The sequence below is a fragment of the Nyctibius grandis genome, chromosome 4, assembly GCF_013368605.1.
Source record: "Nyctibius grandis isolate bNycGra1 chromosome 4, bNycGra1.pri, whole genome shotgun sequence".
NCBI lineage: Eukaryota > Metazoa > Chordata > Aves > Nyctibiiformes > Nyctibiidae > Nyctibius > Nyctibius grandis.
Window position 1 is genome coordinate 100,241,635 of NC_090661.1, and position 72,089 is coordinate 100,313,723.

Consider the following 72,089-nt stretch of genomic DNA (forward strand, 5'->3'; position numbering starts at 1 on the left):
TGCTTTACAGCTGCTTGGGTTCCTTGGTCTATACAAAGGTCTTGTTTTTCAAGAATTTAGAGGCATGATTATGATCCCATAGCCCCTTCCCAATGACAGGGTGTGATCACTCCACTGAGCACATGGTATCGTTTTGCTTTTGTCAGGAAGTCAGGAACAGTAGAGCTGTGAATAGCAATGTTCAGGCTTACATTTCTTTATTAACGTATAAATACAATCAGTTGTATTCACCATTGTCCTCCAGTTTGTTTGCTCTTTGCAGCAATTACTTTGACAGCTTCTGATTCTGTTTCTGGACTCTGGCCTTTTGTATTTCCTTCCTCTATTCTAGCACTGTGAATCTTTGCAGAAAGGGAACTCTTTATTCCCTTTGTCTCTAGACCCAAGCTGTGCTTTTCTGCAGGAAGAAAGCTGGAATATACCAGCAGGAATCATGAGTTATATCAACTGTTGGGGTTTGGTTGACGGTTGTATCATAACCAAAACAAACAGAGAGGTAGAGCCCGGATGAAGTGTAATGAATAGAATATTAGACAAATAATTGGCCTGTTTCTAGCTGGCCTGCATTTCTCCTCAGCAGATGAGAAGAAACAGTAGAAGTGCAATATGGTCACTCCAATGAACAGATTAGCAGAACAGTATTACAGGCTGTTGTGCTCTAAGCGATCTATAACTCCATTAAGACTTCACATAGATCAACCAAGGAAACCATGTTGTTTTTACTTCAACCCATACTTCTTTCCCTTCTTATAAAATTTGTGATTCAAAGGATTGAAGGAAGTCTTGTTGGCAAATTCAGCTAAGGAGAATAGCAGTAGATTGAGGGAAGATGCTCGTAAACCAGAGCAAACTCAACAGAGGCCCCCAGATGAGGTCCTCTTAGGGTATGTTACAAACAGCTAGCATTAATTTACTTTTGATACCTGACATAATCCCATTTATGATGTGCTGTTTGTGTGCAAGCAGCAGGGAAACAAGCCTGTAATTTCAAGTGAAAACCATCAGAAATAGAAACATTTATGAGACCAGGGCTCTCTGCTGAAGGTTTTATCAGAAAGCCCACTATGAATTTGCTGCCTCACCTTGCAATGTGTTACAGTCTGCTTAATTAAGTCATTAGCTACAAGCCGTAAATAAATAAAATGGGGATGGTGGGGACAAAGAAACACGTAGATTCACCAGTCTGGTTACAAAGGTAGTGCTGGGCCTGCACATACAGTTAAGATAATTTATAATAAGGGCAGCAGCCCAAATTATCCAGGAAATGGAAACTTTACCTTTCATTTATAACCATTCTGTAAAGATAAGGTAGTCATAAAAGTATTGCATAAGAAATCAGAAATAACATGGGCCAGACTGACCTTGGGAGCCTCACCCTTTTACAGGTGCAGAGTATAAATTCTGATGCTCTGCTCTACTGGCATCTCTTGACAAGATGGGTACCACTAAGATCTTGCTGTGGTTATTCCTCTTAAATACAGCACTCCTGGATGCCACCTCAGGTAAACCACTTAAAATCTTTAAAGAACATTCTTCCAAAAAAGGTAGGAAAAAGGGGATGTCTTACTCTTCTACACTGGTTCCATACACGTAACTCACGTGCTAGTATAATCAACTTTGTGCAAAGATTAGCAGTAAGACAGAATGAAATTAGATAGCATTAATCAAATTAAAAAAAAATATGGCCATGAAAATACTACTGAAAGACTTTTTTCTCTAAATCTGTTTTTTTTTCAATGTGAAGTTAAGAGGGAATATAGTTTCTTTGGCTGCAATGCATATTTGCTTTAAAAGACTCCAAATTCAACCTTGCAGATACACATGGAACCACCCAACACATATTTAACTTTATATAATTTAATTGAAGCACAATAGTAAGGCACAGTTGCTATCCTGTACGGTATCACGAAGTCCCAGAGGTGTGCATTTTGCTCACAGTTTTATCCTTGAGACTTTCGTGCATGTGGAATAAAAACCTGGAGACTAACAATCCAGTCTGCACATTTACACAAGCAAATCGGAACAGTGTTGGGTTTTCTCAGAAACCAATATTTAGTATCACTGAGGACTTTCTGAATACTATGGATATTTTACAGGGATTAATTCTTGGATTTACTATTCCCAGCAGACACCTCTTGAGTTGCATCATGCCTGCCAGCCTCTCGCTTTGCCTTGGCATGGTGACTTCCCTGATTTAATTGAGGTTCAAGCAATTGTAAGAGCAAGGCAAAAAAATAAAAAAAAGCATAGCTATCACTCCTCTTTCAAAGAAGAGATCTGAAATATTATGCTCCTGCCAGGAATTTCTTCTGACCAGGACACCTGTCAGTTCACTCTTCTTTGCAGCTATAAGAGAATGACATCTGTCATATCCCCGGGAATAGGAGGGATATAGTGTGTGTTGCTTATTTTGCCCACCGCTTTCAAAAAGACAGTACAAAATGCTAGGTTTATAACAACAGAAAACAGAGGAACAAAAGCTAAACCAAGGAAATCAGAATAAGATACATTTAGAAAAATATAATAATAGAACAAAGAAGCCCCAAAAGTAACACCAAAAGCAAGCCAGGGTTTGAAATATTTGTAGGCAGCCTGACTCACATGCACAATGAATTACAGAGCATTATGCAGATGAGAGATTATTTGAATAAACTATGTATCATACGAACATATGTGTATAACTGAAACCCACGGCTTTATACATCACTTCTAAAAGAAAAGCACTTCTGTTGGGGAGGGTTGAAGGGAGCATTGGGGTTTTTTGTTTGTTTTAAATCAAGTTGTGCAGTTTTGAAGAATGCATGAATCATTACCCACTGAAAGTTACTCTGCCTTTCCAAAAAGTTTCCCTTACTACAAGAACAGATATTTTAATCATGAAGCCTGAAAGAGTTTACATGACGCAGCCTGGAAGTGAAAGAGGAGTTTATATAGCGATCGCTGTTTGCTGTTCCTTTTACATTAATGTCTGTTATATGTCTCATTGTATAAAGTCACTTTTTGAATGTGTGGGAATTACCAAGTATTTTGTGTGTGCTACTCAAAATAAAAAAGGCTTGAGAAACTCAAAACACTTCTAAAATACTTCATCAGACCATAGACCATGGCTAAGCATGTCTCTATTTTATTTTTAAGTGAAAATCATGAATACATTTTTCCTATTAGATATGAAATTAATGCCTTATGCAAGTTTCCCTTATGCTTGTTTTACATATTTTTCACTACGCGTATGTTTGCAGAAAAAAAAATAACCAACTGCAGATAAATAATGTGTGTTCAACAACCAAAAATACTGTGAGTATTTCAAATCAGAAGTGCAGATTTAAGGAATTACCACAAATACTCTACATTACTCCCACCCAGTCACGTCTTTCTGTAAACTTTGACTGTTTCTTTTTATTACGATGACAGTAAGTCTGTGCAATGCTTGGTTTAATTAGCTCCCAGCACCTTCTGTCCATTATTGCTAGCAAATACACAGTAAGAATTACCAGAGAAAATTCAAATATTAGTCAAAAATCCAAACTATTCTGTTTAGTCTGACAGAACATTAATCCAAACACACATGTATGAAAAATCAGTTTCCTCTAGGAAGATTTGTCCTCCATTGTCTCTGTTACTTTTCTTTGTTTCTGTTTTTTGTCTTTTATTAATTGAAAAGATAATTTTGTTCCATTTCAGAGCTTGGCTGCTGCTTTTCCTTTGCTTCAACTTTTGCTATCAGTGTCTGCAGGTGCACCTTTGGGAGGCTACCAAGCCCTTGTGGAATATGGCACCACTAATTGCCTCTCATTTCCCAGAGACTTTGTGCCACCATTTTGGCGTACAAGAGCACCCTTCGCTGTGATGCTTGTACAGTGCTTTGTAAGATGTTCTCTCATGCAGATTGACATTATAGTGCTGAACTGCCCTCCCCTCTGTCTTTGAATATAATAGCCACATTCCATTGAGTTTGACAGAAGGGAGCTACCTTAAACTTTACTTGAGAGTTTAAACAGTACACATAGACACTTGACTTAGGTCTATCACAGAGGCTCAGGAATCCCCATCCTTGGAGCTTTTCAAGACTTGCTGTGGCTACACAAAGTCATGGCTGACCTGACCCAGTGCTGGAAACAGTCTTGTATTTAGTTGACAAATCACACAGCAAAGAGCAACATGTATGTCATCAGAGCAATGAGGAAAAACAAACCCACAGAAGACCATTTCTGACAGTCAGGTCAACCATCACTTGTTCCTCCCCTATGTATATATATATATATTTTTTTTTTTCCAGAACCAAATGAATTACTGTCACACTTATGCGTGCATACAGTGCATAGGCTCTGTCACTTGATTTTTGTAATCCTAAGAGTGGTAAAACAAGGAAGTATGGCATATATTAACAGCAAAGTTTTATCCTTAGCAGACTAATAAAGAAGTTTTAAAAATGGATTACTAATATGTACTAGAGGAAGGGATGCCTCTATATCCTCAGTGGATGCATATCAGTGGGCAAAATATGTAGCACACCCTTTTCTTAAAACTCCTTTTTCAACAAATCTCCACCACACCTCTCTTGTCTGTCTTGTCCAAAGCTGTGAGTGTCAGTCTGCTGCTGTACTAGTCACCAAATGGAATGTGTATGTCTCTTTAGAAACAAGTTCCTCACCACTGTTTTGTTTCTCATTCGTAAGACAGTTGCCTCAAGTGAAATTTATGGATCAGGGACAGGTAATCTTCATAGGTTTATGAAGATAAAAAGTTCCTCACTTGTTTCTTTCTTTTCTTCCCTTAACAGTTAGAGCTGTCATGACACAAAGTGCTACCATACCAGTGTCTCCACATGTGTCTGCATTTTTCATATTTTCTGTCTTTGTGTTACTTTTTTGCTGTACTACTTAATAGCCCAGCTTGGAGGTATACCCGGTGGCAAGTGGAGCATGGCGCAGTGAACCACACGCCCAAGGGAACGGCATTGGTCTGCCAGTCACGCCCTTGGAGCTATCAGGCATGTAGCATGCAAACGTGGAGACAGCAAAGCTCGAAGGTGGATTGCATGCATCACAAAAGATGCATCTCTCTAGGGAAAACATAGCTGAATGTGTTTCTCAATGGCTTTGTTAAATTTAGTCACTCACTAAAAGAAGCCATTTGCAACAAGAATCATAGGATCATCAGATCACAGAATGGTTTAGGTTGGAAGAGACCTTTAATGGTCATCTAGTCCATCCCTCCTGCAATGAGCAGACACATCTTCAACTAGAAGATAACCCACAGCGATGTGCAAACTGACCTTGAATGTTCTATGGCTGTGACATCTGCAACCTCTCTCAGAGACCAAGAAACTAGCAATTGCTTGCTTCAAGAGAAAATGTTTTGGATGTGTTCAACCACTGTGTTTTCCGTTGCTCCCACCATGGAAGACCACACTATGAGAGCCCAAGCTCCTCATCGCCCACACGACAGAGTGGCACCAACCTCCCAAGCTCTGGGAGAAAACCCGGCCATGCTCCTTCATCCAGATGGTCCTCACTTGCTTCTTTCTCTTCCTCCCCTGACAGGTGCCACAACCACGACCCCAGCCAGCTTCACAGTGTCCGCTCCTCCAGGTGGGTCTGAATTTGTCATGGTTTTTCTGGCCGCTACTTTTGGCGGTACCAGTTAGTGGCTCACAGGGTGGGGTTTGGCCTTCCCCGTCGGGGAGCAGAGGCAGCGAAATGCACAGCCTACTTTAGCCGGAGGTGGCAGTCCTGGTGGCCTGAAACTCGCAGAGCGTTGCCAGTGCCCCAGCAAGAGAAGGTGCCTGCGTGCCAGAGGGTTTTCCTATGTTTTCCCTGTCTCCTCCTTTCCAAGGTGCCTCCCTGAGCCTGGTGAACGGCAGCAACCGGTGCGAGGGCCGCGTAGAGATTTACCACTATGGGGGCCGGGGCACTGTCTGTGATGACGACTGGGACCTGAACGATGCCGAGGTCGTGTGCAGGCAGCTGGGATGCGGCTTTGCTCTTTCTGCACCATCAAGTGCCTACTTTGGCCAAGGCACTGGCAGTATCTACCTGGACGATGTGCACTGCACTGGGAATGAGCCCTCCCTCTTTCAGTGCAGACACCGTGGCTGGGGCGTCCACAACTGTGGCCACAGTGAAGATGCTGGTGTTGTCTGCTCAGGTACCATTGCTTTTCCTTCCTCAATACTGAGACGCTTTCAAAAAGCGGTCCTTGTTGGCCGCAGTTAGGTATGTGTTGGAGACGTGTTCAAGGACTCCATTTTTCGTTGCTCCCACCATGGAAGACCACACTAGTGAGAGCCCCAAGCTCCTCATCGCCCACACGACAGAGTGGCACCAACCTCCCAGAATCAGAGAATCAGTCAGGTTGGAAGAGACCTCTGGGACCATCGAGTCCAACCATTGCCCTGACACCCCCATGTCAACTAGACCATGGCACTAAGTGCCATGTCCAGTCTTGTCTTAAACACATCCAGAGATGGTGACTCCACCACCTCTCTGGGCAGCCCCTTCCAATGGCTAATGACCCTTTCTGAGAAGAAATTCTTCCTAATGTCCAACCCGAACCTCCCCTGGCGAAGCTTGAGGCTGTGTCCTCTTGTCCTATCGCTAGTTGCCTGGGAGAAGAGGCTGACTCCCACCCCGCTACAGCCTCCCTTCAGGTAGTTGTAGACTGCAATAAGGTCACCTCTGAGCCTCCTCTTCTCCAGGCTAAACAACCCCAGCTCCCTCAGCCGTTCCTCATAGGTCATACCCTCCAGACCCTTCACCAGCTTGGTCGCCCTCCTCTGGACTCGCTCCAACACCTCAACATCTTTCTTGAAGTGCTGGGAGAAAACCCGGCCATGCTCCTTCATCCAGATGGTCCTCACTTGCTTCTTTCTCTTCCTCCCCTGACAGGTGCCACAACCACGACCCCAGCCAGCTTCACAGTGTCCGCTCCTCCAGGTGGGTCTGAATTTGTCATGGTTTTTCTGGCCGCTACTTTTGGCGGTACCAGTTAGTGGCTCACAGGGTGGGGTTTGGCCTTCCCCGTCGGGGAGCAGAGGCAGCGAAATGCACAGCCTGCTTTAGCCGGAGGTGGCAGTCCTGGTGGCCTGAAACTCGCAGAGCGTTGCCAGTGCCCCAGCAAGAGAAGGTGCCTGCGTGCCAGAGGGTTTTCCTATGTTTTCCCTGTCTCCTCCTTTCCAAGGTGCCTCCCTGAGCCTGGTGAACGGCAGCAACCGGTGCGAGGGCCGCGTAGAGATTTACCACTATGGGGGCCGGGGCACTGTCTGTGATGACGACTGGGACCTGAACGATGCCGAGGTCGTGTGCAGGCAGCTGGGATGCGGCTTTGCTCTTTCTGCACCATCAAGTGCCTACTTTGGCCAAGGCACTGGCAGTATCTACCTGGACGATGTGCACTGCACTGGGAATGAGCCCTCCCTCTTTCAGTGCAGACACCGTGGCTGGGGCGTCCACAACTGTGGCCACAGTGAAGATGCTGGTGTTGTCTGCTCAGGTACCATTGCTTTTCCTTCCTCAATACTGAGACGCTTTCAAAAAGCGGTCCTTGTTGGCCGCAGTTAGGTATGTGTTGGAGACGTGTTCAAGGACTCCATTGTTCGTTGCTCCCACCATGGAAGACCACACTAGTGAGAGCCCCAAGCTCCTCATCGCCCACACGACAGAGTGGCACCAACCTCCCAGAATCAGAGAATCAGTCAGGTTGGAAGAGACCTCTGGGACCATCGAGTCCAACCATTGCCCTGACACCCCCATGTCAACTAGACCATGGCACTAAGTGCCATGTCCAGTCTTGTCTTAAACACATCCAGAGATGGTGACTCCACCACCTCTCTGGGCAGCCCCTTCCAATGGCTAATGACCCTTTCTGAGAAGAAATTCTTCCTAATGTCCAACCCGAACCTCCCCTGGCGAAGCTTGAGGCTGTGTCCTCTTGTCCTATCGCTAGTTGCCTGGGAGAAGAGGCTGACTCCCACCCCGCTACAGCCTCCCTTCAGGTAGTTGTAGACTGCAATAAGGTCACCTCTGAGCCTCCTCTTCTCCAGGCTAAACAACCCCAGCTCCCTCAGCCGTTCCTCATAGGTCATACCCTCCAGACCCTTCACCAGCTTGGTCGCCCTCCTCTGGACTCGCTCCAACACCTCAACATCTTTCTTGAAGTGCTGGGAGAAAACCCGGCCATGCTCCTTCATCCAGATGGTCCTCACTTGCTTCTTTCTCTTCCTCCCCTGACAGGTGCCACAACCACGACCCCAGCCAGCTTCACAGTGTCCGCTCCTCCAGGTGGGTCTGAATTTGTCATGGTTTTTCTGGCCGCTACTTTTGGCGGTACCAGTTAGTGGCTCACAGGGTGGGGTTTGGCCTTCCCCGTCGGGGAGCAGAGGCAGCGAAATGCACAGCCTGCTTTAGCCGGAGGTGGCAGTCCTGGTGGCCTGAAACTCGCAGAGCGTTGCCAGTGCCCCAGCAAGAGAAGGTGCCTGCGTGCCAGAGGGTTTTCCTATGTTTTCCCTGTCTCCTCCTTTCCAAGATGCCTCCCTGAGCCTGGTGAACGGCAGCAACCGGTGCGAGGGCCGCGTAGAGATTTACCACTATGGGGGCCGGGGCACTGTCTGTGATGACGACTGGGACCTGAACGATGCCGAGGTCGTGTGCAGGCAGCTGGGATGCGGCTTTGCTGTTTCTGCACCATCAAGTGCCTACTTTGGCCAAGGCACTGGCAGTATCTACCTGGACGATGTGCACTGCACTGGGAATGAGCCCTCCCTCTTTCAGTGCAGACACCGTGGCTGGGGCGTCCACAACTGTGGCCACAGTGAAGATGCTGGTGTTGTCTGCTCAGGTACCATTGCTTTTCCTTCCTCAATACTGAGACGTTTTCAAAAAGCGGTCCTTGTTGGCCGCAGTTAGGTATGCGTTGGAGACGTGTTCAAGGACTCCATTTTTCGTTGCTCCCACCATGGAAGACCACACTAGTGAGAGCCCCAAGCTCCTCATCGCCCACACGACAGAGTGGCACCAACCTCCCAGAATCAGAGAATCAGTCAGGTTGGAAGAGACCTCTGGGACCATCGAGTCCAACCATTGCCCTGACACCCCCATGTCAACTAGACCATGGCACTAAGTGCCGTGTCCAGTCTTTTCTTAAACACATCCAGAGATGGTGACTCCACCACCTCTCTGGGCAGCCCCTTCCAATGGCTAATGACCCTTTCTGAGAAGAAATTCTTCCTAATGTCCAACCCGAACCTCCCCTGGCAAAGCTTGAGGCTGTGTCCTCTTGTCCTATCGCTAGTTGCCTGGGAGAAGAGGCTGACTCCCACCCCGCTACAACCTCCCTTCAGGTAGTTGTAGACTGCAATAAGGTCACCTCTGAGCCTCCTCTTCTCCAGGCTAAACAACCCCAGCTCCCTCAGCCGTTCCTCATAGGTCATACCCTCCAGACCCTTCACCAGCTTGGTCGCCCTCCTCTGGACTCGCTCCAACACCTCAACATCTTTCTTGAAGTGCTGGGAGAAAACCCGGCCATGCTCCTTCATCCAGATGGTCCTCACTTGCTTCTTTCTCTTCCTCCCCTGACAGGTGCCACAACCACGACCCCAGCCAGCTTCACAGTGTCCGCTCCTCCAGGTGGGTCTGAATTTGTCATGGTTTTTCTGGCCGCTACTTTTGGCGGTACCAGTTAGTGGCTCACAGGGTGGGGTTTGGCCTTCCCCGTCGGGGAGCAGAGGCAGCGAAATGCACAGCCTACTTTAGCCGGAGGTGGCAGTCCTGGTGGCCTGAAACTTGCAGAGCGTTGCCAGTGCCCCAGCAAGAGAAGGTGCCTGCGTGCCAGAGGGTTTTCCTATGTTTTCCCTGTCTCCTCCTTTCCAAGGTGCCTCCCTGAGCCTGGTGAACGGCAGCAACCGGTGCGAGGGCCGCGTAGAGATTTACCACTATGGGGGCCGGGGCACTGTCTGTGATGACGACTGGGACCTGAACGATGCCGAGGTCGTGTGCAGGCAGCTGGGATGCGGCTTTGCTCTTTCTGCACCATCAAGTGCCTACTTTGGCCAAGGCACTGGCAGTATCTACCTGGACGATGTGCACTGCACTGGGAATGAGCCCTCCCTCTTTCAGTGCAGACACCGTGGCTGGGGCGTCCACAACTGTGGCCACAGTGAAGATGCTGGTGTTGTCTGCTCAGGTACCATTGCTTTTCCTTCCTCAATACTGAGACGCTTTCAAAAAGCGGTCCTTGTTGGCCGCAGTTAGGTATGTGTTGGAGACGTGTTCAAGGACTCCATTGTTCGTTGCTCCCACCATGGAAGACCACACTAGTGAGAGCCCCAAGCTCCTCATCGCCCACACGACAGAGTGGCACCAACCTCCCAGAATCAGAGAATCAGTCAGGTTGGAAGAGACCTCTGGGACCATCGAGTCCAACCATTGCCCTGACACCCCCATGTCAACTAGACCATGGCACTAAGTGCCATGTCCAGTCTTGTCTTAAACACATCCAGAGATGGTGACTCCACCACCTCTCTGGGCAGCCCCTTCCAATGGCTAATGACCCTTTCTGAGAAGAAATTCTTCCTAATGTCCAACCCGAACCTCCCCTGGTGAAGCTTGAGGCTGTGTCCTCTTGCCCTATCGCTAGTTGCCTGGGAGAAGAGGCTGACTCCCACCCCGCTACAACCTCCCTTCAGGTAGTTGTAGACTGCAATAAGGTCACCTCTGAGCCTCCTCTTCTCCAGGCTAAACAACCCCAGCTCCCTCAGCCGTTCCTCATAGGTCATACCCTCCAGACCCTTCACCAGCTTGGTCGCCCTCCTCTGGACTCGCTCCAACACCTCAACATCTTTCTTGAAGTGCTGGGAGAAAACCCGGCCATGCTCCTTCATCCAGATGGTCCTCACTTGCTTCTTTCTCTTCCTCCCCTGACAGGTGCCACAACCACGACCCCAGCCAGCTTCACAGTGTCCGCTCCTCCAGGTGGGTCTGAATTTGTCATGGTTTTTCTGGCCGCTACTTTTGGCGGTACCAGTTAGTGGCTCACAGGGTGGGGTTTGGCCTTCCCCGTCGGGGAGCAGAGGCAGCGAAATGCACAGCCTACTTTAGCCGGAGGTGGCAGTCCTGGTGGCCTGAAACTCGCAGAGCGTTGCCAGTGCCCCAGCAAGAGAAGGTGCCTGCGTGCCAGAGGGTTTTCCTATGTTTTCCCTGTCTCCTCCTTTCCAAGATGCCTCCCTGAGCCTGGTGAACGGCAGCAACCGGTGCGAGGGCCGCGTAGAGATTTACCACTATGGGGGCCGGGGCACTGTCTGTGATGACGACTGGGACCTGAACGATGCCGAGGTCGTGTGCAGGCAGCTGGGATGCGGCTTTGCTCTTTCTGCACCATCAAGTGCCTACTTTGGCCAAGGCACTGGCAGTATCTACCTGGACAATGTGCACTGCACTGGGAATGAGCCCTCCCTCTTTCAGTGCAGACACCGTGGCTGGGGCGTCCACAACTGTGGCCACAGTGAAGATGCTGGTGTTGTCTGCTCAGGTACCATTGCTTTTCCTTCCTCAATACTGAGACGCTTTCAAAAAGCGGTCCTTGTTGGCCGCAGTTAGGTATGTGTTGGAGACGTGTTCAAGGACTCCATTGTTCGTTGCTCCCACCATGGAAGACCACACTAATGAGAGCCCCAAGCTCCTCATCGCCCACACGACAGAGTGGCACCAACCTCCCAGAATCAGAGAATCAGTCAGGTTGGAAGAGACCTCTGGGACCATCGAGTCCAACCATTGCCCTGACACCCCCATGTCAACTAGACCATGGCACTAAGTGCCATGTCCAGTCTTGTCTTAAACACATCCAGAGATGGTGACTCCACCACCTCTCTGGGCAGCCCCTTCCAATGGCTAATGACCCTTTCTGAGAAGAAATTCTTCCTAATGTCCAACCCGAACCTCCCCTGGCGAAGCTTGAGGCTGTGTCCTCTTGTCCTATCGCTAGTTGCCTGGGAGAAGAGGCTGACTCCCACCCCGCTACAGCCTCCCTTCAGGTAGTTGTAGACTGCAATAAGGTCACCTCTGAGCCTCCTCTTCTCCAGGCTAAACAACCCCAGCTCCCTCAGCCGTTCCTCATAGGTCATACCCTCCAGACCCTTCACCAGCTTGGTCGCCCTCCTCTGGACTCGCTCCAACACCTCAACATCTTTCTTGAAGTGCTGGGAGAAAACCCGGCCATGCTCCTTCATCCAGATGGTCCTCACTTGCTTCTTTCTCTTCCTCCCCTGACAGGTGCCACAACCACGACCCCAGCCAGCTTCACAGTGTCCGCTCCTCCAGGTGGGTCTGAATTTGTCATGGTTTTTCTGGCCGCTACTTTTGGCGGTACCAGTTAGTGGCTCACAGGGTGGGGTTTGGCCTTCCCCGTCGGGGAGCAGAGGCAGCGAAATGCACAGCCTGCTTTAGCCGGAGGTGGCAGTCCTGGTGGCCTGAAACTCGCAGAGCGTTGCCAGTGCCCCAGCAAGAGAAGGTGCCTGCGTGCCAGAGGGTTTTCCTATGTTTTCCCTGTCTCCTCCTTTCCAAGGTGCCTCCCTGAGCCTGGTGAACGGCAGCAACCGGTGCGAGGGCCGCGTAGAGATTTACCACTATGGGGGCCGGGGCACTGTCTGTGATGACGACTGGGACCTGAACGATGCCGAGGTCGTGTGCAGGCAGCTGGGATGCGGCTTTGCTCTTTCTGCACCATCAAGTGCCTACTTTGGCCAAGGCACTGGCAGTATCTACCTGGACGATGTGCACTGCACTGGGAATGAGCCCTCCCTCTTTCAGTGCAGACACCGTGGCTGGGGCGTCCACAACTGTGGCCACAGTGAAGATGCTGGTGTTGTCTGCTCAGGTACCATTGCTTTTCCTTCCTCAATACTGAGACGCTTTCAAAAAGCGGTCCTTGTTGGCCGCAGTTAGGTATGCGTTGGAGACGTGTTCAAGGACTCCATTTTTCGTTGCTCCCACCATGGAAGACCACACTAGTGAGAGCCCCAAGCTCCTCATCGCCCACACGACAGAGTGGCACCAACCTCCCAGAATCAGAGAATCAGTCAGGTTGGAAGAGACCTCTGGGACCATCGAGTCCAACCATTGCCCTGACACCCCCATGTCAACTAGACCATGGCACTAAGTGCCATGTCCAGTCTTTTCTTAAACACATCCAGAGATGGTGACTCCACCACCTCTCTGGGCAGCCCCTTCCAATGGCTAATGACCCTTTCTGAGAAGAAATTCTTCCTAATGTCCAACCCGAACCTCCCCTGGCGAAGCTTGAGGCTGTGTCCTCTTGTCCTATCGCTAGTTGCCTGGGAGAAGAGGCTGACTCCCACCCCGCTACAGCCTCCCTTCAGGTAGTTGTAGACTGCAATAAGGTCACCTCTGAGCCTCCTCTTCTCCAGGCTAAACAACCCCAGCTCCCTCAGCCGTTCCTCATAGGTCATACCCTCCAGACCCTTCACCAGCTTGGTCGCCCTCCTCTGGACTCGCTCCAACACCTCAACATCTTTCTTGAAGTGCTGGGAGAAAACCCGGCCATGCTCCTTCATCCAGATGGTCCTCACTTGCTTCTTTCTCTTCCTCCCCTGACAGGTGCCACAACCACGACCCCAGCCAGCTTCACAGTGTCCGCTCCTCCAGGTGGGTCTGAATTTGTCATGGTTTTTCTGGCCGCTACTTTTGGCGGTACCAGTTAGTGGCTCACAGGGTGGGGTTTGGCCTTCCCCGTCGGGGAGCAGAGGCAGCGAAATGCACAGCCTACTTTAGCCGGAGGTGGCAGTCCTGGTGGCCTGAAACTTGCAGAGCGTTGCCAGTGCCCCAGCAAGAGAAGGTGCCTGCGTGCCAGAGGGTTTTCCTATGTTTTCCCTGTCTCCTCCTTTCCAAGGTGCCTCCCTGAGCCTGGTGAACGGCAGCAACCGGTGCGAGGGCCGCGTAGAGATTTACCACTATGGGGGCCGGGGCACTGTCTGTGATGACGACTGGGACCTGAACGATGCCGAGGTCGTGTGCAGGCAGCTGGGATGCGGCTTTGCTCTTTCTGCACCATCAAGTGCCTACTTTGGCCAAGGCACTGGCAGTATCTACCTGGACGATGTGCACTGCACTGGGAATGAGCCCTCCCTCTTTCAGTGCAGACACCGTGGCTGGGGCGTCCACAACTGTGGCCACAGTGAAGATGCTGGTGTTGTCTGCTCAGGTACCATTGCTTTTCCTTCCTCAATACTGAGACGCTTTCAAAAAGCGGTCCTTGTTGGCCGCAGTTAGGTATGTGTTGGAGACGTGTTCAAGGACTCCATTGTTCGTTGCTCCCACCATGGAAGACCACACTAGTGAGAGCCCCAAGCTCCTCATCGCCCACACGACAGAGTGGCACCAACCTCCCAGAATCAGAGAATCAGTCAGGTTGGAAGAGACCTCTGGGACCATCGAGTCCAACCATTGCCCTGACACCCCCATGTCAACTAGACCATGGCACTAAGTGCCATGTCCAGTCTTGTCTTAAACACATCCAGAGATGGTGACTCCACCACCTCTCTGGGCAGCCCCTTCCAATGGCTAATGACCCTTTCTGAGAAGAAATTCTTCCTAATGTCCAACCCGAACCTCCCCTGGTGAAGCTTGAGGCTGTGTCCTCTTGCCCTATCGCTAGTTGCCTGGGAGAAGAGGCTGACTCCCACCCCGCTACAACCTCCCTTCAGGTAGTTGTAGACTGCAATAAGGTCACCTCTGAGCCTCCTCTTCTCCAGGCTAAACAACCCCAGCTCCCTCAGCCGTTCCTCATAGGTCATACCCTCCAGACCCTTCACCAGCTTGGTCGCCCTCCTCTGGACTCGCTCCAACACCTCAACATCTTTCTTGAAGTGCTGGGAGAAAACCCGGCCATGCTCCTTCATCCAGATGGTCCTCACTTGCTTCTTTCTCTTCCTCCCCTGACAGGTGCCACAACCACGACCCCAGCCAGCTTCACAGTGTCCGCTCCTCCAGGTGGGTCTGAATTTGTCATGGTTTTTCTGGCCGCTACTTTTGGCGGTACCAGTTAGTGGCTCACAGGGTGGGGTTTGGCCTTCCCCGTCGGGGAGCAGAGGCAGCGAAATGCACAGCCTACTTTAGCCGGAGGTGGCAGTCCTGGTGGCCTGAAACTCGCAGAGCGTTGCCAGTGCCCCAGCAAGAGAAGGTGCCTGCGTGCCAGAGGGTTTTCCTATGTTTTCCCTGTCTCCTCCTTTCCAAGATGCCTCCCTGAGCCTGGTGAACGGCAGCAACCGGTGCGAGGGCCGCGTAGAGATTTACCACTATGGGGGCCGGGGCACTGTCTGTGATGACGACTGGGACCTGAACGATGCCGAGGTCGTGTGCAGGCAGCTGGGATGCGGCTTTGCTCTTTCTGCACCATCAAGTGCCTACTTTGGCCAAGGCACTGGCAGTATCTACCTGGACAATGTGCACTGCACTGGGAATGAGCCCTCCCTCTTTCAGTGCAGACACCGTGGCTGGGGCGTCCACAACTGTGGCCACAGTGAAGATGCTGGTGTTGTCTGCTCAGGTACCATTGCTTTTCCTTCCTCAATACTGAGACGCTTTCAAAAAGCGGTCCTTGTTGGCCGCAGTTAGGTATGTGTTGGAGACGTGTTCAAGGACTCCATTGTTCGTTGCTCCCACCATGGAAGACCACACTAGTGAGAGCCCCAAGCTCCTCATCGCCCACACGACAGAGTGGCACCAACCTCCCAGAATCAGAGAATCAGTCAGGTTGGAAGAGACCTCTGGGACCATCGAGTCCAACCATTGCCCTGACACCCCCATGTCAACTAGACCATGGCACTAAGTGCCATGTCCAGTCTTGTCTTAAACACATCCAGAGATGGTGACTCCACCACCTCTCTGGGCAGCCCCTTCCAATGGCTAATGACCCTTTCTGAGAAGAAATTCTTCCTAATGTCCAACCCGAACCTCCCCTGGTGAAGCTTGAGGCTGTGTCCTCTTGCCCTATCGCTAGTTGCCTGGGAGAAGAGGCTGACTCCCACCCCGCTACAACCTCCCTTCAGGTAGTTGTAGACTGCAATAAGGTCACCTCTGAGCCTCCTCTTCTCCAGGCTAAACAACCCCAGCTCCCTCAGCCGTTCCTCATAGGTCATACCCTCCAGACCCTTCACCAGCTTGGTCGCCCTCCTCTGGACTCGCTCCAACACCTCAACATCTTTCTTGAAGTGCTGGGAGAAAACCCGGCCATGCTCCTTCATCCAGATGGTCCTCACTTGCTTCTTTCTCTTCCTCCCCTGACAGGTGCCACAACCACGACCCCAGCCAGCTTCACAGTGTCCGCTCCTCCAGGTGGGTCTGAATTTGTCATGGTTTTTCTGGCCGCTACTTTTGGCGGTACCAGTTAGTGGCTCACAGGGTGGGGTTTGGCCTTCCCCGTCGGGGAGCAGAGGCAGCGAAATGCACAGCCTACTTTAGCCGGAGGTGGCAGTCCTGGTGGCCTGAAACTCGCAGAGCGTTGCCAGTGCCCCAGCAAGAGAAGGTGCCTGCGTGCCAGAGGGTTTTCCTATGTTTCCCTGTCTCCTCCTTTCCAAGGTGCCTCCCTGAGCCTGGTGAACGGCAGCAACCGGTGCGAGGGCCGCGTAGAGATTTACCACTATGGGGGCCGGGGCACTGTCTGTGATGACGACTGGGACCTGAACGATGCCGAGGTCGTGTGCAGGCAGCTGGGATGCGGCTTTGCTCTTTCTGCACCATCAAGTGCCTACTTTGGCCAAGGCACTGGCAGTATCTACCTGGACGATGTGCACTGCACTGGGAATGAGCCCTCCCTCTTTCAGTGCAGACACCGTGGCTGGGGCGTCCACAACTGTGGCCACAGTGAAGATGCTGGTGTTGTCTGCTCAGGTACCATTGCTTTTCCTTCCTCAATACTGAGACGCTTTCAAAAAGCGGTCCTTGTTGGCCGCAGTTAGGTATGTGTTGGAGACGTGTTCAAGGACTCCATTGTTCGTTGCTCCCACCATGGAAGACCACACTAGTGAGAGCCCCAAGCTCCTCATCGCCCACACGACAGAGTGGCACCAACCTCCCAGAATCAGAGAATCAGTCAGGTTGGAAGAGACCTCTGGGACCATCGAGTCCAACCATTGCCCTGACACCCCCATGTCAACTAGACCATGGCACTAAGTGCCATGTCCAGTCTTTTCTTAAACACCTCCAGAGATGGTGACTCCACCACCTCTCTGGGCAGCCCCTTCCAATGGCTAATGACCCTTTCTGAGAAGAAATTCTTCCTAATGTCCAACCCGAACCTCCCCTGGCGAAGCTTGAAGCTGTGTCCTCTTGTCCTATCGCTAGTTGCCTGGGAGAAGAGGCTGACTCCCACCCCGCTACAGCCTCCCTTCAGGTAGTTGTAGACTGCAATAAGGTCACCTCTGAGCCTCCTCTTCTCCAGGCTAAACAACCCCAGCTCCCTCAGCCGTTCCTCATAGGTCATACCCTCCAGACCCTTCACCAGCTTGGTCGCCCTCCTCTGGACTCGCTCCAACACCTCAACATCTTTCTTGAAGTGCTGGGAGAAAACCCGGCCATGCTCCTTCATCCAGATGGTCCTCACTTGCTTCTTTCTCTTCCTCCCCTGACAGGTGCCACAACCACGACCCCAGCCAGCTTCACAGTGTCCGCTCCTCCAGGTGGGTCTGAATTTGTCATGGTTTTTCTGGCCGCTACTTTTGGCGGTACCAGTTAGTGGCTCACAGGGTGGGGTTTGGCCTTCCCCGTCGGGGAGCAGAGGCAGCGAAATGCACAGCCTGCTTTAGCCGGAGGTGGCAGTCCTGGTGGCCTGAAACTCGCAGAGCGTTGCCAGTGCCCCAGCAAGAGAAGGTGCCTGCGTGCCAGAGGGTTTTCCTATGTTTTCCCTGTCTCCTCCTTTCCAAGGATGCCTCCCTGAGCCTGGTGAACGGCAGCAACCGGTGCGAGGGCCGCGTAGAGATTTACCACTATGGGGGCCGGGGCACTGTCTGTGATGACGACTGGGACCTGAACGATGCCGAGGTCGTGTGCAGGCAGCTGGGATGCGGCTTTGCTCTTTCTGCACCATCAAGTGCCTACTTTGGCCAAGGCACTGGCAGTATCTACCTGGACAATGTGCACTGCACTGGGAATGAGCCCTCCCTCTTTCAGTGCAGACACCGTGGCTGGGGCGTCCACAACTGTGGCCACAGTGAAGATGCTGGTGTTGTCTGCTCAGGTACCATTGCTTTTCCTTCCTCAATACTGAGACGCTTTCAAAAAGCGGTCCTTGTTGGCCGCAGTTAGGTATGTGTTGGAGACGTGTTCAAGGACTCCATTGTTCGTTGCTCCCACCATGGAAGACCACACTAGTGAGAGCCCCAAGCTCCTCATCGCCCACACGACAGAGTGGCACCAACCTCCCAGAATCAGAGAATCAGTCAGGTTGGAAGAGACCTCTGGGACCATCGAGTCCAACCATTGCCCTGACACCCCCATGTCAACTAGACCATGGCACTAAGTGCCATGTCCAGTCTTGTCTTAAACACATCCAGAGATGGTGACTCCACCACCTCTCTGGGCAGCCCCTTCCAATGGCTAATGACCCTTTCTGAGAAGAAATTCTTCCTAATGTCCAACCCGAACCTCCCCTGGCGAAGCTTGAGGCTGTGTCCTCTTGCCCTATCGCTAGTTGCCTGGGAGAAGAGGCTGACTCCCACCCCGCTACAACCTCCCTTCAGGTAGTTGTAGACTGCAATAAGGTCACCTCTGAGCCTCCTCTTCTCCAGGCTAAACAACCCCAGCTCCCTCAGCCGTTCCTCATAGGTCATACCCTCCAGACCCTTCACCAGCTTGGTCGCCCTCCTCTGGACTCGCTCCAACACCTCAACATCTTTCTTGAAGTGCTGGGAGAAAACCCGGCCATGCTCCTTCATCCAGATGGTCCTCACTTGCTTCTTTCTCTTCCTCCCCTGACAGGTGCCACAACCACGACCCCAGCCAGCTTCACAGTGTCCGCTCCTCCAGGTGGGTCTGAATTTGTCATGGTTTTTCTGGCCGCTACTTTTGGCGGTACCAGTTAGTGGCTCACAGGGTGGGGTTTGGCCTTCCCCGTCGGGGAGCAGAGGCAGCGAAATGCACAGCCTACTTTAGCCGGAGGTGGCAGTCCTGGTGGCCTGAAACTCGCAGAGCGTTGCCAGTGCCCCAGCAAGAGAAGGTGCCTGCGTGCCAGAGGGTTTTCCTATGTTTTCCCTGTCTCCTCCTTTCCAAGGTGCCTCCCTGAGCCTGGTGAACGGCAGCAACCGGTGCGAGGGCCGCGTAGAGATTTACCACTATGGGGGCCGGGGCACTGTCTGTGATGACGACTGGGACCTGAACGATGCCGAGGTCGTGTGCAGGCAGCTGGGATGCGGCTTTGCTCTTTCTGCACCATCAAGTGCCTACTTTGGCCAAGGCACTGGCAGTATCTACCTGGACGATGTGCACTGCACTGGGAATGAGCCCTCCCTCTTTCAGTGCAGACACCGTGGCTGGGGCAGTCCACAACTGTGGCCACAGTGAAGATGCTGGTGTTGTCTGCTCAGGTACCATTGCTTTTCCTTCCTCAATACTGAGACGCTTTCAAAAAGCGGTCCTTGTTGGCCGCAGTTAGGTATGTGTTGGAGACGTGTTCAAGGACTCCATTGTTCGTTGCTCCCACCATGGAAGACCACACTAGTGAGAGCCCCAAGCTCCTCATCGCCCACACGACAGAGTGGCACCAACCTCCCAGAATCAGAGAATCAGTCAGGTTGGAAGAGACCTCTGGGACCATCGAGTCCAACCATTGCCCTGACACCCCCATGTCAACTAGACCATGGCACTAAGTGCCATGTCCAGTCTTTTCTTAAACACATCCAGAGATGGTGACTCCACCACCTCTCTGGGCAGCCCCTTCCAATGGCTAATGACCCTTTCTGAGAAGAAATTCTTCCTAATGTCCAACCCGAACCTCCCCTGGCGAAGCTTGAGGCTAGTGTCCATCTTGTCCTATCGCTAGTTGCCTGGGAGAAGAGGCCTGACTCCTACTTCCGCTACAACCTCCCTTCAGGTAGTTGTAGACTGCAATAAGGTCACCTCTGAGCCTCCTCTTCTCCAGGCTAAACAACCCCAGCTCCCTCAGCCGTTCCTCATAGGTCATACCCTCCAGACCCTTCACCAGCTTGGTCGCCCTCCTCTGGACTCGCTCCAACACCTCAACATCTTTCTTGAAGTGCTGGGAGAAAACCCGGCCATGCTCCTTCATCCAGATGGTCCTCACTTGCTTCTTTCTCTTCCTCCCCTGACAGGTGCCACAACCACGACCCCAGCCAGCTTCACAGTGTCCGCTCCTCCAGGTGGGTCTGAATTTGTCATGGTTTTTCTGGCCGCTACTTTTGGCGGTACCAGTTAGTGGCTCACAGGGAGGGGTTTGTTCTTCATAGAATCACAGAATCATAGAATGGTTTAGGTTGGAAGGGACCTTAAAGATCATCTAGTTTTAACCCCCTTCCACACACAGGGACACCTTTCCAGTACACCAGGTTACTCAAAGCCCTGTCCAGCCTAGCCTTGAACACTTCCAGTGAGGTGGCATCTGTAATTTCTCTGGGCAATCTGTTACAGTGTCTCACCACCCTCACAGTCAATTACTTCTTTTGAATATCTGATCTCAATCTACCCTCTTTCAGTTTAAAACCATTACTCCTCGTCCTATCACTACATGGCCTTGTAAAAAGTCCCCCTCCAGCTTTCCTGTAGCCCCTTCAGATACTGGAAGGCTGCTATAAGGTCACCTCTGAGCCTTCTCTTCTCCAGGCTGAACAGCCCCAACTCTTCAGCCTGTCTCCATAGGAGAGGTGCTCCAGCCCTCTGATCATCTTCGTGGCCCTCCTCTGGACTCACTCCAACAGCTCCATGTCCTTCTTATGTTGGGGCCCCAGAGCTGGAACCAGATGGGGTCTCTCAAGAGCAGAGGGGGAGAATCACCTCCCTCGACCTGCTGGGCACGTTACTTTTGATGCAGCCCAGGATATGGTTGGCCTTCTGGTCTGCAATCTCACATTGCCAGTTTGTGTTGAGCTTCTAATCAACCATGGCCCTCAAGTCCTTTCCTCAGGGCTGCTCTCAATCCATTCTCTACCCTGCCTGTATTTGTGCTTGGGATTGTCCCAACCCATGTACGGGACCTTGCACTTGGCCTTGTTGATTTTCATGTGGTTTCTCCTATGTCTTTTCCATGGGAGAGCAGAGCCAGGGAAATGCAAAGCCTAATTAAGACAGATTAAGAATTACAGGATGGCTGAGGTTGGAAGGGACCTAAAGCAGGGTCACCTAGATCTGCCTGCCCAAGACCATGTCTAGATAACTCTTGACTGTCTCCAAGGATGGAGAATCCATCACCTGTGTGGGCAACCTGTGCCATTGGTCTGTCACCTTCATGGTAGAAAAGTGTGTCCTGATCTTCAAGTGGAACATGTATGAAATACCTAAGGTGGGGTCCCCAGATGGAAAGGCTCATGTGTTTGTGTTGGGACTGTGTGTATAAAGTGCAGGCAGAGGAGCTGGTTGGTCATGGTTGCAGCCAATGAGAGGAATGTTACTGTTCATAATTTTGGGGCATATTCCTCTTCATTTAGTACCAAAAGAAAATGCCTCAAATTATCCCAAAATAGCAGTGCAGGTGATTTCACACCCAGTGTAGTCACTTATTTCTTTGCAGCTGAGCAGGAATTTCAGAAGTGCTTAGGAAGCATTGTTTTCGACAACTTCATAAGTATTATTGTTCCATTAATTCCTATTTCAGCTGTTTGTTCAAGTACATCGTTTGAGGATAGTGCATATATTGAAAGGTTAACTGTTCACATAGCAAATGTTAGGTCAGTTAGTGAGAGAAGGTTTTTTTCATCTTTTCTAGAAGCTGAAAATAAAAACTTAAAATCTCTTAGACCTTAGTAGTCTCTTGTTCATTCTTTAGATTAAAAGAAGTAAGTGTGTTTTTTTTCTAATTCGGAATGTAATTCAAAAGATGATATCCATTTACACATTTCTCTTTTCTTGGAGTAGTTTGAGTTTGTACTGAAAAGTATCTTAGAAATCCATGACTTTATTTTACTTCTAAGCTTTCTTAGATCTTGATTCCTCTATTATTCGCTTAGTCTGCAACTGGTCTATATATAAACTTCATACAGTTTTTTGACTGTGACATAAGGTCTTCATATTTATGATTTGGATATTTGTCAGCATTCTTGTTTGGAAACAAAAGAATTTTGATCTTTTTTTTCTTTCTCTTTGGTCATTAGCAATTGTAATAGAGATGAACTAGGCTCAGCTGTGACTTTTTCCTCTTTCAAGGAAGAGCTGACCTCCAGAGGTCCAGCCTCAATGATTGTGCAGTTCTATGACAAATATTCGTATCCTGCTAGTGCAGACACTGAAGATCAGCATTATAGAAGATATTCAGTGTACTTGGCACCTCCTAATCTGCATTCAGATGATATATGAACCCAACAGAAAGACTACTGAAGCTGGTAGAAGTCACTGCCTCTAAATTTTAGACTTCTGAATTCCACATAGACATATTCCAAAAGAAACCTGAAAATGTGTATACGTATGTTTTTCTTCTCATATTTTTCCTTGCAGAATATGATTCTTGTGGCGGCTTGCTTTCCTCTCCATCTGGGACATTACAGAGTCCGTTTTACCCCAGAAATTATCCAAACAATGCCAACTGTGTTTGGGAAATAGAAGTAAAGAACAACTTTCGTGTCACACTCACATTTAGAGATGTTCAGTAAGTAAAAATTCATTACTTGGGAAGATGACGTATGGGATCGACACGTTGGACTTACTAAGTTGATAGCTGCTTGATTTCAAAGATGTTTTTTGAAACACTTAGTATATCTGAGATGAAAAATGTATTCATTTTTGTTTACTTAGTCAATAATGTGGCTGGCATCTAATAAGACAGAAATTCAAGGCTGTAATTTCTGTTCCAAAGATTTGATAGTCATATCAGTAAAATGTACTCTTTTGCTATGAACAGTTAATCAGAGTTAAAAAAAAAAAAAGGAAAAAGAAATAATTAAAAACAATGAAGCATTTAACTAAATAGTCATGTTTGCTCCCCAGGATGGAAGGTGGCAGATGCCTGTCTGACTATGTGGAAGTCTATGATGGGCCACTCCATACCTCTCCTCTCCTTGGGAAATTTTGTTCTGGTTCTTTTCGTTCATATACATCTTCCTCAAACCTGCTGACTGTCCGATTTTACAGTAACTCTCGATACACATACAGAGGTTTTCAGGCCGACTATTATTCCACTCCAGCAGATCAGAGCACTAGTAAGTTTATGTTTAAAGCAGAAACCTGCTTCTCAATTATTTGCTAATTCACTGATTGTTAGTCTTGTACCACTTCGATGAATCACCCATTTCATGTTATTTCAAATAGATATGTAGCATTTCATACACATGAAAGTATATGTTTTGGATTCTGAACTCCTTCTGAAATAACAACTACTTGTGCAAAAGATATTGTTTATTTAAGTATAACCTTTTTCAGTCTCGTCAATGAGCTTGTAATATATTTTTTTTGCCATCCACTAGCACTGCTGTGTTTGCCAGACTACATGCATGTAGTTGTGAGCAGATACTACCTTCAGTCACAAGGCTACTCTGCTTGGAATCTCACCTTGAACGACCCTTCTTGCAGACCCAACATTACATCAGAGTATGTTACATTCGACATACCATACACTCGCTGCGGCACAGTGAGAGAGGTATGCCTTCAAATGTTTCAACTAAATGTGCAAATATTGTGAGTGTGTAAAAATTCAGACTGAAGAACTCATGTTGAAGAACAGCACAACTTGAAAGCTATACTGGGGTCTGCAGGGACTGGAAGTGTCCTGGTGATTATGGGCTGCCTCTCCCTCTCCTGAGGGAGAAGGTTTGTTAACACTCATGTTTCCTGCATCTGCTGCCAGAGCATTCACTTATAGCCTGCTACTGATCTCCTAAAGAATAAAGTCTGGAAAGAAGCAAATAGTCGGCATTTTCAAGGTCCCAAGCTGAGTGTCATGATTAAAAAAGTCTCAAAGATTTTACTAAATATGACCAGTCATGTTTTAAGCCAGATTTCTGCTTAAATACTGTGCAGAACCTGAACATTCAGGCATTTAATGTTCAAAGCATTGTATAGGTTGCATTTAATTCGGTTATGATGTATTTAATGTAAGTAGTTTTCTGGGTCCACATTGTAGGCATTGAATATTACATGTAGATTACAGACTCTTACCCTGAAACAGAAATTACTAGGTTCAGACTTCTCCACAGCAGACTTTCCGGAAAATAACACAGTTACTGTGCACATTGCTGTAAGGACACAGCAAAGTTTAGAATGTGTAATAGGAAACCTGACTATATGAATTAATTTTGCATTTTATTTTATCTGCCAAACAGGCAAATGAGAATACAATCATCTATTCCAACCTTATTAGAGGATCATCTTCTGGTTCTGTAATCACAAGAAATAAAAATCTTCACTTGCATATCAACTGCAAAATGCTTCAGAACACATGGGCACAAACAATGTACTCTGCAGAGGACAATTTTGAAATCAATGAAACTCAGTATGGCAGATATGATGTGAACCTTACATTTTATCATTCTGCGTCCTTCTCATGGCCCGTGAATGACTCACCATACTATGTTGATATCAACCAGAATTTGTTCCTTGAAGCTTACCTGCACAGCTCTGATCCAAACCTGGTGTTATTTGTGGACACATGTGTGGCATCTCCCACCCCCCACAATTTTACAACAGTAGCTTATGATATAATCAGGAATGGGTAAGCTCTTATGCATTACTGTTACAGATAGAACTGCCTTTGAACTCCTGTATCTCTTCTGTTTTTCTTTTTTCTTTTTTTTTTTTTTAAATGGAATAGTGTGAATACAGCATACATCAACATCAGCTTCTAACTAATTAATGAACATGGGCATTTGGGGTTTAACGGGGGAAAGTGGATAGATTGACCCAAAATATAACACAAACACACACGCCCCCAGCTTAAAATGACAGACTAAAAGGCTATGGCCATTTCGCTGTGGATTGTTATTATCGAGGAGGTAACAGTGACATATCTCAGGTAAGGATAATTCACCTTCAGAAAAACACACAAACACTAGGTATCTAGAGACACGACAGGCTGAGGGAAGGTAACACGGCTCAATGCTGCCAAAGAAGGGCATCTTGCTTTTCCTAATTGCAGATTTCTGAATTATTTTCATCATGTTTAAAAATCGCTTTTCATGTTAGGTGTTATATTGCATGTAAATGACGGATTGCAGGGTGTATTCATGAGAGGTTTTTTGTATCTTTTTAGGTGTGTTCGAGATTCTACCTATGCTACATATTATTCACCCTACAGACACATGGCCCGGTTTACATTCAGTGCCTTCCAGTTTATTCGTTACAACCCCCTGGTTTACCTGCAGTGTGAACTAGCGGTGTGCAGGGCCTACGACTACTCTTCCAGATGCTACCAAGGTTGCATTACTAGGTCCAAGAGAGAGGCAAGCTCTCGCCAAGAAACAGTGACTGTTGTTGCTGGCCCAATACAGCTTCGGGAATCTGGTGCCGAGAATAGGAATGCACGTGATTTTGAGTAAAACTGTCTCCTTTGACAGATAGCATCTTTAAATGCCGATTTAATTCTGAAAGAAATTATGTTGCTGCTGGATTACCAGCAGCTCTACAATAAATAATAGGAACGTGCTTACTGATTCGTGCCTGTTAATCCTACTTTGCATCAGTTATCTTCATCCGCATACAACAAAAATGCTACTTCAGCAGCTCTGTTTTCTTAATGGTAAACTGAAATGTTTAAGTTGCAGTTCAAGTTCTATAAACAAACTCGACTAATATAAACCTTAACCTGGATGTATCGGAGTGCAAGAAATTGATTAATCTTTAAATCTACTCTAGAGTGCCTTTTTTTTTTTTTTTTTTTCATTTTTTTGTTCTTTGGGGGTAACACGATGAGGGATCAAATGTAACCAGGCCCTCTCATCTTTCCCAGAGATGGACATTTTTGTCATCCAGGAGAACATGAATTCAGCTCCTGCTCCAACTAATGATTCTCATGCAACTTTTATTATTGCTGTCAGGCCCCTGGCAGCTGCTGTTTTCACTCTTGTTTGGTTTCTTTTGAAACTTAATGTGAAGAAACGAATTCCGTACCAGATCATGTAAGCCTTGGTAAACATCTGCAGCTGATCACATTGGCTGAGTAATTTGATGCATTGAGTAACTACCTTGCATTGAGTAATTTCATTGACAATTCAAGATTAAAATCCAAGCATGAAAGGCTTTTTGTGGCCATGGCTTACCTCCTGAAAAGAGGTGGACTTGACATAACAACTCAGCATTGAAGGAAGCCAGAAGACCAGGGGAAGTCTGCAGCCCGAGAACAACCCTCAAATTAGTTCCAATGTTAGGCTCTCAAATCTTAACATAGTACCTGAATCATCAGCTTCCTCCTTTCAGGATGGATCTCTTGACTCTGCTAGTGAAAAATACAGCCTGGGTTATGGGGAACCCAGATGGCCAGTTCTTGCTCCATGCCAAACATGAGCTGGTTTCCCACTTTTTCAGATGTAAATTACGATCAGGAGTCCTTCCTTTCCACAGGGCAGTTGTGAGTGCTGTGTGGCACAAACTTTTTGGCGGTTGCAGGATGGCAAAAGGGCTGTCACTCCAAGAATGCCTGCCTGCAACCCTCCTGCTCCAGGCTGAAACAGCCCTGACTCCTCCTCAGGGCATCCACAGCTCCACTGGGTCAGTGCCATAGGTGTTGCAGAGGTGACCTAGCACGATTTGCCCCATCAGGTAACCATTGCACACATTGAAACTTCCAGAAGCCAAACCTCATCACAGCTGTCAGCCACCTGCAAGTCTTCTCCTGCTTTCCCAAACAGCAATAAGTACTGTGGATGGTACCTGCTGGACTGAAATACCAGGAGATCCTCATCTGCCAGGCTATATAGGAGACAGCTTCTAGAAAGATCTTTGAAGAAGTTGGTGCCTTGAAGAAGTGCTGTGCTTCCTTGTCCCCTGCCCGTGGATGCCTGCATGAGCCAGGTTGCTCTCCTGCTGTGCTCTGGTGACCATGGCACAAGATGGGGCACAGCAGAGGCAGAGCACGACGCTGTTGGCAATGGAGCACAGCTCATCGGAGCCCTCACTGCAGGGCAGCTTTGCTTTGATGTCTCTGGAAAGTGTCGTCTTCATCCTTAGCGCTGGATTGTGTGTGATTGAGGCTGGCCCTGGACTGGGGCCAAGGCAGGTGGAAATGGACTTCAATGGCTGCTCTCAGGTCAGCTCCACCTGAGCCAACAGACCTTTGGTACCTTTATTGCAACATCAAAAAGCTTAGGGTGCTGGAGAAAGCAAGAGTAACCGCCTTAGGTGTGGTTGGAGCTGTGAATGGGCAAACCAAGCTACTGTTACAGCCTCTTGTTTTGGAACATGTTCAAAACTTCCCAAGGGAAAAAAAACCTAGATCAGACTTCAATGCCTTTGGACTTAACCCTGTGATAATGTAATTGCATAGAGCCGGAGGAAATTTTTCTGTGGAAGGTTTCTGAAGAGGAAGAGGGCTAAAAGCTAACATAGACTGAGGACTGAACTGGATGAAAGTTTAATGATTAACAAGTAGATAGTGCTTAAGAACAAGGTATGTGGTGTAGCTAAAGGACTATAATAAATTTTTGTTATCATGAAACTACAACCTACAAAATTGCAGCAAACCCCCAAATGTCTCCATAATTCCCCCCTCTATTAAATAGTGGTGAATGAATAGGAGAGAGTTCAGTAAAAGCCTATATTATTGTTCTTAGCTCAGGTTCTTGCTTCAAAACTACACCAATCTTCCTGCACTGTAGGGTGGCAGCTACAAAAGGCACAATGGAACAAGTCAATGCCTATTGTCTTTTTCTTTTTTAAGGGATGACTCATGCATCCTTATGACAAGACAGAGTAGATTCATTGTATTATTGTATTCACGTGAACCAGGAACACCAAAGCCAAAGGCGGTTGCAGCACAGTAAACTCCTCAGGAAAAAAATATAGGTCATACAGCGGATGAGATGTACGAGATTCAGGTAACTTGCAAACACAATGGAATCTTTTTAGAGTGTTTTAAACATTTCTATAGATCCACACTGTTCTTGGACCATATTTGTGGAGCTTACAGCTTAAGAAAATTGAATGTCAGTGAAAGCCGTAAGAAGATCTTTTATATCACCTCACTTGGCAATCAAGACCTTGAGTTGAGTTGGATTCTTAGGACTAAGGGCATTAAGTAACTTCAATGTGTTTTTTCACTGCCTTAGAACCACAAGTGTTTCTCTGCACATATATAAACTAGAAACACAAATATGATGAATCCAGTTGCACAGTTAGATCACAAAAAAGGAATTCTTGCTCTATTAGCTTTTGAATTTGCTTAATCACCATACATATCAAAAGTTTAGTGACACTAACTTGTTTTTATCCAATAAGATTCTGAGTAAATAGAACATATTAATTTCTAGTTACACTATTTCAGCTTTCTCTTTGCATTTCTATGTTTAACCAGAAGAAAAACTGCTTTAAGATAATTTTTTGGATGATGACAAATTCTAGCGGGCATACAGGATGAACAGAAAGTCCTTGACAAAGATATCATGTTGTGGCAAGAGAATTACTTTTAAATATGTTCTCAAAGTTCACAAGGTCATTAAAAGGCTTCAGAAACATGCTATTTTTGTCAAGTTGTGAGAACAAATGGAAAAATATGGAGGCTAGCTAAACCCAGATGTGGAAACACAGTCTTGAAAGGAGCTGGGATAGTTAAAAGCATTTAGATAAAATGATATATACAGGTCACTTTTAGCTTTCTGTGGGAGGACTTTGCTGTTTGTCAGTTTGTATCAGCTGTAAAGTACCGTAGAAGTTGACCAACACGTTATAAGCAGCTTGGTGCTGAGAAGCAATCACCGTGAAACTGTTGAATGACTGACTTCTTTTCTGTGTCTTATATTGAAATAATCTTTCACACAGAAAGAAATGCGTATTACTTCCCTATATGCTTCCCTTGGGTTTATACATAAATCACATAGCACACACCTGCAGTACATCACCTCTGCTGACTCTCGCTATTTTAAGAGCAGGTGACTTTTCATGCATCTAGGCATGTGTGCACATGAGGTGATTCCTTTCCTTGAGCAACTCCCTTTGGCAACAAGCAGCGGCATTTCCTTCCTGCAGGTCCTTCTCCTGGTTTGAAGGCAAGGTCAGGCAGTGAAGCGGAACAGATGGTAACACTGAAGAGAGTTGGAAGTCTTGGAGCCAAGTTGTCCTCTCAGTTCACACCTTCTCTTTCAGGAGCCAGCTGCCTCAGGCTCCCCCACATCTGGTATATTTTTATCTCAGCAACGCTTAGAAAGGAAACTGGCATTACTTGAAAACTAAAAATCGCTCAACTAAGAGTGCTTCAAAGAACTATGGATGATTTGTATAGATGGGTATAAAAAGAGGCCTGAGGGCAAAAGCGAGGTTTGAGGATCAGATACAAAGCAGTGGGAAACAATGCAGCTGTAGGGTAGTGTAAGGAGCTCATGACAATAGAGGGGAAAAAAGCAGCATTTGCCTTTGGTCTACCAGTCATGCCCTTGGGGTTATCAGGTGTGTGGCATGCAAACCTGGACAAAGCAAAACTCCAGGGTGGACTGCATGCATCCCAAAAGATGCATCTCTCTACAGAAAACATAGCTCATCTGAATTTGTTTCTCATTTGCATTGTCAAATTTAGTCACTCACTAAAAGCAGCCATTTACAACAAGAATCATAGAATCGTAGAATCATAGGATCATAGAATGGTTCTCTTCTATTCGATGTTTGGCTTGGAAGAGGCATTTAACAGTCATCTAGTCCAACCCTCCTGCAATGAGCAGAGACATCTTCAACTAGAAGATGGCTCAGAGTCCTGTCCTACCTGATCTTGAATTTTCCCAGGCATGTGATATCTACAACCTCTCTGGGCAACCAAGAAATTAGCACGAGTTTACCTGAAGAGAAAATGTTTTGGAAATGTGTTCAACCATTGTGTTTTTCATTGCTCTCACCATGGAAGACCACACTATTGAGAACCCACACACTCTCCATCACCCACATGACTGAGTGGCACCAACCTCACCAGTGCTGGGAGAAAACCGGCCATGCTCCTTCGTCCACAAGGTCCTCACTTGCTTCTTTCTCTTCCTCCCCTAACAGATGCCACAACTATTACCACTGTTCACAGTCCACTATCATCTACTTCAGGTGTGTCTGCTTTTTTCATCTTTCCGATGCATTAATTTTGAGGTGTATTACTAGTTTATAGGTTGGAGTTGTATCATTTACACATTGTAATACTTTTGGGAAAAATCATTATTGGTAGTAACTGTTTAAATCCTGCATACTGCTCCTCTTTCTCTCTGATTCTGTCACTGGGGGTCATTTTTGGACTGTGTTGATTTTGTAGGAATTCTTTTTTTTCTTCTCTAGTCTTTACATTATTTGGGCCAGCACGTCTTGCTTTTTCTCATACAGATGTTTGCCTTAAGCCTACCAAATACAAAACAGCAAGGGACAGTCAGAGTTCTCTGAAGAGGTCATCACACTTGTTCCCTGACTGAGAAGAACACAACCATTCAGTTTCTCTGGAGATTTAACCTCCTGTTGCTGTGGCTTGGATAGATAAAATGTGTTTTCATTTGATCAGAAGTAAATCTAAATGAATCACATCTATATCTTATTTCCTTTTTTCTTCTTTCAGCTAGAAAATATATTTGTGGTGGCTTACTTTTTAATTCCTCTGTAACACTTCAGAGTCCTTCTTATCCTTTGAATTATCCAGATAATGCAGATTGTTTGTGGCAAGTACAAGTAACTAATAATTTCTGCATTGTGCTCACATTTGGAAGTATTCAGTAAACAAACCACTTCCTGTCTGGGCAATAAATGAGTCCCAAATCTCAACTGCAACCACAGTTTCCAAGCACATTTCCCATGTTTATAAGTGAATTATAAATATTACATGGGAATTGTGTGAGTGCAGTATCTTAGTTTATTGTTTGCCCAGCACTTAAAAACAGAAGTTTACTAAATGCATTTTATTATATATTCATGTTTCTTCCTCAGTTGCAAGGTGGATGCTAGAATGACTATACTGAGATATATGATGGGACATACAATGCTTCTCTGCTTGGAAGAATTTGGTCTAGTTCTGATCTCACATACACATCATCCTCAAACTTTATGACTGTTAGATCTCACAGTGACTCTAGATATTCCAATAGAGGATTTCATGCTGAGAATCTGTCCTTTCCAGCAGATCAGAACAGCTGTAAGTTTCCATTCTGTTTGTGTTATTTTCTTTGCTCAGAAGCTTTTACACCCAGATTTTATTTGCTAAATAAGTATTTGCTAAAGTTATTGAAGAAATCCCACACAGATGAAATTCCTACTTGAATTTCCTAACTGTTTCTTGACTGATCACTTTCAGCCAATAATTATATTTTCATTTTAAAAAAAATTTTCAAGTATCAAATTAATTGCCTTTATATGTTTTCTATGACAACCAGTCTGAATTCATATTTCTTCTTATTACATCATTATTCATATTTATTTTTTCTTCCTTTGCAGACAGATTTTCATAGAGTCATAGAAATATTAGTTAGAAAGGACCTTTGGAGGCTTCCTAGTCCAACTATTCAAAGCAGAGCTATTGCCAACACCAGTTAAGGTCCATTATGAATTTGTCTAGCTGAGTCTCTAGAAACGTTCAAAGGATGAAATCTTCAAAGCCAGTTCTCTGGGTGAGCTGTTCCAGTACTGTCCTGCAGTACTAGTGGGAAAGTTTATCTAACATGCACTCACAACCTCCCCAGGCACAAACAATGGCCATCACATTTGGCTCTGTTGTCTTTGTAGACGCCTTTCAAGAGGCTGTGTGTTGCCAGTACGTCTCTGTTATCAGATATCTTTCTCTACCAAAGGCCAAAATCTCCCTGGGATCATTGCTTTTCATGTCATGGACTCAGTGAACCATCATGGAGATGATTTCAAGGATGCCCTCCCACTCAAGTAGTGTTTCTGCAAGCCAGTGTGCATGTTTAGCTCTACACCTTCCAAAAGAGCTTTTGGATTCTTATTCAGGAAAGACTCCCACTTCTTAGAATTTTTGTGTGAGTGATGATATAGGCTCAAGGTCTCAGCAGAAGCCTGTTGTAAGCTACATTTTTTTTGTCAGGAGAGTAACTGAAGGTCAGCTAGATTTGTCAGAGACTATTGCTTATTTGTATCTAAGTCTAAGGAGTAAAAATAAGTGGTTTGGCTTAGAAATTCTCTCCCCTAAATGGTAGCAGCTATCGCATTTGTTGATGATGTAACTTGCAAGCATTATCAAGTATCTGAAATCACTAATAATTCATGTTTTCTTCCGTAGCCCTTGTGTACTTGCCAACCTATGTGCACACAGTTGTAGACAGACACTATCTCCGATCACAGGGCTCCAATCATGGTGAAGCATTAGCTTGTCTGACTCTTACAGTAGACCAACAATTACATCAACTGAGGTTATATTCAATGTTCCAATGGCTGTGGTACATGTAGACAGGTTGGTGTTGACATATTTTGGAGAGCTCTCCAAGTCTGGGCATAGAAACTCAATAGACATTTGGAAAATTATCGTGAATTGCAATGGGTGTTGTAGCCCACAGGTATTCAAAACACAGAAAAACAGCATGTGTTTCTGGAGGCTGAGGTTTGTTAAACATTCCTATTTATCCTTCCAGGCTTTAGGTAATCCCTATATCTATTTCAGAGTGATATTCTAGAGATCAAAGTATAGGAGAGAGTTAAGTGAACAATCCCATCCAGGATGCTTGGGACTTTTGAGTACGACATGTCTTTCTGACTAATACTAGGACCTGGCACACAGAGAAGTTTATAGTACAGGTTGTAAACATGACTATATGTGATAGTTTTGTACTCGTCTAGTGTGTCAAATAGGGCAACAACAAAACGATCACCTACTCCAACATGATAAAAGTGCCTGCTTCTGGTTATCTCATCAAAAGGCAAAAGGACCTTCACTTGCACATCAACTGCAAAATGCTCCAGAACACCTGGGTGCGAGTAATGTATGTTGCTGATGACATCATTAACATCAGCATGGCAGATACAATGTGAACTTGACATTCTACAATTTCTCATCTTTCCTGTGGACGGTGCATGACTTTCCATACTACTTTGACCTGACTCAGAATTTATTCCTTCAAGCTTCTCTTTACAGCTCTGACCCAAATCTGGTGGTGTTTGTGGACACATGCATGACATCACCTGATCCTCACAATTTTAGAACACTGACCTATGAATTGATGAGAGGTGAGTAAGAAATTTCCAAAGAATTATTTAAAAACTATATCTATGCATAGTTCTGAAAGAGCTTCATTTATGAAAAAGGAGATTTAGGGCCAGTGTACATTACAATTCTCAATATAAATATACTCCTAAGAAAGACTTTTTGGCAAAGCCTCAATAAAATATAATACGACAAAGAAACGCCATTCAGAACTTGCAGTCAAGCACTGAGATTTCATTCAAGGAGGCAGTGTAGAAACTGAGGTTTGAATTTGTTTCTGAAATAGATGCATGAAATGTAGGGATGTCAATGGCTCTACATTTCCATACATCAGAATTAGAGTTTTGTAATAGTTTTGTGTGGCATCATAACTAGAATACAAAACAGTCTGTTCAAAAAGAAAGGAAATTCCTTAGCCTTTTCTTGCTATTCTAAAAACCTAAAACATTTTATTTAATTTGATACACAATGTGCCTTTTGATTTGAAATGGAAAAGTTGTGGACTCTTGTAAAGAATGCAAAACTGACAGTGACCTGTCAGTGTCCCATTTTGTTCCAGGAATGAAATTTTCATGTTAATTTATTTCCCTTCTGTGCTGGGTGGGATTTGAATCTCTCTGCTTCCTAGAAGAGCGTTCACATAAGTAACCTTAGCGGTGTAGTAACCTACTGCTAAGCTGGAAGTCGGTCTTGTGACAGGCTAATGAAGTGACAGTGCCTCCTGCCTGCTGGGTGAATGTCCTCCCTCTTACACTTTGTGTGAATCTTAGGAAGGTTTTCCTCTTGTTAGGGTTTCTTTTTATTTTATCTATAAAAATACATATTCATTAAGCAGCACACGGAAGCACTCTCTAGCTTTGTGAGCAGGACGCTCACCAGGGAGATGGGGCAAATATATTCTGGTCATTTTCCAGTTAATTTTTATTCATGTGACAAGGAATTATGTCAAAAGCAAATGTATTCACTGAATCTAAAATCAACAATATCCATCTATAAGTATCAGGGGTGTTGGGGTATCACTGCAGTATAAAACAAACTAAGAATGAGAGGACTTAAAATCCTTGGGGAAATGAGCACAACAGAATTTTTCTGAGATACAAAGATAATTAATGACAACTTTGAAATATTCTGGGGTAACAATTGTGGGTGAATTATTGTGATCTTTTTTCATGGTCGTTAAACTAAACCAGAATGACCAGGATCTAAGTTAGATAACTTCTAAGGCTAGTAACTGTCAGGAAGTGAAACTCATTGACAGGTAAATTAGTCTGGCAACTTGCTCTATGAAACATCTGGAGATCTCTGTCAGGTGTCAAGATTCCTCAAGCTAGGTACTCTACAAACATCAAAGGACTAATGAGCATGTTTATTGCCCAAAAAAGATGTGTATTAGAATTAGTTTTGTCTTTCCAGAGTAGAAAGGGCCCTTTCTGCTTCTGCAACAACCTGCAGGGGCCTCTTTGCAAACAAGTAATCCTGTTTGCAAATGCAAAACAAGTCCTCACCTGAAACACAGAAACCAGCAGCACCACTAGTTATTTTTTCAGCTATTCATGTTTACACAAACTTTGTTGAGCTACAAAATGTCTGTGCTGTATAAATTATTGTGAGAGAAATCACTGCCACTCTTATTTTTATCTCTTAATTTCTCTTCTTGCTAAAAACTTTCTCTTCTTGCTTCTTTTTTTTATCCTTTTGAGTTCTCTTATACTCTTACCTTCTGCTTTTATATTTTATCTCGAAACATAATGCGTAGAGGTAGCGTAATAGTGTTTCTGTTCACAATAGCTAATCTGTTAATATTATTTCTTTCCAGGTATGTTAAGGATCCTACCTACTTTTCTTACTATGCACCATACAGCAATGTTGCTCGGTTTGCATTTAATGCTTTTTCATTTGTTAATCGATACCCATCAGTTTACCTGCAGTGTGAGCTGGTGATGTGCAGGTACAATGACTGAATGGCTACTCTTCCTGCTGCTATCAAGGTTGTGTTAGTAGGTTCAAGAGTAATGCAGGTTCTTCCCAGGAAAAAGTGAATGTTGTTACTGGACCTATTTCAACTTCGGGAAGTTCATGCTGAGTACAGGAACACTGGTAAATTTAAATAACTTAAATAATGTAAGACTGTGTATTACTGTATGTTTGCATGTCAGTTCAGGCATGAAATCCAGCTTTGAAATATGCTTTTGCCAGTTTATTCATAACTCTGCTATAATTCTTATGGGGATTTTTTAAAATTAATTTTTATAAAATTGTTTTATAATGTTTGCAAGCTATTTCCTTTCTATCATAGTTTAGATCCATTGTTTGTTCTGCACATGTGAAATGGCAATTGATTCAGTTCTGTGGGAAGAGGGATGAGATGCAACTCTTCTCCCTGCAGGATTTATATTGATTTTTCAAAGCTGTCTGTGCCTGATTGGCATGTCTCATTTATTAGCAACCAATCTGTAGGTCCCCTTGGAAATGTTGTTTCCCAGTGTCCTGTAGCTGCTGTTTCCACTATCAGAAAACATCTTATGGTCTTAGAGTTGTAATCGTTCAAATTCTTAGTTGCTCTTTATTTTCTTGTCGTAATCTTTACTTGTTTGGCACGGCCACAGAACCATTTGTGAAACAATGTGCAATAAAGCAATTTGGTTTCTGATCAGATCCAGATTGCAACATTTTAATTCAAGTTCTCTTTGCCTAATTACCTTTGAGATTAACTAGTTTAGGAAAACAAACTTAAGCCTCTCTCTTTCTCTTTTATGCAGGGAGCTGGCCTCTTACATCCAGGCAAAAGGGGAGTCTCAGAGCTCAGTGCCTGCTGCCTGCTCTCATGTTCCTCTGTCTGTGACCACCGTGGTGCTGGTAGGTGCTGTTCTCACTGTGGTAGGATTTCTTTTGAAATGTAAACTGCAGGAATCCATCCCATACCAGATCAGTGAGAGGCAACCCAAGACTTGCAGTTGGAAGGATATTTTCACCAGCCATCTGCTTCATGATTTCGTTTTACAATCTGTGTAGAGGATAACTTGAATGTTCCACCATCCAGATCTTGTTTGAAGAATGTACTGTATCAAGATAACACCCAGTGTTACCGTGAACCAAACTTATAAAGGAGCCTGGCTTTAAAATCCTCAAGTCCAAATACACCTAAGGTCTAAAGAAAGGTTGATTCTTCCACCCCAACATCCAAATAAGCTGCCATCTTCAGTGCTGGACATTTCAGAGCATCTCAGTTGAGCTCCTGGTTGAGTGTCTGTCTGAGAAGACTGATTTAGGTGACTTGAGAAAGAAGAACTGGCTTCTTTTGCCATTGCTGATATGCAGATAAAACACCTGTGTAGCACCATGAGATAGCCTGGAAAGTAGTCCAAGAAAAATATTTCTTTGCAGTAAAAATATCTCAATAATGAGCCATAAGCAAAAATTCACAGGGGCTGCACATAAGGAATTGGTCCTGTACAGCGTTCCTTGTTTTGAGGGGTATGGTTCTTCACAATTACATGTTTCTCTGAGAACATGTGGTCCATTTACAGATTTTGTATAGTGAACGAATATAATCAAATCCATTATGTTAATGTGTACTTTAAAAAAGCAGGAAAGAAAATATTTTTTGAGCAGTACTTCTTGTGTACTTGCAAACATACCATAATGCTAACTCATTATCAGGTTGGAGATCATGACTTCTGATGAAGTGGCTTTGCCAAGCTATGATTTGTGCTCTTGCTCTTACGCATTTCTAAACCTGTAATGGGTGGGGGAAAGAGAGAATGTACGTAAGTTGCCATAAGGAAATGTGACCTGTTGCCTATCTCCACATGAAAACCAAATAAAAACAATAATAAAGGAAGAATCTGTTTGGAAGAAGCCACTTACTACAGGTGGAAAGGTCACTGGTATTTGATTGAGAAATGCTCCTTTTCATACTTTCATGTTTTCTAGCTAGCTGTGAAAGAGGAAAACTTGTTGGGAACAGTATAATCTACCATGTGTGAGGTGAGCCAGAGACAAAGTAGTGACGTGTAAGGAAAGTGAGCTGTACTCTAGGGCAACATCCTGACCTGATGAGAAGGATGCGGGCAGCTCTGACGGGAATTATCATTACAACCTGTACCATTTCTTCCTTCAAGCTGACTTTTCCTGGTGACCTCAGGCAGGTCTCTCATTACCTCTCCATGCTGTGGAGAAGGGACCATAGAAGCAGGGACTGGCATTGCCCACAGAGAGTAGAAATGAATTTTGTTGTCCACACAGATAAATAAGTATTGAGGAGAGTCCTCCCCTTCTCTCTGCCTACAGCCACCTTTGAAGGGCAGAGCAATCCGGAAGGCTGACCTGACTTTCATCTAGTCCTGTTATGTGGACCAGAGATTGTCCAGGCTTGGAGGAATCCAGTGACCTGCTCAGCACAGTGAAGACTTTCCTGGACCTGGGCTTTCCTACCTCTCTAGAAGAAGACCTTCCCCTCTGCTCTTCCCAGACCTACTGTTTTCTCTCCTATCCCTGCTCCTGTTGTGGCCTTGATGCTGCAGTGTTGTTACCCCGTCACTTTTCAGGGCATAGCTTGATGTCACTTCTTCAACTTCTCCTAGTCTCTGAATATTGTTGTGATCAGACAGGCAGAAAGATCCTAGGCCTAGGATGTTGGCACCTCCAATCTGCAACATGCCTGTACTGTTCAGAGCTGTCTTCCCATACTATGTCTGTGCCAGGGGTCCCAGATGGAGATATACCAAGGTTGTATCAAAATGCAAGGTAGAAGTACCAAGTTTAGTGGTGTCCATGTTAAATGTTGCTGTAGAAAATACCACTAAACTGTTCAAGTAGTTGGTGTCTCAGAATGATCCTCCCCATTTCCTGCCACCTTCCTTGATCCACAAGTATTACAGAAATGCAGGATTCAAGAAAGCTGGATTTGGTGATGAGGAAAGGGTCATACTCTAAAGTACATGTGCCTGGTGAATGGTCTCTCTGCCAAGAACCTTCCTTCCCACCTCCTGCCACACTACATTCAAGAAAGCTTCTATTGGTAAATAAAGTGGATTTGACTCTCAGCGGTGGGCAGTTATGATCCACTTGCATCCTCACCGTCAAACAAACGCAAATTGATTTTCAATGACATGTTTCACATGACACACAACAGAGCCCAAGAGGCCATCAAGGAAACCAATAAATTAGACTAAGCTGCCTCATTGCATCATAATGCATGGATTGAGACTATTTCTTTGTGCAGAAGTCTGTGGATACCCTCATTCCTATGTAGATACTTTATAGTCATGGGTGAAAGCTAATTAATCTTCTGTGTCCTTTCAACGATTTTCATTTGGACCTCACAAAAGCCAGTATGTCTACAGAAATCTCTTAACAACAGTCAGTAGAAGAGAAAGTGTTTTCAAAGCTCAGTGGAGCTTCTTTCATAGAGTAATATGCTGAGAAACACTTCAAGCCGCCAGAAGAAGTCCTAGAGAACAAAAAAAAATCACAGAATCAGAGAATCACAGAGTGGTTTGGGTTGGAAGGGACCTTAAAGATCATCTAGTTCCAACCCCCCTGCCATGGGCAGGGACACCTTCCACTAGACCAGGTTGCTCAAAGCCTCATCCAACCTGGCCTTCAACACTTCCAGGGAGGGACCACCCACAACTTCTCTGGGCAAATGTGTTACCACAAGAGACTTACCTAGCCAATGGGAAAGATGGAAACATGTGCTGTGTGGTATTTGCATTAATTAATCAATTCAAATTAATCTGAACTTAGCATTTTTCTATTCCTACTGCGAAGATTGTCTGATAATCAAGAAATATCCAGATCTTTGAAGTTAGTAGTAAAGAATTAATTAGTGAAGAATGTAGGGAAGAATTAACTAATCAGTGTTTTCATTTACCTGGACAGTTCGAAATGTTGGGGTGTTGGGTTTTTTTTCCCACTTGAACCATCTGGGAATCACTTTTTTTCCCCTCATCCTCTCCACCCTTTTCAGTTATTGCAACAGTTTGGAGAAGAATTGCTGTCCATCACTTACTCTTGCTTCACTGATTGCAGTGTTTGATTGGTCAGTCAGATATACTGGATTTTCTGCTTCTTGACAAGATGTCAAAACCAGAAGAATACGAATAGTGAATACCAGGTGTTGTGTACATTTCGTCATTAATGTGCGAATGTGGTTGTTTGTATAAAGAAGAAACATATATTTACCCTTCTCAATGTTCGCTTTCAAGGCTTCCAACATTATCTTTGGCCTTTTGTGTTTTGCACTTCCTTCTTCCATTCCGATAATACTGACCTTTGTGGAATGACATTCTAAGTCATTTTTCTCTTGGGCTCCTGAACTCTAATCTTCATCCTTGATGACTGCCCCTGGAGGCAATAAATTTGTATATGGCAACAGTTGTGCCACAAATTTAGTCTCCTGATAATGCCATCCAGGCCATGATGGCTGTAAAGGTAGGAATCAGATGAAGAAAAATATTCTGGCTCTTCAATGTTAGGATGGTGATCAGCCTTTTCTCTTTAAATGGTTAAAACACAGAAACACAGGAAAGTAACCACTCTGGCAAGAGAGTGATGAATCAGAATTAAGCATTATTTCATGGAAAATCTTTGGATTCATTCTTCAAAGAATGACACAGCTGTAAATGTCAATATGCACAATTAAATAAGGAATATATTAAGAAAGATTCTTAATAGAAATTTGAACCGTTTTTTTTCCATTTGATGGATCAAAGGAAATTTTAAAATAAAGTTAAATTGAAACCTATATAATTTACTTAACTATGCATAAAATCCACTGACTTTTCTGCATACTTTTCACAAAAAGTTATCAGCTGACCCTGATTCTCTCGACACTTTCTTGCAATCTAACAGTCTCTCACTGAATAGAGTTTTGACTTGAACTTAAAAGAGCCAAAAAGGAATGGGGTCATATTGGGGCTGGAGGTGTGAACTTCAACTGCAAGGTTCTTCAGGTATCTTGTAGTAATTTACTTACAAGGCTTGGCTCAGTCTCTCTCCTTAATTATCTGGAGCAAATTACCCATGTGTTGAGTCAAACTTATCACTTACACACTATGGTACGATCTCCTCTCCGCTTATGGCTGTGGTGCTCAAGCAAGGAAACTAGCAAGCAATATTTCACGTCTCTCAAGATGACTTCTCTTACTGCCACTCCAATTCTCTTTCCCCAAGTCCTGCACTGGTAGCTCAGCCCTGGACCACTGATTGCCTCCTCTCCTTTTCTTACATCTCCACCTCATCATTACCTCTCCAGTGGCTCCTACATCCACCAAGAGGCTGCAGCCACCTCCTATCTTAACCTTCTTGTTGTTGGCTCTGCTGCTGATGGCAGAGGAATTGATGGTGTGGTGGACCTAGCAATTGTGATAGGACAAAACTATCTCGATTAGATCTCTCTCAGTTATATTCATGTTGCATTCAGCAACAGCCACAGTTCTGGTGGGTTATGCGCAGAGACTGCCCCCCAATCATACTGTAATAGGGCCACCAGGTCTTATCTTATTTTATTTGAGTATACCAAAGCTGTAAGAAATTTGTGGCTCCCCAGGGACACTTGCCTCACTAGTTGGAACGAAGTCATAAAGCTCTTTCGTAACTTCACTGGAGGAAACCCATTTACGTTTCAAGATTCCATTACCTTCCCCAGACCCACCAAGGAATCTCCACATGAAAGAAAAATACTGAGGTTCATTGGCCAGAATTGAAAGGTATATTTGGGTAGGAACTCATTCTCTTTGTACAATGAGATGATTGTGAAACCTATAGTAGCATAAATATTTCCTTCTAGGCAGTGGAAAATGTTACTCTTGAGTTATTATCTGTCTGCAAAATCCAGGAAGTTACAAAATCTTGAATAACAAATCAAACCTATTTTTGTTTCAGATCATAGGTCTGTGGTTGTTTTATTGTTCTCCTGTAGAAAGAGAAACCTAGAGAGCCACTCCCCTTCAGAAATAGAGACTATATATTCTGATGGTCCTTTCTATCAGCAGCACTTGATGAGATGGGTACCACTATGATTTTGACATGGCTACTCTTGTTAGGTCCAGCAGTTCTGGAGGCCAAATCAGGTAAAGCATTTAGACTTGTTCCAGGGTGCATAAAAAAAATATAAATACTGCTTGGGATCCTCTCTGTTGATTCTGTGAATAGAAATCACATTCATGCTGGTATCAGTTTGGTCAAAAGGTTAAAGGGAAAACTGAATGAAAGAGATTGAACAGTTTCATTCTGCTAAAATTATGAACTAATCGTCATAGTGAATGACAAGAATTATTTAAACCATTTAGTGGCATTCATTTTGCTGCTACAGGGTAGTACTTGTCTTAGTGTCTTGCATCATTGCGATACTTGTGTCTGTATGTTGTGAATGAGATATTCTTCCAGTTCCGGAAATTTGATCTAAGAATTACAGAATAATTTATTTATTTATTTTTAAATGTATATTTATTCCAAAGTATATGCACACATACCTATGCTATGTATTTAATATTGATTGTATTATTTGATTCTTCTTAATCTTATGTACAATTTAATAAAATATAACAAGAAGTTAGTTTTCATAGGCTAGCGCTGTGGATAAATGAGAGACATCTAAAAATAATAAAAGACATGAAATGTTTTTAGTTTAACTTTTTTTTGTTGTTGACTTTTTCCTTACATGATTAGTTTCTATCTCCTAAGTGACTTAGGTAACTTTGAGCTCAGTAGTTCTGTGTATATCCTAGAATAATTGCAGATGATTTTTCTAACTAGTTATTTAAGCATCATTGTGATAATTTATATTGTCATCATCCATCTCATCCATTTTTTCTTCATCTGTCCTCTGCTTGCCTGGTGATGAGCCACCATCTCACTCTTGCTGCTCCAGTTCTTCTCTCTGTCTTGGCTTCATTCCCCAGCCCCTGCCTCTGTCTCCTGGGTCAGAGTAAGTGCTGTATTTGTATAACCATGGGCTGTTGTCCTTTTGACACCTTTAAAGTGTGAGGCAGGACGCAACCTATCCAGTTACATGCCCAGCTGACGGTTATGCTCGCACCGTGATGACAGAACCTGAATGAAAGCAAATAAAATTGTTTTAGATCAGATTTAATTTCCTAATCCCACTCTGACTTTTTGCCAGGTTTGCTGTTTCACTTCTCAAAAATCCTATGAATGTGGTTCAAAAATGTGCACGTCCAAGTAGATATTTGAAGAAAGAAATCAGATATGTTAGGGGGCAATTCTGTAGCTTCTCCCTTTGAACTGCCAGTTAAATGCATACAAATAGAGACAAATTTAGTTTGGACACTGTCTTGACTGTCCTTCTAGTCCAACAACAACGAAGTAGATGGAGTGAAGAAATCCTGGAGCTGTTAACTTCTCAGATTTGTTTTGCTTTGGATGACTTATTCTGTGTTTAATAACAAGCTAAGTATGTATTTGGCAGAAATGCAAAGTATAACAAGTACAGCGTGCATGTTTTGATTTCCAAAGTGTAAATACTGCAAATCTTAAGTTACAACATTTATTTGCTTACTTAAACTTCGTGCTAAAGTCTTTACTAAACTTCTTCACCAAAAATTGATCTCTCAAGTCAGGATTTTCATGCAGTTCACTGCAGAATGTCTAAACATGCTAACTCAAACTGAAAAGCAGATGGGCTTTACCTGAATGAATGCAGTAATCAGATGTAGACATGATAGGTTATTAAGTATTTCTTTATTTCAAACTCTAATAACATTTTACTGGCATATAAGAAATAAAGCCACTGGATTCCTATTGAAATTTTTATAATCCCTTTGAGACGATTGTCCATTCTGTTGAACACTTAGTGGAATTCTTCCACCAAAATTACTCTTAAAGACTATAGGATTTGTTTGTGATGTGCAGACTCTAGGTCCTTAAAATTATCCTAAAAATTTTAGAGGAAGAAGAAAAATTCTAGTTAAATTGCATAAACCAGGGAGAAAAATAAAGAATGGCTATTGTTTTCTCTAAAATTCTGTAGTTTTTCTGAAGGATTCATTTGGCCTAATTCTGACATAATTTTAAGCAAAGTGGTGTACTGCTTGTTGTCCTTCAGTAGTGCATATCTCATGAATTGCAATTTATTTGCCTGGTAATTTTTATATGGCAGCACTGTAGCAGCCTGATGAGCATAAGTTTAGGAAAAAGCCATGGTCTTGGCTGTCCAAGCTGCATCTTGCTGTGACTCTGAAGCCTCAGTGATCTGCTTGAGTCACTGCTCTACTTTCCCCTCTGCACCCAGCTCAGCAGAGGCTTTGTACATCACGTAGAAGTGCTACACATACATGCTTCTGGTAAGACACAGGTTGAGGGCTGGAAAGCTGTGCTGTGTGTCCTAAATTCCAGTAAGATTCAATGCAAATTGCAACATCTCCTTGTTCTTTAGCATGAAACATTTGGACAACAATGAATAAAAGAAATACATAAACATGAAATATGTTCTTAAAACATGCCATTTCCTTCCTATTAACAAAGTGAAAAAAATTTAGTGGTATTTTCTTAATACAGTTTTACTTAGATTTCATTCAGATACCAAAATTCATTTGCTCTCCTTTGCTTTCCTATTACGCTTTTCTTATTATTAAAGAATTTCCTTTCTTGCTGAAAGTTTGTGTTTAGCCTGCTGTCTAAATTTTCTACAGAAATCTTGCATAAAATATACGCAGCTGATTTTGAGATCTGAAGGGAGGAAGAAAAAAGGTGTGTATCACCTCTGTCCTCACAGGCATTTAATATTGGGCTAGGCAAGAAGCTACGAGGACTGATGGGGCAAGAGGACAGAATAGATGACTTCTTATGGTCACTTCCAGCTTAGTGGAAGTGTTTGACTGTGTTTGTGCTCAATTCCTTCTCTCATAAAGGGACCCATCTCCAGCTGGTGAATGGAAGGCACAGATGTGAAGGTCGTGTTGAGCTCTATTACAAAGGACGGCGGGGGACAGTTTGTGATGATTTCTGGGACATCTCCGATGCCCAGGTTGTGTGCAGGCAGCTGGGATGTGGCCAGGCCATTGGAGCTCCAGGAAATGCTTACTTTGGGCAAGGCTCAGGTGACATCTTGCTGGATGATGTGAAGTGCAGCGGAAAGGAGGTCTCCTTGTTGTATTGTAATCACTCTGGATGGAGGATACACAACTGTGTCCACTATGAAGATGCTGGTGTTGTCTGTTCAGGTGCTGTCATATTTTTCTTTTCTAAATACTTTTGCTATAAATGGCACTCAATATACATGTGTCAGCTTGGGGGTATGCAGACATGCTCTTCCTGAGATAACATTTCATTCATTCAAGACATATGGTAGAACGTTATACCAGATATACCAGATATAAGTCTAATCTTTCCTTCTACTTTATTATGAAGACTTTTTTATCTGTGGAAGGGCACACTCCCTCTGAAAAGGCCTGTTCTCAGGAAGTAGAGTCTGGTATTCCAATAATCCTGATGTTTCACTCCCCTGACCCTGCAGAGCCAGCATGGACTTATGTTTTTCTCACTGGGGTAGTATACAACTGTGCTTTCCCACTCCATGCAAAGCAATTAAAAAACCCAAGGATCAGATATGCATTGCAATATGCAGAAAGTAAGGAAACAAGTTGAAATTAGAGGCAAGGCTATATCTAATAGGCAATGTTCATCAGGTAGGAATGGGGTTAGGTGAAACGCATCTTATAGCAAGCCTTAATGCATTCATTATGGGCAATAATAATTTCACAGTCACAACCCAAACTGCCATAGCTGACAACTCACTTTGCATTGTTTCTGTATATTTCAAGTTTTCCTTCAAGTTCAGGTCCATTAATATTATTTTCCTTTATAAATATCCGGCCATTTTGAGTACTCTGTCACCTTGCTGTTTTCTGATTTCACTTTCCCCTTATTTTTTAAGAAAATGTAGTTCATGTGTATGTTATTTTCTCCTGTATTAACAACAGATCATCATGAACTGAGATGTGGCTGATGACAACAGGCTGTTCAGGTGTTTTTTATATATTGCAATTTTCCACATTTCCTCATAGAGGAAGAGCCTAGAGAGCTGAATTCATGCTAGAAGAAAATGCTAGCTACGTCAGTGCTTTGCACTTAGAAGAAAACTGTAAAACTTGTTCCGATACCTTTATTACCATATGCATGCTGTGTTCAGTGTCTTTTTAAATGCCATTTACTTCTTGCTTGCATTTGTAGCTCCTGTGTCTATGACAGACTGGCCTTATTCAACAGGTGGGTCATGCTGGCCTGATCCACTCCTGGCCTTGCACCAAGCACCACCCCAATACCACTGCCCAGGCTGCTCCTGGGGATGACCTAAACCTCTGCAGTAAGGCATCCATGATGGTGATAGGTCAAAGCCCTGCTACTGCCAGTAACCTTACTGCTCCCAACTCCATGGCAGGAGCCTGCAGAGTACAGCCTCTGGCCGTGCCTGGGCCATGGTGTCCTGTGGCTGGGAGCAAGTGCCACATCAGTAATTTTCCCTGCTGTCACTATCACTTTCAAGAAAATTTTTCAGCCGACTGTTACACACTTCCATTCTTTCCATTGACCCCAATCAAGATAGAGTATGCCATCAGAGTAATTTGTCACGATTTCACTTCATTCTGGAGGAACTGAGCTTGTAGCTAACACACAGTTGTGCCCATTGCACAAGCATGGTCCTCATGAGGGTGGTGTTTTTCTTCCATATTCACAGGAAAGACCACTACAGAGCTGATGACCTCCACAGTGCCAACAACCACAACACTGGAGACAACCTCCATAGCAGAGATGACCTCCCTAGCAGAAACGACGACCACAGCATCAACAACCTCCCTAGCAGAGATGACTCCCCTAGTGGAGATGACCAGCACAGTGCCAATAATTGCCATAGCAGAGATTAACCTCCCAGCAGAGACAACCTCCCTAGCAGAGACGACTACCACGGTGCCAACGACCTCCCTGGAGACATCCTCCTTAGCAGAGATTACCACCACAGCACCAAAAACCTCCTTAATGGAGACATCCTCCCTGCCAGAGATGGCCACCATAGTGCCAATAATCACCATAGCAGAGACGACCTCCATGGCAGAGATGACAACCACAGTGCCAATGACCTCCCCAGTGGAGACATCCTCCTTAGCAGAGATTACCACTACAGCACCAAAAACCTCCCTAATGGAGACATCCTCCCTGCTGGAGATGGCCACCACAGTGCCAGTAATCGCTATAGCAGAGACGACCTCCCTGGCAGAGATGACTACCACAGTGCCAACGACCTCCCCAGCGGAGACATCCTCCTTAGCAGAGATTACCACCACAGCACCACCAACCTCCCTAATGGAGACATCTTCCCTGCCGGAGATGGCCACCACAGTGCCAATAATCGCCATAGCAGAGACGACCTCCTTGGCAGAGATGACCACCACAGCGCCAACGACTACCGCAGCAGAGGGGAGCACACCAGGTAACCCTGTCCACTGCCACTGATCTCCTTAGTGCCCCTGATCTCCCTTCCCAGACCTGATTGCACTGGAAGGAGTATCCCATCCCTGGGCCACTGCAGTTAGGCCATTCTTGGCACCTAAGTCCACAGTGAGGATGCAAACAGAGCATGGAGAAGAGCTGGTAAACTGGGGGGCTGAGGCTGGGGGCCAGGACCTCTGTAGCCATTGTTGGCGAAGGAAACTGTTTGGGGAGGGATTGTGACAGGGGATCATTCTGCCTCTGCTTCTCCAGTTCCTGCACAGGTAGTAACATAGCTATTTCCTAGACATGCTCTGGGATTTGGGATATGACTGGAAAAGAGAAAGCTGCTGCATCAAATGTTTTGTAATGCAAGTTACGCCTCCATGGGCATGTTGTTCCTGCCTAGGGGTGGAAATGGCTGTGTGAAACAGAGAAGTCACGATGGTCATTTCAGTTGAATGAGAGACCTCCACGAGATATGAAGTGGCATAGACAGGGGCTAATTTGTGGTGCATGACATGCGCTGATGGTGTTGAGAGCCTTTTTCATTGACACCAAATTCTTACTTGCATCCGTAGCTTCAGTGCCCACCACAGACTGGCTGTCTTCAACAGGTAATTCACACCCACCAGAACCATCCTTGCCCTTGCAGCCACCATGCAGGGTCCCTGCTGTAGGGGCCCATCTGGGGACTGCAGGGTGCCAGGCTGGAGGGACCCTAACCCATCGCTCCTGCAGATCCCAGAGGGCAGGTTTCGGTACCCTCCCTTGGGAGCACCTGTGCTTACCTCCCTCAGTAGAGCTGGGGTGGAGGGGCGAGGTTGGGGGGTTTTGCTGCCCTCAGGGGTTGGGCCACACTCAAGGTGTATAAAGGGTTTTTCTGCAAATGCCCCCGTGCCCCAGGAACCTCTGCCCCCAGGCAGATCCCACGGGCCCTCAGCAGGTCACTGCTCATCGTGCATCTGCCTTCTGCAAGCCCAGAGTGTTTACTCAGCCACTGCCCTCCCCTTCAGGTCTGCACTACTCCAGCTCATGGTCACAGTGACCAAGTCTCCAAAACAGCTAGGGAGGTGGGGACCATGGGTGCTGGGCTGATGGGACCCTGACCTGGTGCCCTGTTCCTCACCCCAGGCGCCCGCCTGAGGCTGTCCGGTGGGAGGAACGGCTGCGAGGGTCGTGTGGAGGTGTACAACGGCGGCAGCTGGGGGACGGTGTGCGATGACCTGTGGGACCTGAGCGATGCCCAGGTGGTGTGCCGGCAGCTGGGCTGCGGCCAGCCCATGGCTGCCCCGGGCAACGCGCGCTTTGGCCTCGGCTCCGGGAGCATCTTCCTGGATGATGTGCAGTGCCGTGGGGACGAGCCCTCCCTCCAGATGTGCAGGCACAACGGCTGGGGCGTACACAACTGCGGGCACGTGGAGGACGCCAGCGTCATCTGTGCAGGTGCGTGGTCAGCAGAGGCCACCGGCCCTCCCACAGATCCCATCGGTCGAGCTTCGGCGCCCTCCCTTGGCAGCAGCCATTCTTACCTCCCTCAGTAGAGCCAGTAGGGAGCGGCGATGTTGAGGGCTTTTGCTTGCTGCTGGAAGCACGTGTCATGCAAAAGCCCTGTTTTTGCACACAGAGGGCACAGCAAGCTCTCCATGCTCACAGGTGCAGGTGCTCGGTGTGGTGGCAAAGAGCAGGATTGTGGGATCGCAGCATGGGGAGGATGGGGCAGCACTGGGGACACATCAGGCTGGTGTCTGGAGGGGAAAGGCAGGACAGAGCTCCATGCTTTCTTCACACATTAGTGCTTCAGCCTTGCTTTTCCATGTCCGTTGCCGTTGCCACAAGTCTGCTGCATTCCCTGCCCTTTCATTCACTCTCTCTCTCTCCTTCCTTGCAGCTGCACATACAACCCCTCCTGCTGAATGGCCATACACAACAGGTAATTCATGCCCACCCTGCTCATGCCCAGCCTTGCAGCAAGCCCCAGCCCCGCATGAGAGGAGAAGAGGGGGAACATGCTGGCTTGTGCCTGCTTGGTGCAGGGCTGCTGCTCCCCTCTGCCCGTGACATCTCCAGGGTACACAAGCAGTCCCCCTCAGGTGATGGGCCACACTCAAGGTGCACAAAGGGTTTTTCTGCAAATGGCCCCATGCTCCGAGCAGGCAGCCCCCAGGAACCAGGCAGCTCCCATGGAACCCTCCAGAAGGTCCCTGCTCATCGTGCATCTGCCTTCTGCATGCCCAGAGTGTTTACTCAGCCACTGCCCTCCCCTTCAGGTCTGCACTACTCCAGCTCATGGTCACTGTGGCCAAATCCCCAAAACAGCTAGGGAGGTGGGGACCGTGGGTGCTGGGCAGGTGGGACCCTGACCTGGTGCCCTGTTCCTCACCCCAGGCACCCGCCTGAGGCTGTCCGGCGGGAGGAACGGTTGCGAGGGCCGCGTGGAGGTGTACAACGGCGGCAGCTGGGGGACGGTGTGCGATGACCTGTGGGACCTGAGCGATGCCCAGGTGGTGTGCCGGCAGCTGGGCTGCGGCCAGCCCATGGCCGCCCCGGGCAACGCGCGCTTTGGCCTCGGCTCCGGGAGCATCTTCCTGGACAACGTGCAGTGCCGTGGGGACGAGCCCTCCCTCCAGATGTGCAGGCACAACGGCTGGGGCGTGCACAACTGCAGGCACGTGGAGGACGCCAGCGTCATCTGTGCAGGTGCGTGGGCAGCAGAGGCCACTGGTTCTCCCATGGAGTTTCATGGCCCTCTCTGCTCGGTCCCCGTGTCCCCATCCCCTCCTCGCCTCAATGTCCATCGTGGTACCCTAAGACACAAGATGGGGCCATCTGTGCCCCAGCACCTTCCTCCTGAACAACATGTCTCACTTGTTGCTCTTCTTTCTCCACATCCACAGCTGCTCTGGCCACCCCGACACCTCCATCAGGTAATGCTCTTCTGTGGATCTCTTCACCTTTTTTCTTTGTGGGCTGTCTCCCTGTTGGGCTTTTTACAATTTTTTTTTGTTTCTATGGCAATATCACTTTAAACTTGCAAGATAATTCTCAGATAGTCTGAGATATCCCCTCGCAGTTCAGTGATGCTTATTTTGCAGTTATGCTGGTTGGCCGTGGGCAAGCCATTTCCTCGCTGGGCTCTTCAGCTGGGTCAAGGCTCAGAAAGTGTTGTCTAAATCTTTAACTTTTAACCACGTACATCAGTATTGGCAGGGTGCTGTTCAAGTATTGCAACGTATAATTTTTGGCTCTTCTGCTTACTAGAGCTGTTATGGTCTTCAGCCTGCTATTTCTGCCTTAAAAAGCAGATTTTAGTTTAGAGCTTGATCATTCACAGTAGAAAATAGTGTGAAAGTGAAGATGCCTGAGAGCCCATCCAGTCTGAACAGAGGAAGGGGCAGTATCTGGGTATAGCTGATGCTCCCAAACTTGGAATAGCCCAATAATCCCAAAATCCTGAGGCAGGGAGGAATGCGTTGCACTGTGGTGGGGGTGTGTGTCCCTGGGCATGAATATAAAATGGGGGGTTGTTGACACAAGATGTGTCAAATCTTGTAGGAATTAAGTTCAGAGCTTGTACTCACCTTCCTGTAAGGAAACTTTTAGGATTATCTGTGTGTTTGACATAAGAATTATATGCCATTAATGCTGGCAGAATATGAAAGCTTTTTGCAGTTATGCTTATAAGAGAAATGAGATATATTTAAGATGGCCCAGCAGCCTGGAGTGCTTATTTCAGTCTGAGACCATGAAATTTCAGAGTTTCCTAGAACACTTGTAACTTATTTATCCTCCAAAGTCCTCAGGGGAATAAAGAGAAGCAGCAGAGTAACTGAGGGGATGCTGTCTGTTCAGGAGGGTACTTCCATTTTGACTCCCAGAATCAGACCTCGACTGCAGAAAGGAGAGACCAGAGCAGAAAGCATTAAGGTGTTACCAGCTCAGCCTGAAGAGGGTGGTCTGACACCACGGATGTGATGGGGAATCCCAAATGCAACCAGAAATTAAACCTAATGCAAAAAACAAATATTTGTTTTGATTTGGGTCATACAGAATATCACCTGCAGTCAGTGGGAGACCTGCTTTTCAGGAGCTGTGGATGAGACACATACAGCTCAAGTACAATGTTGTAGGGGTTACTGTAAGTAAATTCTCTTCCATTTCTTTCTGCAGCACCTTATTTTTGTGGTGGCTCCATCTCAAATTCCTCTGGGATGCTGCAGAGTCCGTTCTACCCTGGAAGTTATCCAAACAATGCTGACTGTGTGTGGGAAATACAAGTAGAGAACAATTTCCGTGTTACGCTCACATTTAGAGATATTGCGTAAGTAAAACATTGGTTCCCTGGGCAAATAACAAAGTCAAAACTTACCTGAGAAGTTTGCAAACCTATTTGAAACAGGCAAGCTTCCCAATTTTAAAAATATTTTCAATAACATCCAGCAGTTGGAAGACTAGAACAAAATCTGAATTAGTGTAGTATTTTCTGCTCACAATAGTATACCTGCTGCAACTAAATGAATAAAACCTTTGCCATGAAAACTTCAAGTGCTGAAAGATTTTATCAAGTGTTAGGCTGTTAAATCAGAGCTTCTGAAATGCATTTGACAAGGTGCTGACATTTCTTTGCCAGGATGCAAAGCGGCAGATGCCAGTTTGACTACATTGAAGTCTATGATGGGCCTCTACACTCTTCCCCACTTCTTGGGAGACTTTGTTCTGGTTCCTTTCCCACGTACATATCCTCTTCAAACATGATGACTGTTCGCTTTCACAGCGATTCTAGATACACCTTCAGAGGTTTTCAGGCTCACTACTCCTCTGTTCCAGCAGATCACAACATTAGTAAGTTCCCAGTTGGTCTTTCTCAATGGACAAGCTTGTTTATTGTTTTTCTTTGCAAAAGAAATATTTGTCTATATTTAAAGATGTTAAGAAAATGAAATAATGCATGTGAGATATGATGGGTTGGTGTGTGAACTGTCTACCTTCTAAATTAAGAAAAAAACAGCATTTGGTTCAATTACAACCTTTAATCACTAACAAGTTCCTGAAGTCAGTAACATATTGTATCTTCTTCTTCTACCAGCCCTTCTGTGCTTGCCAGACTACATGCATGCAGTGGTTAGCAGAGACTACCTCCAGTCTCAAGGCTACTCAGCACAGATGGTCACTCTGAATGACAATCAATGTAAACCAACAGTTACGCCACATGAGGTTATATTCAACATTCCCTATAACGGCTGTGGGACAATACAAGAGGTATGCTCACGGTTGTGCACGCTGAATTGCAGAACCCGCTTTGAAGTGTCATGGAAGTGTTATTGTGGCCCACAGTGCTAAGAAGTGAACCAATGAGACCCAGAAGTTTTTAGCTTTCCATGCCTTAGGGAGCCCTCATGCTTAATAGAAATGAGCTTCTAGGGAGGAAAGCATGGGAGGAAGTTATATGAACTTTTTGTGATTTAAAGTAAACATAGTGTTTGAAGTGCCATGCAGGTTTGGGATGAATGTGTATTACACGATCAGTGTTTTGTACAGATGTTCAATGAGTTGGCTCTGCCTTGGATTTAATGAAGAGGTTTTCTCCACTGATTTCTGTTTAATTACATACTTCACCAAGTTTTTTTTTCAATGTGTGAGCAGAAAAGATCAACATCAATCTTCTTGGTTTAAAGAGTTTAAGATGAATCTACATTTTTAAATTGCATAATACTCTATCAAAGCTTAGAACATGGAACATGACAAAAATGCAATTCCTAATTTTAAATTACATGTTAAACAGGAGAACAATGATACAATCAACTATTCCAACATGATCAGAGTTGCATCTTCTGGGTACATCATCAGGAGGAAAAACAATATTCACTTACATATCAGTTGCAAAATGCTACAGAACACATGGATGCAAATAATGTATGTTGCTGAGGACATTGTAGATGTGAATGAAAATCAGTTTGGAAGATATGACGTGAACATCACTTTTTATGATTCCTCATTATTCTTGCGGCAAGTGCACGACTCTCCATACTACATTGACTTGAACCAAAATTTGTACCTTCAAGCTTATCTTCACAGCTCTGACCCAGATTTGGTCATCTTTGTGGACACATGTGTGGCATCACCTGATCCTCATGATTTTAACACTCTGGCCTATGATATAATCAAGAATGGGTAAGAGTTTTCCCAAGTTGTTAGAAGCATAGCTGTAATACCCTTTCTGCATTTACTTAAAAGAATAGAGCCAATCTGAATTGATTTAGATCTCATTATCAACAAGCTGTTAAAAGGGGTCTTTGATTTTTTTATTTTTACAGTATGAGCCTGGAAATAAGAAATGACATTTAGACCTTACTAACATTTCATTTCACTTACTTCCTCCTTGTCCTATAAGCAAAATTCAAAATAGTGGGAGTGAGGTAGATGAGATGAGATAGTGAAAACTGGCAGCAGGAATCTATCATCCTATAGGTGTTAAATATTTTAGCAAAACCAGGTCAAGCATTAGACTCATTTTTTATGCCTCATGTAGCACAGACATTAGTAAGAGTCTGTTTTCCCCTCTTCACCACTTATAGTGTCCTTCTCTTGGAAAAAAAAAGAGTTGCCAATGCTCTAGCTGCTTCATAGGACCTAAATAAATCTGTATTTAAGAAGTCTATACTATGCTATAGGAGTTGCATTTTTATCCCATTGTGTTCTTAGTACTTGGCTGTAATATAATTTTGTTTTATTCTAATGTATTTTTGCAGGAATGTACATGTGTATATCCACGAAGACTAATTCTCTTTTTTGTTTCTTTCTAGATGTGTTAGAGATTCTTCCTATGCCACATACCCCTCCCCCTACAGCCACTTTGCTCGGTTCAAATTTAGTGCCTTTGAGTTCATCAGCCACCATACGTTAGTCTACCTGCGGTGTGAGCTGGTGGTGTGCAGGCTTGGTGACTATTCCTCCCGCTGCTACCGGGGCTGTGTTAGCAGGTACAAGAGAGATACAAGTTCTGCCGAGGAAAAAGTGAATGTTGTTGTCGGACCACTTCAGCTTCGAGAAGGGGGTGCTCAGAGTAAGAGTGCTGGTAAAGTCAAATAAATATCTCTTGTATTTGCTTTAAGGCTGCTTAGAGTTTCATGAAAAGCCATAGCTCTGTGTTTCTGATATCTGTCACCGAAATCTGCTTTTGCTAACTTCAGCATAAGAAGGAAGGGATTGTTTGGCTGACCCAAATATCAACAAATCTCTTCTTTCAACATCTCGCGAAGCCCCTGTTTTCACCTGCATCTATAACAAGCCTAGCTGCTTTGGCTGTCCCAAAGGAGAGGTAGTGCATAACATGATGGCCAGCTGGTAGCAAACTCCCAGTCTTCTTGAGAAACGTTTAATTCCATCAGTTTGATTAGTTAAGTTGTCATCCCTACTAATATAAAGCCTGTTCAAATAGTTTAAAGCAATGAAACTGTAAGAGGTTAGGTTATTTCTGACTCTGATCTAGGAACCATCCCTTTTAATGCATCAGCTCTTTGTGTCCTGATCTTTAATATATTGAGACCAAACCCCCTCTGCCTTCGCTCTCAGGGCTGGGCTCTTCTGTGCCTCCTCCCCAGGCAGTTCCCGCTGCTGCTAATAATCCCCTCACACCATTTATTGTTGCCGTCACCATCCTGGCAGTTGTCGTTTTCGTTCTTGCTGGTTTTCTTGCAAGACCTGCACTGAAGAAACCACTTTCACATGGGATAATGTGAGATCGAAGGTCACCATCATCCACTAAATGATTACAGGGTAAACGTCACATATTATGAGCCACCAAAATGCTTCACTGACGACAGTCACATATGTGCCGTTTGTAAGAAGCTGTGATATCTTTATCTACAATGAATCCTAGCCTGTTACGATGCTTTGGAAAGCCTTTGTAATCCTAACACCTCTTAAATGGTTAAGAAATAATTTCAACATCCATGTCACGAGTTGTTTGGTACAACCATTATATCATTTTTCTCCTCTTTATGTCTCTTCTCACATCCTTCTAAGGCCATTTATCTCATGCCTCAACGTTTTGGGAGCTGGAGAAAAAATATGAATGAGGCATCAATAAATATTTCAAGGTTTATTAAATGGGGAGAAGATTTAATTTTGGGAAAAGTAGTAGGTCATGTCTGGAAAGGAAATATAAAAATTGATCTTACAATGACATCTGGAATTGTGGCTATACAATATTCTAAATATTTTGAGCATTGCTTTTAATGCTAAATTTCTCACTGAAACAATAATGGATCTGTGTTTATTTATAAAATGCAGAGATTTCCAAGCTAAAGTAATTTGTTATGTGAGCAGTGTAATTTAAAATCAAAGGAACGAATGTTTACAAAGCAATAGTTCTATTTTGTCTTTCAAATTAATGTCTCTGTGATTAAAATACAAAGAAATGTTTTGCTGTGTTGAAGAGTGTGGTCTGTTGGATTAAAAATTCTCCAAGGGATAGACTGAGCCCCTGCTTCTGAAACGCTATGTAGGAATTTTCTAAATATCTTAATGTAGGTTAAATCTTTTTCTTTCTACACATGCGAATTTACAGAAAATATCTGCCCCTAGGAAGCCAGATTGCTGACTCTTGATTCAGAAATGCCTTTTCTTTTGGTTTCCATTACTTTCTCCTGTGTGTCACATACAAAAGCAAAATGACCCACGTGGTTCAGGGGACTTCTAAGGACACGTCTATCTGCATTTCCCCCATCCCTGTGTTCCCTCCAAAGCAGATGGCTGATTGAGTCCCTAAGCATCCTCCCGCATCCAAGCAGGCCCTGTCCCCGCTGCCCTTCCCACAACATCACCAGAGGGGAGGACTTCAGGAAAGGTGACAGGAACTTCTCCTACATGCCAGTGAGGAATAACTGTCCTCTACAGCCAGTGTGTTTCTCCATGTTATCAGAGAGAAAGCTTTCTCTCCAGTACTTGACTTTCTGCCCATTGGTTGTATTTTGAAACTATTCTACATACTGCTGTGAAGAGGTGTGAGGTACCTCTGTTTTCTATGAGCCTTTAGCACACCTCTGTGTGTGTGTGTGTGGCTACAACAAGTCATTTTAATGAAGTTAATCTGTAAAGGGTGGGCAAAAAAAAAATATAATCTAGCAGCAAAGTTAAAACTAGTGTCCCAACCTCACAGGGAAGGCCTTGAATCACTCCTTAGTCCCTCACTGATGATGGACGTATTTGTAAAGCTGAGAAGAAACAAAGCACAGAAATCATCAGGCCTGAGAGGTCTAGAAGAAGTTCCCCAGCCATTTTAGTGTAGCTGCCATTGCTCTTTTCTCTCCTGCCATTTCTGTTATCTTCTCATGACACCCACCTCCTGCTCCTGAGATCCCTGGAATAGACCTGGTCTCCTTCTTGCTCCACATTGCGGCACTTGACCCCATGAACACCACAGCCTGTTTCCCACACAGCCACTAGGTCGCTGTGGTGCCAGCCACCCGTGTGCCACCTCCTCCTCGGCCATGGGCACCGCTGCTCACCCAGAGCATCAAAAGTACATCAGCTGGAGCTTCCCTCTGCACCTTCAGCATCACCACCTCAACCCAACATCTTCCCAATAGATGTTTCCCTGACTTGCCTAGGCAATCTCTTCTCATGCTTAATGAGACTCACTATTGGAATTAGCATCACAGTTGAAAAGGCTTTTTTTTCATAATGTCTACCTTCAATTTTCACTGTTGCCATTCAAGCCCATTAGTTCTTGCCCTGCCTCTCCTGGCCACGAGGAGTAATTTTCTCCCCTTTCTCTTTAGGTGCATTTTACCTATTTGAAGATTTTTTCCATTCAGTTTTTCAATGCTCTGGATTAAATAAATCCAAATTCAAAAGACACTGAGCTGTTAAAGGTGTTTTGTTTGCAGTATTTAAGGCTGAACCACACAATCTGATCTAAAGGCTTGTCATATCAATGGGAAGCCTTCCCCTTGACATACATCCTGAATGTGCAAAAACGTAAAGAGTTCAAATCTCAGTCAGGAGTCTTTTCAGGTCTCATCAAAATGTCATTTAAATGTTGAAAGACATTTCATGTCTCCTTTCCAGAAGTAAGGGTTTTGTTCAATTTTTAATTCTGCCGGTTGCTGATCACAATAAAATGATTTAATTTCTTTTTTTTCCCCATGGTTGTATGCTTTGTGGTTGTGAGGAGTTTGGCTTCTCAGGACTTACCCAGCCTTTCAGAGTGTGTTATGCACATTCATAAATCAAGCTGAAATATGCTAGAAATGCAAACAGCCAAATCCCACATAAACATTTGCTGTTGGTGCATGAAAACATGAAAAGCAATATCTGGGGTTTTTGCCTTTCATGTCCTAGTTGAAAATACAGAGAATTAAAGTCAAAACATAAACTAAAATTGATTATTTGGCCTTTTGGTTTGTTTTGTTGTTTATTCATTTTGTGTGGGATCAGTGTTTTGCCAACCACGGAGTGAAGCCTGGTGCCTGCAAACACGAAGATATCAAGAATCAGGAGCATATGGAGGCCACTGCTTTTGCTCTTTTTAAATGAACTTGCTGGAGGCTGCAGTTAGACTTCTTATTGTCACCTCCTCCACCCTCAGAGAAGATACATCAACTATCTTGGTAGGGTTTTGCTTTGAATGACTCTCTGACTTTGTTATTAGGTTATTTAATTTCTTCCTAGTGGGTCTGTCACTACTCAGCCATGTAGTATGTAGTTTTTCTGTCAGTAGTATGTACTCAACCAACGATCTCATCCCTAACTAAACATGTTGTTTGCAACATCATACTAAAATCCCTTGCAAGTGTCAAGCTATGTAGTGTGAGCTGTGTTGGGAGAGGATAATGACTGAATTACACCACGTATAACCAGACCATGTAGATGCAAGTATTCATAACTCCAAAGAAATGGCACATCCCTGAACAACTCTCCTGAAGTGGCATCTGAGAAGGTTCTTTTCATGGAAAGAGAATGAATCCATAGCAATTTGGTTTCAAATACATACATCTTTTTTGGTAAAAAAATTGTATGGACTCTATGGGTTCCTGACGGTGTGCTGTTCCCAGTGTTATCATGCAACCTATTTGGCCACCATTGGGCTTAAAGCAAAGCTCAGAACAAAGTTCTTGCTTGCTTGTTTGTATGATGAGTTTCCTGTGCTTTGGTGTCCTGTTTATCTTTCTATTCTAATTTTGGAATATGGAGCAGATAATTCAACTCTCTAGTCCTCCTTCCCAGGAACATACTATAAAAATATTTATAAGTGAGTATAAATAAATATTGTTTTGTTTCTGTAACCCCTAGCCAACAAGTAGAATTATTTTCCAGTTAATAACAGATCCCCATGTTTTGTAGATTGAGACTTAAAAAATATCTAATTTGGATTTGCAGAATATGGGTAAGAAACACGGCTTTTCTTGTTTTCATTACTTTCTCCCTGTGCCTTGCCATAGACCGCAAAGATATTCATTGATCTCTAGCTGAATTAAGCAGCTAAGCATAGCCTTCTGCTCGTAGTTCTGACTCAGGTGTCTTTTAATGCCTGAGACTGAACACTTGCACCAAATTCCAATTAAATAACTAAATGAATGTGCTCTGGAGATTATTTTCACTGATGATTTTTTTTTAACACCTCCATCAGACTCACTAACCACGGGCAAGCTTTTTTAACAGAACTGCACTAGAATCTACCTTGAATGGGAAATCAGGCAGACAGCAGCTGTAGCTGGGTTGCTGAATTGTCCACCATGCTTAATAAATTCAGAGGAAACAGCAAAGGCATTTCTTGAGGCTGACCCACCACTGCCCTTTGTTTGTGACAAGTTCAAGATAAAAAGAATTGCAGTCTTTTGCATAATTTCTGTTAAATGCCTTTTGTTACAAGAAGAGATTTTCCTTATTTGCTTGTTTTCCTTTATTTTGGTAGTTTCATTTTCATGTTGTTTTTTTTTTTAATTTTTATTTATTTTGGCAGTTTATAGTTAGCTGGGAAAAGACTAACACAGCACCTTGTGTATTTTAGGAGATTTTCTATCTCAGGCTCAAGAACTATGACACAAGAAGCATGTTTTAATAAGTCATGCCTAGCTGAGGAAACTCGTCAGTGACCCAGCTGGGTCACTGGGATTGAGATTTATTTTCATTTCCTAGAATAACACTTGGATCACCCTTTTTGCCCTGAATCATCTGGTACCCATCCAAGCAGATTTTTCCCTTGTTCTTCCTGAAATAAGTGAATTAATCACAGGCTGTAATGTAGAAATGAATTGGGCTGCTGCTGTTCTAAAAAGCCTACTAAGTTTAAATGACTGACATCTTTTTTTGTATTTTTTTTCACTTTTCAGAAGCTATAGTTTCAGAGCGATGGCTTGTCACTTTCCTTCTCTTTCTGTATGAAGACTGTGAGGGCTGTATTTTGTCCTCAGACATAGTCATGCAAACCTGTTGAGTCTAAGGAAGTTTTCTGTGGGTATGTGAGTGACTAAATAGAGTAAAAAAACAGTTGCAGTCAGATGAGTGTTCCCTAGTAGCCTTGGAGGCTGAAATCCATCTGCTAGGATGAGGATTTAAGTCCAGTAGAAACTCATCTACCGGTGATGGGGATGAAGTTTCTTATGTTTTTTCCATATTACTTTTTCCTTTCTTGCTTCTTTTTCCTCCCCTCTCATCCCTGCTCCTACCATGCAGATAACTTCCCAGTGCATGTCAAGATCTTGTTATTCCTTGCCTGATCTCCCTCATCCCTTCTGCTTATTGCTTTTTAATTTAGGCACTCAGTACAAAGACTGAATTTTCTTCTGTGCTTGACCAGTTGCTAGCACAAAAGGACCATGACTTGAGGTCACCTCATTTGCTGAAGTTATCTGGTTATAAAAAGTTTATACACAGGATCAGCTAGGGATGTTGAGGTGTTTCTGAAGCATTTGGCATTAGTTACCACCATCTTCCATTGCTAAGCCTGGATTTGAGCAAAGCATTTTGCATGAAATATGATGAAAATTGAGTTACACTGTGTGATGGCTCTGTTCTCCCATGCAAAGAGGTGGCAGGGAGCATGACTTAATAGTAATGTGGCAAAGCCAGGCCTTCTTTCCAAAATGCTGGATCCTGCCATCCCTAGTCGCAGGCTCAGAAAGCCAACTATGAAGCCTCACTTGCAGGAGGGTGGCCAAAACCTGTTGCTTCAGTTTCTTTTCAAGTTCCTGGGCAGCCTGCATTTGAAAGCTGCACACTGTGCATGTAGAGTAAACACTTGAGTTGAGCCTTGCCAGTGTGAAACAAGCCTTCTTTGTTTCATAAAAGTTCACTGGATTTCTCTAAGGAATGTATTGTTGAGGAAGACAAGTGGACTACTCTCTGCCAACACTGCAAGGATTAATCCAGGCATCACATGAGTTGCTTCCCGAAGGCTGTGAAGTATGACAGCTGGGATGACACAGATCAAGCTGAAAATTAACTATTTAAAATACAGACTGGAATTGTACAGTCTTGAGGGGTTTCTGGCATTGCATTTTGAAGAAAAGCATTTTGTTTCCTGGCAGATAAGGCAGTCCATTGCCTCGGTAATGCTTATGGCTGCAGGCGCTCCGGAGCCACGGGAACATGGGGCTAAGACCTTTGCCAGCTCGTGGTACCCCTGCCCCAAGAGGTGCCCCACATAGGGCCTTCCTTGATGAGACTCGCTCTGTCCAGGCTCCTGGACAGCACAAGCAGTTCAGGGCAGGAGATGCTGCAAATCCCTGCAACCCTCTCAGCCGACAGAGCCACCCCGATGGACCTTGGGCAGAGCCACCACTGTGGATGTGGGCTGGGGGTGTCTGGTCGGTGAGAGGATGGGGGAACACAACCACCCTCCAGCTCCACATCAGGACAGCAGAGAAACTGAGAGGTGGGAAAAGGTGTGCCATCATTATTCACTTGGCATCGCTGATTTTCTCCCTGGCTGCACGCAGCTTGTTCCTCATGGGCCAGTGGCTGCCATTGGATATGCCAAGGGGAGGGTTTAACCACTGGTCCCATAGAAGAGAAGGACTTCAAAAAATAATTAAGGTAACTGAAAAATCAAGGTATTATAAACAAACCCTTGCCAAAAAAAAAAAAAGAGAATGTTTTTAAAAGTATCTCCGTTGTATGAAACCACTAACTTAAAAAAAAATAAGGCTGGTCACACTGCAGAGCACACCCCTTTAAACCTACATGCTTATAAATTCTGAAACAGTTTTATCTGCATTATAAGGAAGCTGTTTAACATGAGTCCCGTGCTGACCGCTGTTTGGATACCACTGCTGCATGGAGGATGTCTGTAGGGGTCAGGTACGGTGCCTTATGCTATTCAGTGCTACCTCCTGCTCTCTAGTGTTTTCCCCTAAAAATAATATTGGCAAATTTTGTAACCTGTATCAAAGCCCACTCTCACCAGTAGACATCATGGGTGTTTAGCAGACTTGAGGACTGAAGATGCCACCTAAGATTTTAATTATTTCTTTTAATGTAATATACAAAACACATGTATTTTAATGCACTGTAGGAAAAAAATACATAATGATAAGTAATTACTTTTCTTTAGTGCACTGAAGGGGCTTAGACAGAAATGTAATGACACACTGAAAAGGGATCCCAGCAAGCAAGAGCATTTGGTAAAAGCATGGTGAGTTGCATATGTGTAGCAGGTGAGTCACAGCCTAGAGGTTAGACACAGACTAGGTCTGAGTTACTGCTTTGGATACACCAGTGTCAGCCGATCTGTTCCTTAGAGCACAGTGTTTGTCTGTGACATGGTTTCTGTGAGCTTTGGGAATAATATTAACCAATGTGGGTAATAATCTGGAAGTAGTTCAGAGCCAAGGGGTAACACAGTGGTCTTCACTGTGCAGACCTCCAGCTGGAAGCCACGCAGTATACATGCACCCAGTGCAAAAGTAATCCCTAAGGGGTCACAGAATCGCACAGAATCACAGAATGTTAGGGATTGGAAGGGACCTCGAAAGATCATCTAGTCCATCCCCCTGCCGGGGCAGGATTGCCTAGACCATATCACACAGGAACGCGTCCAGGCGGGTTTTGAATGTCTCCAGAGAAGGAGACTCCACAACCTCTCTGGGCAGCCTGTTCCAGTGTTCGGTCACCCTCACCGTAAAGAAGTATTTCCTCAAATTTAAGTGGAACCTCCTGTGTTCCAGCTTGCACCCATTGCCCCTTGTCCTGTCAAGGGATGTCACTGAGAAGAGCCTGGCTCCATCCTCTTGACACTTGCCCTTTACATATTTATAAACATTGATGAGGTCACCCCTCAGTCTCCTCTTCTCCAAGCTAAAGAGACCCAGCTCCCTCAGCCTCTCCTCATAAGGGAGATGTTCCACTCCCTTAATCATCTTCGTGGCTCTGCGCTGGACTCTCTCTAGCAGTTCCCTGTCCTTCTTGAACTGAGGGGCCCAGAACTGGACACAATACTCCAGATGCAGCCTCACCAGGGCAGAGTAGAGGGGGAGGAGAACCTCTCTCGACCTACTAACCACACCCCTTCTAATACACCCCAGGATGCCATTGGCCTTCTTGGCCACAAGGGCACATTGCTGGCTCATGGTCATCCTGCTGTCCACTAGGACCCCCAGGTCCCTTTCCCCTACGCTGGTCTCCAACAGGTCTGCCCCCAACTTGTACTGGTACATGGGGTTGTTCTTGCCCAGATGCAGGACTCTACACTTGCCCTTGTTATATTTCATTAAATTTCTCCCCGCCCAACTCTCCAGCCTGTCCAGGTCTCTCTGAATGGCAGCACAGCCTTCCGGTGTGTCAGCCACTCCTCCCAGTTTGGTGTCATCAGCGAACTTGCTGACAGTGCACTCTAATCCCTCATCCAAGTCATTAATGAATATATTGAATAGAACTGGTCCCAGAACCGACCCTTGCGGGACTCCGCTAGACACAGACCTCCAACTGGACTCTGTCCCACTGACCACTACTCTCTGGCTTCTTTCCTTCAGCCAGTTCACAATCCACCTCACTACCCGATCATCCAGACCACACTTCCCCAGTTTAGCTGCGAGGATGCTGTGGGAGACCGTGTCAAACGCTTTACTGAAATCGAGATAGACCACATCCACAGCTTTACCATCATCTATCCACCGGGTAACATCCTCATAAAAGGCTATCAAGTTGGTTGAGCAAGACTTCCCGTTGGTGAAGCCATGCTGAGTGCCCTTAATGATCCCCCTGTCCTTGATGTGCCTAGAGACAGCACCAAGAACAAGTTGCTCCATCACCTTTCCGGGGATGGAGGTGAGGCTGACCGGTCTATAGTTACCCGGGTCCTCCTTCTTGCCCTTTTTGAAGACTGGAGTGACATTCGCTTTCCTCCAGTCCTCAGGCACCTCTCCCGTTGCCCACGACTTAGCAAAGATGATGGAGAGTGGCCTAGCAATGACTTCCGCCAGCTCCCTCAGCACCCTCGGGTGCATCCCATCAGGGCCCATGGATTTATGGACGTCCAGGTTGCTTAATTGGTCCCTGACCCAGCCCTCATCAACCAAGACAGATTCCTCCTCTATCCTGACTTCTTCTGGGGCCTCAGGGGTCCGGGGCTCCTCAGTACAGCCTCCAACAGTATAGACAGAGGCAAAGAAGGCATTCAGTAACTCCGCCTTCTTTTTATCCTCTGTCTCCAGGACCCCCACCTCATTCATCAGTGGGCCTACATTGCCTCTAGTGTTGGCTTTACCTGCAATGTATTTGAAGAAGCCCTTTCTGTTGTCCTTGACCTCCCTTGCAAGGTTTAATTCCAAGGAGGCCTTAGCTTTCCTAGTTGCCTCCCTACATCCTCTGACAACAGACTTATATTCCTCCCAAGTGGCCAGCCCCTCCTTCCACGATCTGTACACCCTCTTCTTCCACTTGAGTATGCCCAGCAGTTCCCTGTTCAACCATGCAGGTCTCCTGGTACCCTTCCTTGACTTCCTTCCTGTTGGGATGCTCTGATCTTGAGCACGGAAGAAGCAGTCCTTGAATGCTAACCAACTATCTTGGGCCCCCTTACCTTCTAGTACCCTGTCCCATGGGGTTTCCCCTAGCAGTTGCTTGAAAAGGCCAAAGTTGGCCCTCCTGAAGTTCAGGGTTGTGATTCTGCTAGCTATTCTGTTCCTGCCACATGAGATCCTGAACTCTACCATCTCATGGTCACTACAACCAAGGCTGCCCTCAACCTTCACCTCTTCAACCAGACCCTCCTTGTTAGTGAGGATCAGATCCAGCAGCGCTCCTCTCCTAGTTGGCTCTTCCACCATTTGCATCAGAAAGTTATCATCAACGCACTGGAGGAACCTCCTGGACTGGGGATGGCTGGCTGAGTAGGCCTCCCAGCAAATATCAGGGTAGTTGAAATCCCCCACAACAACCAGGCCCTGTAATTGAGAAACTGCTCTCAGCTGCCTGTAGAAGGTCTCATCACCCTCCTCATCCTGATCTGGTGGTCTGTAATAGACACCCACAACAGTATCACCCCTGCCAGCCTGCCCCTTAATTCGCACCCACAAACTCTCAACTCGCTCCTGATCCGCCCCTGGACAGAACTCAATACATTCTAGCTGCTCACTCACATAAAGAGCAACTCCACCACCTCTCCTTAGCGGCCTGTCTTTCCTGAACAGGACATAGCCATCCATGACCACATTCCAGTCATGCGAGGCGTCCCACCAAGTCTCTGTAATTGCCACTAGATCATAGCCCCCCGACCGAACACGGATTTCTAACTCCTCCTGTTTATTCCCCATGTGGCGTGCATTGGTGTACAGGCATTTCAGGGAGCGAGCTGGGCACACCGATTTCACCCCAGGGGGATGGGGGGCCTCCTGGTCTACCTCAACACTAGAGCGTTGCCCCAGTGGTGCAAGCCCAGCTACTACCCCATCCCCCTTCGAATCTAGTTTAAAGCTCTCCGAATGAGCCCTGCTAATTCCTGTCCCAGAACCCTTTTGCCCCTACGACATAAACCTTTCCCATGTATCACTGTCACACCTGTTGTCCTATAAAACCAGCCATTATCAAAGAACCCAAAGCCCTGCCTGTAGCACCAGTCTCGTAGCCAGGCGTTAATAGAGAGAATCCTACTGTTCCATCCCACTTCATCACCTGAAAATGGAAGGAGGGAGGAGAAAACAACTTGTGCTCCAGACTCTTTCACCAACCGTCCTAGGGCCTTGTAGTCTTTCTTCATCCCCCTCAGACTACGGGATGCAGCTTCTTCCCCACCTGTCTGGAAGATTAGCAGGGGGTAGTAGTCTGTGGCCTTCACCAGGTTGGGGAGTTTCCTGGTGATATCCCTGATTCGGGCTCCAGGCAGGCTGCAGACCTCCCTGTGATGGGGGTCAGCTCTGCATATTGGGCCCTCAGTTCCCTTTAGGAAGGAGTCTCCAACCACTAAAACTCTTCTCTTCTTCCTTGTGGAGGAGGTAGCTATACGCCCGTCAGGTTTTTCTGACTGTGGTGGGACCTCTGATATAGGTTGCCTCTCCACCACATCCCCGTTGGACTGGCTGTATTCCACTAGGGCTTCATATCTATTGCTCAGAGGCACCTGTGGAGGCAAGGTAGGCAAGGAGGGCACTCGCCTTTTGCCACGGCCATAGACTTGCCTCCACTCACTCCTCTCCTCTAGGTTATCGTTTTCCACCTGAGAGGGGCAGAGTACAGGGGTCCCTCGATCCTGGTTATCATTTTCCACCTGAGAGGGGCAGAGTACAGGGGTCCCTCGATCCTGGGAGCTCTCCGGCAGGTGCTCCCATTTTTGTTGCAGGGAAGGCAGAGCCTGGCTCCACCAGTCTATCTCCATCTCAGCCTCCCGAATGCTCCTAAGCCTTTCTACTTCGGCTTGAAGCCTTTCAACCTGGCTTTGCAGCTGTGCCGCTCGGCCGAGCAGATCATCTACTTGCTCACAGCGCACACAGCCCCCTGACACCACAGAGATGGTGTAGCATTCCCTGCAGCCGGCAACCTGCACCATCGCCTCCTTCCGTGGGAGCTCTGTCTGGGTTCCCACATCCATTTTGGTCTTCTTCCACCGGGTAGATACCATTGTTATTCCTCTGAGCTGGGAAATACCTGTTGGTGCCACTCCTGCTTCACAGCTCCTTGGCACCTTCCTCACCTTGTGCACTGGGAGGGAGTCAGTGCCCTGCCCAACAAGCTGCAAACAACTGCAGCCTCTCCTGCCCTGGAGGAGCCTCTCCTGCCCTAGGACACACCCAGTCACTGCTTACTCACGCAGTCACAGCTGAATCTCCCTCTACCCCCTGGGGTAGTACTGGAGGACTGGTCCCTGCCCTCCAGGAGGCTCTTTATCACCCAATCAATCAATCAATCACCCAATCAACAGGGGGTGGTGCATTTAAATCGCCCGCGGTGCCTCCGCAGTGCCTCTGGCTACGCCCCCTCCTCTCCTGATTTGTTGCCGGGAACCTCTGGGTCCAGGGTCAGGAGGAAGCAGCTCGGGGCTGATGCTCGCGGGGGGCTCAGGGGGGGCCCAGAGTACGAAAAACCGCCCGGTTAAGCCCGATGTCGCCCTCGCCCCCGCACTAACCTCAAGTCGCTGCCGCTGCTTTCACTGCTGCCGCCGCTGTCAGCTCATGCATTCAATTTTGTCACATGCATTCAATTTTTAATTCAGTAAGTGAAACACCAATGGCACCTCCTGCTATGCTATTCTCAGAACTGGCTTCCTTGCTAAGTCTGTTGCTGGCCAGATAAAACACAATACGACATGCTGGAGTCCCCACTAGATGATGATGGCTTTGTGTCGGTGTAACTCTAACTTTATGCAACTGCCATAAGGACACTCACATGCCTCACCGTTAGAAGATGCTTCAAAATCAGGCCCAAACCCACAGAAACTCAAGTCTGGTGAGCAGCACAGGTTAGAGTACACTTTCCCTGCTGATGGGCTCCTTAAAAAGCTATTGTAAAGCATTTCCTCCAATAGCCTGAGGCTGAAGGGGTCACTAAACACACATCAACCACCCTAATAGTTCATCTAATTTCCTTTTGTCTTCCAAAGAATTGTCCCTGAGGCTAGTGAAGGGGTGGAACAGATGTTCTGCAGCTCTGGGAAAAACTCATTTTGGTGACATCACAGGGGAAATCCTCCTGGACACAGTGCAGTGCCAAGGGGGCAAGCAATCATTAAAAGAGAAACATTGGCCATCACTGGTCTTTCAGTTTCTTGCTGTATTTCTACCTTCCAGTAACATTTCCTCTGTAGTACTCAAATCTTACCAAATCAAATCCCTTGTTTTTATTTTGATTACCTTGGGTTTTTTCTCTAGTTGACTACATTGTCTCATTTATACAATTTTTTTATCACAAACACTTTAAAAATCCATATTTTCCCCTACAGTCATAAGCTGATGTGTTTCAGAACTGGTCTGGCTTCTGTTGTAGACCTGTGTAATAGTCCTGACATAAGGTGCATTAATCTGCTTCTTACAGTTTCAGTGATATTTGCAGCATAATATGCAATATAACATTTCATTTATAGATGTAGTTGTTACTGCAGTGGCTGAAAACTCCACCTAGAAGTGACCTACTTTTTATTATACACAGCTTATACAGGATCAGAAGCGACAGGTAAACTTCTTACATTTGTGTTATTGCCTTTAATATCAACACTTTTTGATGTTTCAGAACTGAATTTGTACAGTTAAAAACACTGATAGATTTTAACTGAAAAGTTTGGACATTGCTCTCTTCATGTTGGATGTGATTTCCCTGTAAAATAATGCACCAGTGTAGCTCAGGTACCAGACAGATGACCAACTTCTCAATTCTGTTAGCGCTCAGATAACAAAGTCAAGAACGTCCTCAAATTACATCCTAAACGTTATGTCAGGATAAATTAGGCTTGACTTTGTATCTACAGAGTTACATGAAAGTTCACACCTGACGTTTACTCAGAGCAGCACTGCTGTGGATCCTGTGCGGCAGAGAGTGAATTATTCAGGAATTTCAGTGTCTTGAAGGTATGTGCTTCAGGAGCATGGCCTTGTCCCAGGGACCCTGAAAAGCAGGAGCAGCTAAGCAGGTTGAAAATGCACATTCATACATAACTAATGAAATGAGAATGGCATAAAGTCTCTCTTCTAACCTGCTTTGTACCACCTTAATTCCTCCTTAGCAAAAATTATCTTTGACAGTAAGTATCAGCTAAGACTATGAAGTGCAGCAGTATAGGCAGAGAGCCAGCTGGATAGACAACAGTGCTGCAGGAAAGGATCTGGGGCTCCTGGTGGGAAACAAGTTGACCATGAGCCAACAATGTGCCATTTGAGCATTGCCAGCAGGTCAAAAGAGGTGAACCTCGTCCTCTACTCAGCACTGGTGAGGCAGATCTGTAGCACTGTGTCCAGTACAAGACTGTGGCGTTCCCATACAAGAGAGGCAAGAGCATCCTGGAGCAAGTCCAGCAAAGGGTCATCAAGATATTCAGGGGGCTGGAGTACAAGATATACAAGCAGATGCTGATGGACTTGGGCTTGGTCAGTCTTAAGAGTGTGAAGGGGAGATTTTATTGCCATCTACAGTCATCTACCGGGAGGGCGCAGAGAAGATGGAGCCTGTCTCTTCTCAAAGGTGAACCATAATAGGACAAGAGGCAACAGGCACAAGTCAGAACTCAGGAAATTCCACCTAGTTATAAAGGAAAATAATTTTTTTACCATGAGGTGGTCAAACACTGGAACAGGGACCCAGAGAAGCTGTGGGATCTCCATCCTTGGAAGTATTCAATGTTTTCATAGACATGACCCAGAACAACCTACTCTGGACCTGCTTCAAGCAGGGGCTGGACCAGAGACCTCTGGAGGTCCCTTCCAACCCGCCTAAGTCTCTGATTCTATGTTTCCATGAAGTGACCAGGTTCATGAAAATTCTCTTTTTTCTTTCAAAGAAATGTCAGTGAGGCTGGTGGATGGGTGGAACCAACGTGAAGGGCATGATGAAATATTTTACAAAGGAGCCTGAGGGACCATTTTTGATAACTTTTGGGATATAAGTGGTACAGAAGTTGTCTATAACCAGCAGGTTTGTGGACATGCTGTATCATCTTCAGGAGATGCCGCCTTTACTCACAGCCCAAGAAATTCTGTCATGGATGATGTGCAGTGCAGAGGGAATGACAACTATCTGTGGGAGTGTTCTCATGGTGGGGTGGTATAGAGAGAAGTGTGACAGCAGCTGCAATGCCAGTGTCGTTTGCTCGAATACAGGCTAATATGTTTGCTTTATCAAGAAGAGTCATAATTAAGTTTTAATTTTGTCAAATTGAAAAGTGCTTCCCCACACTAGAAAACCTTTTTCTCAACACCATTATGGTTCTCTCAGCAGTAACAAGGCTTTATCCTACACAGAATTCCCCTCTTTTTTTTTATAATCAATATTTGACATAGCAAACTTCCATCCAGCTAAGATTCAAAAACTGTTAGAGCATTTTAATCAGTCTCACTCAGAGTCCATCCAATATTTTTATACTACATCACATTATTTTAATCACCCATAATCTGTATTAACCAATTCTATTTGCTTACTACCAAGACCAGTGAGGAGCACCAAAAAGTAATCCTGAGGTACGTTCTGCCTTTACAGAATCAATGATCTTTCAAACAGGAGACTACTCATGAAATTGAGGTCCTAATCCCACATGCCTCACTTTGACAAAGCTTCTATTGAATGCCTGCAGATGATTTATTTGAGTGAGATAATCAGGATAAACCAAATCCAAAGGTTTATTGCAGCCCAGGGGCAGGAAGCAACAAGAAGGAACCAGGGCTGTGTCAGATCCCTCTGAAGACGGAAGCGCCATGCTCAGACTTCTGGCCGTTCTAGATCCTTACCCAAATATAACCCTTGCAACTTCTTTTGATATCTGTCAGATGGTAAAAAAGTTGCAAAGTCTTATCCTGCTCTCCATTGATTTTCAAGTTGCTGGCAAGGAAAGCCAGCTCATAATCTCATGTCTCATCATTTTTGTCACCTTCAGAACATAGGTATTACAAAGAGCTTAATTAGCCAGTTCTTGAACACTTTCTGAAACAAAAACAGGTTTTGCAAAGAAAGGTAAAGTATTATCATAGAATAATAGACTTTCTTGAGTTGGAAGGGATCCATAAGGATCATCAAGTCCAACTCCCCAGAACTACCTAAAACTAAACCATATGACTAAGAGCATCATCCAGATGTTCCTTGAACTCTGACAGGCTTGGTGCCATGACCACTTCCCTGGGGACCCTGTTCCAATGACCAACAACCCTCTCAGTGAAAAACCTGTTCTAAAAATACACTTAATTTTACAAAAACTGTGATTGCTAAAATGTGTATTTTGTCTGTTTGCTCCTCTCACAGCTTCTCTGCACATGGGAAACATACATTTCATTCCAGGTCCAAGGAACATTTTCTGGGATGATGCGCAGTGCCATGGAAATGACTCCTACCTGTGGGAATGCTCTCATGCAGGATGGTCAACACACCACCAGCTATAGCACAGATATCCAGATGTGTGTGTGTTCAAACGGAACCCTCCCATGACTCTCCAGCACATAATTTTTAAATGATTTTTCATATATTTGTTTGGTTTTTTTAACTTAGAAGCCATTCCTCAAGAATAAACTCTTGCTCTGGATTTCAACACAACCTAAAATCTTTATCTTGATTAAGGTAGTAAAGACGGGTTATAAAAAAGTAACTTAGTTTTAGAACAACTTAGACAACATAAGAGATAGGCTCCTCACCACTTACAGAGAGCAGACTGAGGTATAAAGTTCTCACCAGTTGCCACCAGGTACCACAAAGGTCTGTTGCAGTGTTTGTTCTGCTGCTGGCAATTAATTAATTAATTTCTTCTGAAATACAACTGAAGCTGCTAAGACAACAATTTCCATATCATTCGTATTTTCATATTTCTAATACACAGCTTCTAGAGGAGACATGAAATCTGGCAAGTCTTATCATTTCTTTAACTAATCATTCTAAGAATTGGGTGTTTACTGGTAAATACATTTCTTGTTACACTTCTGTGGACTATTTGAGACCTAATAAATATGGATCTTATACTTATTTGCCAGCTCAACTCATTATTTTTCTCTTTGGTTATTCTTACAGGGTCTGCAGAATAAAGAGAAGGGATGAAGACGTACATTACCTTTAAGGCTGGTAAATTGCTGAGGCATCTACAAGAAATCTCAGCAGGCGCTTCCACCTTACAGATCCTCAGTCTCCATGAGAACTGGATTTCTCAGCAAGGAATGATGAGGAAAGCCTCTTTTCCAATGAATTTTATCTATTACAGACTCAAAGACTCAGTGATTTCAGCAGCTAATTACCTGAGATTCACAAGGCTGAGTGTTTTGTGACTGATGTTCTTGACTTTCAGTTCAAGTAGCAGAATACAAATCATTTCTATTCTCTTTGCTTTATAGAGTCCACTGGGATTCATGTAGCCAGTAAGAAAAAACTGTGAGACAAATTTTGTTAACCTGATTGACACAGGATTCCACAATCTGGAATCAGATAAAGGAAGCCAAGTGTCCTCCATTGCAGAGATATACTTGGCCCACATCACCTCCCTAACAGTCTGCTCTCTGGGAGTGTACAGCTTCTCAGAGAAGTAGTGTTTGTGTTATTCTCCCATCACCCCATGCCTTTTAACCTCAGCTAACAGTGCTGTTTGTTCATGTCAAAACACTCTTCAGAAAATAATAGATTTATGTAATCTATCTAACAACAAGTCTTTCCTGCAGTAATCTCACTTTATATGCATTCTATTGGAAATCTAGCAGTCTTGTGCTTTAATTCTCTCCTCATGCTTGGAAACAGTCAGGTATTCAAATAAACTGAAAATAAGGCCGATTACAAGCAGATTGATCCAGCAGAAACATTTTCATCACTAGAGATTCAGCACAATTCACACTAATACATGGGGGTAGGATAGTCAGAAATGTTTTCCATACATACCTAAGGCACATGTATTGACTGATGTGGTTACAAGATATCGTAAATAAGTAATAAATGCTTCCATTGCATAACATCACTCACTACCCATCCTTCTTTTTTCCATACCAAGTCTCTAACTGCATTAGTTGCCCCAAATGTCACAGTTAAATAAGATATCTGCTTTTTCACACAGTTCCTGTGCAGAG

General features: G+C 45.2%; 1 protein-coding gene across 1 annotated transcript; it reads left to right on the plus strand.

The window, feature by feature from the left end:
- Positions 1-5,488: 5,488 nt before the first annotated feature.
- DMBT1 (deleted in malignant brain tumors 1) lies at positions 5,489-54,012 on the plus strand. The gene is given in 32 exon segments (XM_068397460.1): positions 5,489-5,591; positions 5,836-6,147; positions 7,180-7,491; positions 7,810-7,812; positions 8,066-8,103; positions 8,487-8,835; positions 9,601-9,607; positions 9,788-10,180; positions 11,201-11,523; positions 12,493-12,867; positions 13,708-13,722; positions 13,846-14,212; positions 15,233-15,555; positions 16,296-16,343; positions 16,587-16,898; positions 16,963-17,104; positions 17,639-17,690; positions 17,931-18,243; positions 18,984-19,031; positions 19,276-19,544; positions 19,546-19,588; positions 28,184-28,189; positions 32,425-32,436; positions 44,349-44,660; positions 46,175-46,924; positions 48,058-48,369; positions 49,312-49,623; positions 51,067-51,244; positions 51,554-51,765; positions 52,010-52,182; positions 52,706-53,094; positions 53,727-54,012. Coding segments are annotated over 32 exon segments (7,089 nt in total).
- Positions 54,013-72,089: the final 18,077 nt, after the last annotated feature.